Below are 72,089 nucleotides of genomic sequence, written 5' to 3' on the forward strand. Positions count from 1 at the left end.
TTCATAAATCAATGAGAAAGGGGTTTAGCGGTGTCAGATATGACATTTGTATCTCACACCGTGGCAGTGGCTCTCATGTGGGGTCCGGGGGGCCTCGAGGGGCCCTGGAGGGCATGTGAGTTGTTAGCCCTGGGCTTCTGGGGCCACAGGTCAAGACTATATCCTTTCTAACCCCAACCCCATTAAGCCTGAAGGGTGCGGTTCATCGGCTGACCTTCGCAGACTCTAGCGTGCTCATCTTGTAAGCTAGCGCAAAGGTAGGGGTATCTTATGAAAATGATCTCAGTGAGCACAGTAGATGAGTTGTCCTCGTCTCCATGCAGAGTAGATGAGTTGTCCTCGTCTCCATGCAGAGTAGATGAGTTGTCCTCGTCTCCATGCAGAGTAGATGAGTTGTCCTCGTCTCCATGCAGAGTAGATGAGTTGTCCTCGTCTCCATGCAGAGTAGATGAGTTGTCCTCGTCTCCATGCAGAGTAGATGAGTTGTCCTCGTCTCCATGCAGAGTAGATGAGTTGTCCTCGTCTCCATGCAGAGTAGATGAGTTGTCCTCGTCTCCATGCAGAGTAGATGAGTTGTCCTCGTCTCCATGCAGAGTAGATGAGTTGTCCTCGTCTCCATGCAGAGTAGATGAGTTGTCCTCGTCTCCATGCAGAGTAGATGAGTTGTCCTCGTCTCCATGCAGAGTAGATGAGTTGTCCTCGTCTCCATGCAGAGTAGATGAGTTGTCCTCGTCTCCATGCAGAGTAGATGAGTTGTCCTCGTCTCCATGCAGAGTAGATGAGTTGTCCTCGTCTCCATGCAGAGTAGATGAGTTGTCCTCGTCTCCATGCAGAGTAGATGAGTTGTCCTCGTCTCCATGCAGAGTAGATGAGTTGTCCTCGTCTCCATGCAGAGTAGATGAGTTGTCCTCGTCTCAATGCACTTTTAGCTATTTAAAAAAAAGAGTCTGTAAATGTTCATTAAAAATGTTTAAGCACATTTACATAGTCAATGGATCCTGTTGTTCAGCCTCACAATGCTATTGGATAGTAAATGTGTTTATAGGTCCCACTCTCTGGCCTCTGAAGTTACTAATGTCCTTTTTATTTGGGCCTCACTTTAATTAAGAATGCAAATGAAATGTAGGCGGTAGAGTGCCATAGATGCTACCACATTTGATTTATTGGATACAATACATGGACGGTCCCAAGTCCCAACTCAGTTCCACTTGGGCTCAGCCAGGTGTAGCTATTCAAACCCCGGAGACGCTTCTCGCTTCCCTTCTCGAGGGGTTTCTGGTGATGCCCAGAACAATATTGGGAACGGTCACGATCTCCTTCACTAGAAGTTAGCCCAACGATACTGCATCTCGTAGAGTGGCGATTCTGATCACAGGTTTCACTTTCTCCACTGCTATCTCAACTACAGTATACAGGATACTCAACTATGGAATTCTGGACTGAATCACGTCGGAACACCAGAAATCTTGTCAGATGGGGGGGGCGGGCGTCCCGAGACCAGTGGCCTGATCTGTATCAACTCAGGGTCCTCGACACACACAATGTATACCTTACAGTCTTCTCCAGTCAGACAAGATGATAGATACTCATCTCCTCCCTGTGTATCAGTAGACGGCTATCCGGCTGCATGACTGGAAGTGTATACAGACCACTAGCCTAGCTTAAAACTCAGGGAGAGGTGTTGTCGGTCAACAGCTAGGCTAGCTGGTGCGTATCCGCTTCCATTCATTTGTGCTAAGCTAGGCTAGCTTGCAGCCGGATATCTTTCTACTGAACGCACAGAGTGGAACATTGGTAAATGGCTGCATTTATATAGCGCTTTTATGCAAAGCACTTTATAATTTGTTCCTCACATTTTACCCATTCACTCACACATTCACACACCGACGACAGAGGCAGCCATGCAAGGTGCCGACCTGCTCATCGGGAGCAGTTAGGGGTTAAGTGTCTTGCTCAAGGACACTTCGACACGCTGCCCTAGGAGGAGCGGAAATCGAACCGGGAACCTCCGGATTACCAGACGACTGCTCTACCCCCTGAGCATCTGTCGCCCCCCAGCCCCCTATCCATCCATGTCCGACTCTGGAGAAGACGGTAAGCACATTTCCCATGATGCCTCTGTGTTCCTCTAAAGGATTGCTGCTTCAGCTATGGGACTAAAAGTGTGTTGGAGAATAAATAATGTGGCTCATATAGGAGACAGAACTGTAAAGAGGGGTGACTGGGAGGTGACAAAATCACAGGAAACTGGGTCAGCCGTCACAGCAGTGGCCCTGCAGTCTGTCTGGCCTGTCAGGAATAGGTGCGTGTATATTTGTGTGCATGTGTGTGTGTGTCATGTGTACTTGTATTTCTATACTACAGGGGACACAGACCTGTTTACACACTCACGCAATGGGTACCAAAAATATTATGGGGACAAATTTGGGTGTCCCCATAACACAAATTAGGTTATGGTTATGTTATGGTTAGGGTTAGATACAGAATGCATGTAAGTCTATGTAATGTCCCCATATTTCACAAACAAACGTATGTATTTTTATGTGTGTGTGTGTGTTTGTGCGTGTGTATCTGTGTATTTGTGTATGTGTGGTCCTTCACACCGCTGTAGAGGTCAAAGCAAACACATCATCTGGACCCCCCCCCCCCCCCCCCCTCTGCACGTTCCATTCAACAACAGTAAGCAAAGAGAATCTCAAAACATGTCACTGCCTTTTAATATTCTCTCTTCACATCACTTAAGCAGTCCGTGTCTCTTCCGACACCCATGGATGTACAAAAGCCATTGCACAAGTGCTATCTTTATAACAGATTCATAGTCATTCATGGCATTTATGGGTGCCTTTTGTTTCTGTTTTCTTTTCCACCAATCGATGTACAAAAATCACTTTGTTATTACCGAGTTATTAAAAACAGTCCGAGAAAGAATGAATAGTTGAGCAGTATGTCGTTGGTAAGTAATGATCTTGTAGATGCTGAGCAAAAGAAAACTAAAAACTAAAACAAAAAAAGAGAAGAAAGAACATCTTATGTGGCCACATTGTCAGTTAGGTGACCCCGTACAAGACAGTCAATGACCCCAGAATAGGAGTTCCCATCGATCTCACTTCACTTTTAAAGGTGCTTTCCGATGTATGAAGTCACTTCCTTCACAGATGTGATACAGCTCCTCCCGGGTTTTAACCATGTTCACGTCACACCTCGTCTGTCGCGGGGATAATGGCCTCCTTGTGGATCACATTCACAGGTTAAACGCCAAATGTCTAGACTTAAGGCCTCTGTCCTCGAGGACTTGCGTGTGAACCTGGGAATCGATCTGCGCGTGGTCCAATCACGTGAGGGGATTTACATTTTAAGAGGTAAGGCTACCTATTTACGCGGTTGCCATAGCGCCGCCCACAACAGGACGAGCCTCCCATTGGCTCACCTACGGCCCGTCCTGATTGGATCCCAGACACTCGATGTTCTCGTAAACACGCTCGATTCGCCCGTGAGCCACGTGAGGGGGGGGGGGGGGGGGGGGGTTGGGGGCGTGGCCGTCCGCACGTCCCACGCTCCCTTGGAATCGGTGCTGTCGCAGCGCTGGGCTCAAAAGCGCGGGTTTTTATGCTTTGCTGTCCCATGAGGCATTGAGACAGCAAAACCCTACCACCTCATCGAGTGTCTCTCTGACGTCACTGACCCTTCTACTACTCACAATGAAAGGGGGGGGGGGGTTAGTGGTCATATCGGGACACTCTAAACCTACTTCACCTGAACCCTCTTATAATCCAGTGCAGAGCGGTTTTCATGTGAATTTGTTATATCCTGATCGCCTTAAATCAGGTTGTTTGCTAGTATCTCCTCTCAAGGGTCACCGTGTATTGAGAGGTATATTTATTAAAATGGCGGGGGGGGGGGGGGGGGGGGGGGGGCGGGCGAATAATTAGGGGGGGGGGGGGGGGGGGGGCGACATCAACCTGCTGCTCGGGTGAAGAAGGGAACAGAGCTCCATCTTGTGATTATAACCCGTCGCCACGGAGGAAGTCCAAACTTGGTCCCCCGGTACCTAGTCAGTCGGGACATTAAGGACCGGGTCGGAAAGTACCTCAGCCTGTGTTTCACCTACCAAAAACCCGCACGAGGGCACGCGGACACCGGGGATGCACCGACCGCAAAAAAATAAAAATAAAGGTATCGGCGGATAACGAGCGCAGATTCAATCCATTACTTTTGCTATATTACGAGAGATGGAACATGCTTCGGTTTACCAAGACAATCCAGAAAAATCAAGTCACTTTGCTTTGATTTCTGACATGTTACACGTAGCTCTAGGTATGGGATTTCAGTATTGGGTCAATTCTGTGATGCCTCCTCCGCCCCTGGCCTGTGATGCCTGCGCCCCTGGCCTGTGATGCCTGCGCCCCTGGCCCCTGGCCTGTGATGCCTCCGCCCCTGGCCTGTGATGCCTGCGCCCCTGGCCTGTGATGCCTGCGCCCCTGGCCCCTGGCCTGTGATGCCTGCGCCCCTGGCCTGTGATGCCTGCGCCCCTGGCCTGTGATGCCTGCGCCCCTGGCCTGTGATGCCTGCGCCCCTGGCCTGTGATGCATGCGCCCCTGGCCTGACGCTCCATACCAACAGCCGGCACATCCTCAATTAGCACATTTCCACAGCAGCGAGTGTAAAACGGAAAAGTCTCAACGCTGACGAATGAGGAGGCATCTCGGAAAGGGGGGGGGGAGGTCTCTATGGTGGTTCAGTCAGTACAAACAAAATCAGAAGAGACAGACCAACATGTGTAAACGCATGAGCCAGTCCAGTAGCGGCGACCATCTGTCCGCTGGTCAGTCCCGTTCGTGTGATCACCCTCCACCCCCCAGCCTCCTCCTCAGCCGCTTCTTTTGACTTCCGTCCAGAATTGATATCCAGTCCTCTAGGACCCCCTGTTGTTCCGCGTCCCCCTCCTTTCCCGCTACCGGGGTGCCCCAACCCCAACCCCCCCCCCCCCACCGCGCTCCCTCAGTACATCTTCTGCCGGCTGGGCAGCACCGCCTCCTTGAGGAAGGAGAAGATGAGGAGGATCCCAGACCTCTTTCCTCTCTTGCCCTTGGTGAAGTAATTTGACACCACATCATCTGGAAGAAAGACAGGAGAAGTTGTTGGTTAATATTTGGAGGTGATCTTTAAAAAAGAAACACAGACTGTTTTGGTATGGGTTTTCCACCAAGAATGTTGTAATGACGTGTTTTGATGTGAATCGAGATCCGTGGTATTAAAAGAATATAAATCGGAATACTAATATTGAAATTTATATCAGAATGATTAGGAGACAATTCCTAAAGTTCAATCAAATCATTTATTACAATATGGATCCATACTGTGAGTGAAATAAACGTGTTTTCTTTAGTGAGAAGAGGGAAGAAGAAGGGAGAAGAGGAGAGGATGGGGGAGGGTGGAAGAGAGAGAGTAGGGGAGGGTAGAAGAGAGAGTAGGGGAGGGTGGAAGAGAGAGAGTAGGGAGGGTGTAAGAGAGAGAGAGTAGGGGAGGGTGGAAGAGAGTAGCAGTGTACATGTACATTTATATCTCTCACAGACAGAGATCATCTGGCATGCGAGTTCTCATGATACATACTGTATACTGACAATGTTCATATTAGTCCATAAGGTACATGTAACTGAGAGGTACAATTCCCTGACTGTATTAAATAAGTATGGTATCATTAAACCACTACTGTCTTATGTGCATTACTACTGGCCATACAGTACACAGGTATATGAGATGAACACCTCCACAATGACACGGTTCCACACAAATCTTGGTTAGAATAATATTTATTAGCAGCAATAATAGTATATTACATTACTTTACTTAGAGTCGCGCTTGTAAGGCGAAGAATGTGCGTGAGTAAGTCAAGAGCGTAAGTCCATTAGAATATTACGCAGGAGATAATGAATACCACCTGTATCTTAGGAATTATATCTATGGTACACTAGTAGGGCAGCGGGAGATACTAGTAGGGTCCCTCCGGTTGTAGGCCAGCAGGGGGGAGGATTTGTCGGTAACGAAAGTCTGGGTCAACGAAGAATAAGGAGACTCCAGGTACAGGAAACGGTGCAATAATCTCTTGATCCGCAGACGAATAACAGCTATTCTCCGGTATGCAGCTCCGCATGGAAGAAAGCTAGCCAGCCTCAGGCGTCCTAGAGGCGGGCTCGACGTTGCTCCTCACAGGGTAAATCCCACACAATTGTGGGTGTAGACGATTCTCCGCTCCATCAGCTACAGGACCAAAGCAAATATAATCCAGCCGAAAAGGGCTATGTAGTCGTCGGGTAGGTTATCCAGTGTACATATCCACACGGTCCTCGTCTAGGGCTCCTCGGATGACGGCACCAGGTTAAGCCGCCCAGCCTGGATAAGCACACTAGCTGGTACGAGGAAGCGTTGGTAATGCTGGTCACTGTAGAACGGTAGCCGCACGATACACTATACATAAATAGACTATTACTGAAATAATAGAATAGGTCGAACTCGACGGTACAGCGTTAAACTCTGATACTTCAGCTATCAATTCGCACGCGGTCTCAAGGCTCTATTTTGGGCCAAACGGGCCCTACTTCACAGCACGTTGTATCGTGGTGTGAGGCTTCACTTATTGGGTAACTCTACTTCTGTATTCACCTGCGCCGTATTTATACGTTAGGTGAACAAACTAGTACCAGCCTTATTCCTGTCTCGTATTCTTGCGCAGAGCCGGTCATGTCCAGGCATGTCTTTGGCGGTGACTTTGAACTAGACCTTGGGGGTATGGCAGTGGCGCCTAAGGGACCGCTGTCCAATAGGAGAACGAAATATTATGGTCTGTACTAGGTAAAGGGATATTCCGTGTATATGTACAAAGAATATAAAAAGGATATCAGACGATATACAAATATTATACAATATATATCAAGTAATAAATATATATATTCGGTTTAATCTGATCCTTCGTAACAGCCGCCTCCTAATTAGTCCGCACCTAATTAGATAAGCAGAGACAGATTAACCGCACTGTCCACTACTCAATGTCCGTTGTGAGGGTAGGGCAGTTCACAAAGTCGGGGGGTCATGGTCGTCATCGAGAGAGTCGGGGAGCCTTGGCAACTCTATCAGCCTCGCCACGGGCCGGGTGTATGTCCGCCCTTGGGCGAGCACTTCTGCCGCTCTGACCTTTCCGTCGGCACCAGTGATCACTTTGCTTACGCGGCCGGCCGGCCACATAGCTCGGGGTAGTGACTGGTCGATAATCATGACGACTGTACCTTCCGTCAAATTGTCTCTTTCTTTCACCCATTTCTGGCGGGTCTGTAGAGACGGTAGATAGTGGAGGAGGAAACTGTTCCAAAACTTGTCAGCCAATACTTGACTGTACCTCCACATTCTTCGGCCGTTCGCTTCTTCAGGCCTGTACACTGTCTGTGGTAGCGCGGGGTCCAGCCGCCCCATCAAGAGAGTGTTGGGGGTGACTGGGTCGACATCTGCTACATCACTGGAGACATAACCTTTGAGTTCAATACTCCCTCGATCTCCGTGAGGACTGTCGTGAGGACTTCTTCCGCCACGGTCTGGGCCCCAAGCACGGCGTACAGGGCTGTCTTTATTGAACGTACTTCTCGTTCCCAAGTTCCACCGAAGTGAGGTGCATTCGGGGGATTAAACTGGAAATCAATCTGAGAGGGAGCGAGGTGGGTCTTAAGTTCTGGGCCCATAGCTTGGAAGCTCTCTCTCAGCTCTCTTTCTCCGCCTTTGAAGTTTGTCCCGTGATCAGACAATAATATAGACGGTTTTCCTTTCCGCGATGTGAATCTCCGGAAGGCCATAAGGAATGAGTCCGTACTCATGGTTGGAAGGAGTTCTATGTGTATCGCTCGGGTGGTCATGCATTTGAATACAATACCCCACCGCTTCTCCGTCCCTCTTCCTTTCTTTACATACAGCGGGCCGAAACAGTCCATACCGGTGGAGTGAAAGGGCTTGTCGCCGAGTCGGAGGCGACAGGGGGGTAGGTCAGCCATCCGGGGTATACTGGGCTGTGCTCGCCATTTACGACAGTCTAGACAGGTCCGCTGGAAGCGTCGTACTGCTTCTCTTCCTTGCAGTATCCAATAACGACGTCTGATCTCCGCGAAGACTCTCTCTGCCCCGGCGTGGTGCACGTCCTCGTCGTATTTCTTTATGATGAGCTCTGTGACCTTGTGTCGGCTGTTTAAGACTATCGGGTACTTGACGTCATCCGGTAAGTCTGGGGCTCTCCTCAGACGACCACCCACTCTGATGAGATTATGGGCGTCGCTCTCAGGGGCTAAGTGGAGCAGTCTGCTGTCTGACGGGACTGGCTTCGATCCCTGCAGACAGTCTAGCTCGTCTGGGAACGAGTCTCTTTGGGCTCGCTGTAGCAGAAGGAGTTCTGCTTCTTCGTAGTTAGCTGCAGTAATGTCAGTAGTGGACGGAACCTCTGGGTGGTGCCACAGGAATGTCTTTAGCTGCGCACTCTCAAGGGTGAGGCAGTCGTCTATGTTGGGATCTGTGGGGACGAGTGTGTGTGTCAACCCACAGAACATAGATTTCTTCTTCTCTGCCTCCTCTTCACTCGCCTCCCGTGGGGTGGGTGTAGGCCACTCTTCTTCCGGGAGCTTGAGGAACTCGGGCCCGTCACTATAGAGATTGTGACGGGTGAGGTCATCCAGGGACATTCCCCGTGTGATGACGTCAGCTGGGTTCTGTTTTGTGTCCACGTACCTCCAGCATGCTGCTTCTGTTAACTCTTGTATCTCTGTGATTCTGACTCCCACAAAGACCTTGTATCTACACGAATCGGACTGGATCCATGTGAGTACGGTCATGGAGTCTGACCACAGGATTGTTCTTTGCACCGGGATGGTGAGTTCACGTTGGATTAACGTGGCGAGTTGCGCTCCTGCTAGGGCTGCGCAGAGCTCTAGACGCGGGATAGATTGTTGCTTGCGGGGGGCTATTCTTGAGCAAGCCAGGATGAAGGCAGTATGTATTTCTCCTCCCTCCTCTCGGGCCCGCAAGTAGGCCACCGAACCGTAGGCTACTTCGGAGGCGTCGCTGAAGAAGTGCAGGTCCATCTGGCACGTCTCCGGCCTCACTGTGGGTGGGAAGTAGCTGCGGCGTATGTTGACACCTGGGAGCGAGCTGAGTTCTGTCTCCCACTCTCTCCATGTGGAGGCAAGGTGTTCGGGTATGGGGTCGTCCCAGCCCTGGTCCTTGTCCCATAGCGCTCGCACAATCATCTTTGCCCTGGTGGTGTAAGGTAGAATACATCCCAACGGGTCATATTGTCTGGCGAGTGTTCTGTATACACTCCGTCTTGTGGTCGGTAGTGAAGTCGACCTTCCCTGCTCCTTGGTCAGGGGTGTGTGTTTATAATGGAGCGAGTCTGTTTTGAAGCGCCAGACTAGTCCTAATGTCATTTCTTGGGCTTCTCCTGGGATGGTCGCCATCCAGGTCTCGCTGCTTGCTGCCTTGTCCTCTGGGGAGAGGCTGCGCAGTACTTGAGGGTCGCTGCTGGCCCACTGCCGGAGATCAAAGCCGCCTTTGATCAGGGAGGCGCGGAGCTTGAGTAGGAGGGCCTCGGCTTCTTCTGGCGTCGAGACGCTTTGCAGACAGTTGTCCACGTAGAAACTATTTCCTACACTTTGTCGGACCTCTTCATCAGCTGCTGGGTCTTCTGCGACGTGTTTTTGCAGTGCAAACGTAGCACAGCATGGGCTGCATGTGGTTCCGAAAGGGAGGACTTCCCATTGATAGATGGATGGTTGCTCATCCCCGATCCTCTCTCTCCATAAGAACCGCAGCAGGGGCTTGTCCTCTTCCACTAGTCGCACCTGCAGAAACATCCCTTTGATGTCGCCGCTGATGGCCACCTTGTCTTGGCGGAAACGTAGCAACACGCCTAGTAGAGAGGGGCCGAGTGTTGGGCCAGGCAAGAGCTCTTTATTCAGATTTTGTGATCCGATCAGGTAGCTGCAGTTAAACACAATACGATCCTTGCCGTTGTGGTGGACTTTGTGGTGCGGCACGTACCATGATTCGGTCGTCTGATCGGCCTCTTTAATGTCAATTTTCTTTATGTGTCCCGCTGTGATTAGCTTGTCAATCTCAGCGCGGTACACAGTAGCTTGAGCGGGGTCTCTGGCTAGGCGCCGCTCTGTGTTCGATAGATACCGCTCCGTTGCTTCTTTTGGGGCGTGGAAGGTAGGCATACCCTCTCGCCTCAGGAGTGGAGTTGCGTATCTCATCACTCCGTTGACTTTGACTCTCTTTGTCCCCCGCTCGAGGAGGGCTATGGCATAAATGTCTTCCTTGGAACGAATGTGTTTCTTTTCGTTCTTAAAGGGCATTGTCTCTAGTGTCCATAGCCTCTCGACGTGCTGTAGGAGGGTGGTGTCTTCTTCTGTCACTCTGGAGTGGAGGCAGCGAGTGGCTGCTGTTCGGTTGGGAGCCCTGGAGAGGGGGCCTTGTAGTGTCCATCCTAGGCGGGTCTCGACTGCTGCTGGACAGCCTCTGGGCCCAGTGTGGACCCGGTCCATCGGGACGATGAGGTGTGCATGGTCGGATCCTATCAGCAGGGTCGGGGTGGCACCGTCTATGAGCGGTATAGGTAGTTGACGCAGGTGCACGTATTTATCCATCAGCTTGGCGATGGGGTAGGTGTACTGCGACAGGCCTATATCTTGGCTGGTGAAAGCGTTAGTGATCCTATACCGTCTCTCTGGCTGCCCGCTTGCTGCGATAGTGAAGGAGACGTTCTTGCCCCTTGATCGTCTTCAGGTCTCTTCTTATTGTCCGAATCGTCATCGTTTCTTCGCTCCCCCGCAGCCCCAGCTGGGCCGCAGCGGACGCGAGGAGAAGGGTCTTCTCTGACCCGTCGTCAAGGACGGCGTAGGGGTCCATGACATTGTTCTCGTAACTCAGTGTTACGCGGACCACCTTCAAGAGCACCCGGGCGCCCCCGCTGCTGGCGGGGTCAATGTACATAACACTTGCCTTTGTGCTGCTTGAGGGTGCAGGCTTTCTTCTGTTACTGTCATGTAAAACGTCCAAGTGGGCTCCGTCACACCGACTACACCTCTTCTTTAGGCGGCACTCGGCTGCCATGTGACTGCGCGCACATCGGTAACAGCGTCGGTTGGAATTTATCCATTGACTCACCTTGTCGGCGGTCATCTTCTTGAACGTGTCACAGTGTGACAGCCAGTGTTCCTTTTCGCAGTACGGGCATACAATCTTCCACTTCTCTTTCATCGAGGGGGTACTGTGGTTCTTGTTGCTCGGTACTGATTCGGCTTGGTGCATGACGGTCACCAGCCTGCGGCCATCGTTTGCTCTCCTAGGTCCCTCTCTGGAGCTTGGCGTGCTCCGCACGAACGTATCCAATCGTAGGCTGTTGACTTCTCTCGCCAGGAAGTCGGCTAGGTCTAGGAGGGATGGCTCGAGACCGTTAGGATCACGGTGGTCTCTTTGCCGCCTGAAGCGCTCTTGTCGGGCGGGCGGAAGCTTCTCTAATATCCTCTCAACATTAGAGTTTGCGTACAGTTCGTGCATACCCTTTTCCTTTTGTGCCCCCAGCATCCCTACCAGGGATTGTACCTTGATAGACAGGTCATCTAGTGAGCGATTGTCTGTGGCTGGGGGTAGACGGTCAATATTCCTTAACTCTTGTATTACGTAGTCCCATATGCGTCCATAACTTTGGTCGAGGGCTGCTAGAGCCGCGATGTATGGGGTAGTAGAGGTAGAATATGCCAGCGCTATATTGTGCGCTCTGGGCACCTTCAGGTGCTTGAGTAGGATAGCATACTTGTACGGTTCATCTGGTACATCGGACATCATTGTCTCTAAGCACATTCGTTGCTCTGTGTACTGTGCTCTGTTCTCGTGTGTGAAGTCCGGGAACGTCGGTGTGCCAAGGTACGATGCCATGGATGGCTGGCACATCGGTGAGCGTTGGAGGAGAGGCCTCCTAGGCGAGTCTCCTCTTATGTGTCGTGGTGGGCTGGTACCGGTCGGGTACCAAGGCCCGTGTACCCAGGTGCTGTTCCTCGGGGCTGGTCGTGCGTCAAGCTCACCCGTGAATTGAGTCGGGGGTCTGTAGCGCAGAGCCGCGGGGGTAAAGTCTGGGCTGTACTGGACCTCCTGGTCCTGTGGAGTACGATGCTGCTGTTGGGCTTGACTTTCCTCCTCTCCCTCTTCTTCTTCCTCTGCCAGGTCATCTAGATCCTGTAATCTTCTATTTAGTCTCTCAGCGGCGTAGGCCGGTTCTTCCCTGTTGCTGGGTCTCGCATGGACCGGTCGGGGAAGGGGTTCGGAGAGGGGTATAGGCTCTTTCGGTTGGCCGGGCTCAGGGTCGCTTGATCGGGTAGGGGAGGGTGCCCTAGATCCTTGTCTTGACGAGGCCCTGGAGCTCCGTGCGGAGGGAGGGGGGGTTACCCTGGCAATCAGTTGCTCCATTATCTGCGCTTGTAATCGGTCGCGCTCGGCTTCGCGCTTGATGTGAGCGAGGTCGCGCTCTGCTTCGCGCTGGGCTTGGGCTGCGTCGCGCTGTGCATTGGCGGCCCCGCGCTGTGCATCTGCGGCGGCGCGCTGGGCTTCGGCGCGGTCTCTTTCCATATTCTCTTCCGTCTGGAGGCGTCTAGTCTCTAGGCGTATGCGGTCTTCGTCACTCCGTTGCTGCGCCTGGAAGCGCTCTCGCTGGGTCGCAGAGTGTTCGCGTTCACTAAGGGCTTGCGCTTGGAGTTGCGCGTGGAAGCGTTCTCGTTCCATGGAAGAATGTTCGCGCTCGCTAAGCGTCTGTGCTTGGAGTCGATCGCGTTCAGTGGAGGCTGCCAGGCTGGCGATAAAGGCCTGCGCCAGCATCTTGTCCGCCTCGCTGGGGGAAGACACCGATGGTGTCTTCTAAATTGAGATTTATTTTTCTCTTGTCCATTTATTTGGTTTGCTTTCTAATTTAAAATACAGTACCATCTGTACACAGTAGGCTATGTGTGCTAGCAGAGCTAGTCTCCAGTCGCGAGTCACGGTGTACGTGGTTTGTCCACCAAAAAAATGCCAAAAGATAGAAAAGAAACTAGCAGAGCCAGAACTGTTCAACTCCCCTGGTGCCACAGCCACTTTTTTTGGTAATTTCGCTTTCAAACCAGCTGCAGCCTGAGAACTGGAGTGTGAGGGGCTGTAACACTAAAGATGGTGGCAACGACAAAGAATTGCTGCAAAATAAACATACATTTGTTGTTTAAATAATAACAATTATTTGTTTTTTTTAATACTAATACAAATATCAATATCGAACGATATGATTTTTTTTTTACCATTTTTGGCCATATCGCCCCCAGCCCTAGCCAATGGACTAACTATAAGAGCTCTGAGGTCCTCTAACCAGATGGTCCTGGACGTCCCCACAGCAAGGCTTAAAACCAGAGGCGATGGAGCCTTTGCTGTGGCTGCCCCGCGCCTCTGGAACAGTCTACCTGCTAACATTAGGTCTGCCCAGTCACTTGCCACTTTTAAATAGCTGCTTAAACCCCATTTATTAAGCCTGGCCTTCTAAATCTCTTGTGCAGAGCATCCGCTTAGTTTTAATGTGATTTTAATGTTTATATGTTTTAATTGTTTGATATGGTTTGAGTATAGTATCTTGTATTTTTTGTAAATTGTTCAGCACGTTGTCAACTGCTTTAAAATGTGCTTTATAAATAACATTTACTTGACTTGAAGGATCATACTGCCTGTATCTATAGAGGAGCTGATTCCTGAGGCACGCTGCCATTCATAAAGGATCACCCCGGCTGGCCGCGTGTCGACAGGTGGCTTCTTGGGTTCAAAGATAGTTTGGTTTACTTTTTCCTCCAGCCCTTCCTCGATGCGAGTGAATCCAAAAAAGATGGCGACCGGAATCCATAGCAACGTGCAGCAAACATCTTAACCCCCCGCCCCTCTCTTCCCGAGCCTCATTTGATAAGAGACTCACCTCCTTGCTGCATGGTGGAGGGGAGGACATTCTCCCCGGCTGAGAGCGACACGAAGAACGAGAACGGGATCACCCACAAGCAGATGGTGAAGTATGCCAGCACCTTGAGAGAGAGGGGGGGGAGATAGGGGGGGGGGCAGGTAGAGAAAGGGGGGAGACAGAGAGAGGGGGGGCAGAGAGAGGGGGGACAGAGAGAGAGAGGGGGGGGGCAGATAGAGAGAGGGGGGGCATAGAGAGGGGGGAGACAGAGAGAGGGGGGGGCAGAGAGAGGGGGGGGCAGAGAGGGGGGAGACAGAGTGGGAGAGAGAGAGACAGTTAGGGAGGTAGAGAGAGAGAAACAGTCTCGCTTCAAATCGCAGTATAACATCTTTTTCCCCCTATGGGGGGGATAAGAAGAGTAAGATGAGGCCTTACCTCTGAGAAGGGGTAATACTCTTCTGCAAAGTACTGGAAGGCCATGTAGTGGTTCACCACCACCAACACTGAGGAGAGAGAGGAAAGGAAGGAGTGGTCGACAGAAGGAAAGAAGGCGTATAGAGAGACAGGCGTTATATGCTTTCAGTTCATGCTTTCACTTTATTATTTTCAACTCCACCACAGATCACTCCCAGAGATCAAAGTAGGCATACCGTCTCCAACAGCACTAAAGCTGTCATTACGCACGGATAAAAATGTGCCTTAATTACAACAATTTCCACACGTGCTGGCAGGGACCGAAACTAGAGAGCGCCACCCGCCATTTGCGCTCAGTTTTTACGTTTGGCGCCTCCCACTGAGAGGCCTGACCGCCGTGTGGCGGGCAATCAAATAGTCATGTGAAAACCGAAAATCATGATCCAATTCTTTAGCGGAGTTCTCACTCGCTGTCTCAGCACAGACATGCAGCACCGCGCACTGCTGCTGCTGCTGCTATACTCCCCACCTGTTTCTGTATGCCTGCATGTAAACAGAGGCTATTGCCTCCGAGTCACCGTGACGTTAGTTAGCACTGCTGCTGCTGCTCCTACCCCTGTATGCCTGCATGTAAACAGAGGCTATTGCCTCCGAGTCACCGTGACGTTAGTTAGCACTGCTGCTCCTACCCCTGTATGCCTGCATGTAAACAGAGGCTATTGCCTCCGAGTCACCGTGACGTTAGTTAGCACTGCTGCTGCTGCTCCTACCCCTGTATGCCTGCACGTAAACAGAGGCTATTGCCTCCGAGTCACTGTGACGTTAGTTAGCACTGCTGCTGCTGCTCCTACCCCTGTATGCCTGCATGTAAACAGAGGCTATTGCCTCCGAGTCACCGTGACGTTAGTTAGCACTGCTGCTCCTACCCCTGTATGCCTGCATGTAAACAGAGGCTATTGCCTCCGAGTCACCGTGACGTTAGTTAGCACTGCTGCTGCTGCTCCTACCCCTGTATGCCTGCACGTAAACAGAGGCTATTGCCTCCGAGTCACTGTGACGTTAGTTAGCACTGCTGCTGCTGCTCCTACCCCTGTATGCCTGCATGTAAACAGAGGCTATTGCCTCCGAGTCACTGTGACGTTAGTTAGCACTGCTGCTCCTACCCCTGTATGCCTGCATGTAAACAGAGGCTATTGCCTCCGAGTCACCGTGACATTAGTTAGCACTGCTGCTGCTGCTCCTACCCCTGTATGCCTGCATGTAAACAGAGGCTATTGCCTCAGACAGTCACCGTGACATTAGTCTAGTCAGAGGGACCTCCGTGAGATAACGTTAGCTACCGTTACAAAATGACCCAGTCAACTATTCACTTAGTTTAATACATGAGGCATTGTGTAACGTTATCCAGCCGGCTAGCTACGGATAGCTCCCGACATAAACAAATGCTCCAGCAATAGTCCAGTGCATAATACCTCCGTTGGCTAGGTAGCTCACTAGTCACTACGAAATGTCGCAGTAAACTAAATAGTTCACTGAGGCGTTGTCCCAACGCCATCCAGCAGTAGCTACAGAAAGCTCCTGACATCAATGTCCTACAACATGCGTATTCGAGCCCCTGGCTTACATCGCATGAGGGCTGCTGACTAGGGTCCAGGTGCAGCGCAGGATAATCCTTTCATGCTGAATGTAAGAGTTTAGGGTCCAGCTGCAGCGCCGGAGAATCCTTGCTGGAGCTGGAGGCCACTCGAGTATACACACAGACAGTGGAGCTGTTTGCAGACAGCGAGGTGGCGATGTCTCGCAGATAATACAACTACAAGTATGATTATATAATATATATATTTTATTAAAAAAAAATTTTTTTTATATAAAATAATAATAATTATTTTTTTAATCAAAAGAAAGTTGGCAGGTAAGAAATATGCTTGGCGGGTAGATTCTTCCCATCTACCCGCCACTGGCCGGTGAGTCAAAAAGTTAATTTCGCTCCCTGCGTGCTGGGCTTGAATGATTGAGGAAACCGGTCAGAAACGTAATCACTCTCTTATTCAGGTTTATCTGGTTTAATTTAGAACAGATATCAAACATTGAGATCTTCCCTGTGTAAAATCATCACAATGAAATATTAAATATACGCCACAATTGCGTCGATTAGGTTTGGGAAACCGGACATTGCTGCAAATTGCCTTTCGATGTCAACCTGTTCACCCGTTTACGCTCAGTGTAAGGAAAGCTAATGTAACGACTTGTCAGGTTAATTCTGCCAAGACAAGCGGCATGATGGAGCTGAGGAAGGGTTGCAAGGTCATCATCACGAGCAGAGAAATCCTCTTGGTCCCTAAAGACCCTTTCCCCATCTCCCATGTGTCTTCAAGTAGTGCCAGAGCATCCATGAGGCTGTATTGCATTACGCACGCACCATCGCTACCAACACCATTCTCATAAAGCCGCCCAAATCTGTCTAATTGCTTCGCACCTTGTCACAATTATTGTCACACCAATAATCAGCCCCGAATGGCATATTGTTAGATTAAGAATTGAGAGATGCTGTAGGACAAATGGCAGAGTTAACTAGGTATTATGGGGAAAGGGGGGTGGTGGTGGAATGTTTTTCTCTCTCTCTCTCTCTCTCTCTCTCTCTCTCTCTCTCTCTCTCTCTCTCTCTCTCTCTCTCTCTCTCTTCTAAATAAATAATGTTGAAATGGTACCCAACCCTAATATCTCCATCAATAGATTCCAACTGGTCCAGAACACATCAGTCCTAACAGACCTCCACTGGCTTCCTGTCTCCCACTGGATCAACTACAAAGCCCTTCACCAACTAGCCGCTCCATATCTCACTGACCTCCTCTCCTCCTACCAACCCTCTTGTCCCTCAGATCCACCTCAGCCTCCCTTCTCTCCATCCCCAAGTCCAACGTTTGCAGCTTTGTGGACAGAGCTCTTCTCCAGGGCAGCTCCCAGGCTCTGGAACTCCCTCCCCCCTCAGAGCTCTTCTCCAGGGCAGCTCCCAGGCTCTGGAACTCCCTCCCCCCTCAGAGCTCTTCTCCAGGGCAGCTCCCAGGCTCTGGAACTCCCTCCCCCCTCAGAGCTCTTCTCCAGGGCAGCTCCCAGGCTCTGGAACTCCCTCCCCCCTCAGAGCTCTTCTCCAGGGCAGCTCCCAGGCTCTGGAACTCTCTCCCCTCTCACAGCCCTTTCACACCCGCAGGGCTCCGTGCCGGTTCCGGTTCCCGAACCTAATCTTGAACCGGCCGGCACGTTCAGACAGAAAATAATTGGTTCTGAACCTGAAAAGTCAAACCGTGACATCATCAGTGGGCGTGTCATATTCTAGGCTGTGAAGACAAGCGAAAACGACGAGGGCCGTATGCAAAACAGCCGAGGTTCGGCATTGCACTGCACCATGCTGATCCATTCAACTGTTAGCGTGGAAGCGATTTGCGACTGATCTCAAAATGAGATTAGGATTCAAAATGTGTTATTATACAGCACAAGTACAATACACCATCCAACCAGAGTGGATAAATAAATGCTCCAGAAAATGCATAAATTAATGAATGAATGTATAATGACAATACATTTTCATCTAATCTCATTTTGAGATCAGTCGCAAATCACTTCCACGCTACCTGTTAAATGGATCAGCATGGTGCAGATGCAATGCCGAACCTTTGAAGCTGTTTTGCACATTTAGCCACTGTTGGCCACTGTTGTGTTTACTTCCACTTGAGTAACCCCCCCCCCCCCCCCCCCCCCCGTTGATGACAGAGGAAGTGGAACTTTGGCTTTGCTTAAAGTGGTGTGAACGTGGGCTGGTTTGCCAGAAGGCACCAAGGTTCTGAGAACCGTGTCTGTCTGAAAGCACTATCAGAGCTCTTGTGCCTCTCTCCCCAGTGATATGGACCCTATGCAATTTGCATACAGGACAAACAGGTCCACTGATGACGCGGTCTCCCAGGTACTGCACAGCACTCTCTCCCACCTTGACCGTCAGAAGGGGGGCTATGTGAGACTGTTGTTCATTGACTACAGCTCAGCGTTCAACACCATAGTCCCCACCAGACTGGTGGACAAGCTGATCGAGCTAGGCCTGAGCTCCGCCCTGAGCGCCTGGGTACTGGACTTTCTGAGTGAAAGACCCCAGGCGGTCAGGGTGGGGGGTCAGACCTCCAACACCATCACCCTGAGCATCGGGTCCCCCCAGGGCTGTGTTCTAAGCCCCCTGCTGTACTCACTCTACACACACAACTGTGCGGCCAAGTTCAGCTCCAACTCCATTGTGAAGTTCGCCGACGACACGTGGTGGTGGGGCTGATCTCGGACAACGACGAGAAGGCCTACCGAGAGGAGGTTGAGGTACTGGAACGTTGGTGCCAGGACAACAGCCTGCTCCTGAACATTGGTAAAACCAAGGAGCTGATCGTGGATTATAGGAGAGGACAGCAGGAGACACACACACCACTGACGATTAACGGGGCTACCGTGGACAGGGTGAGCAGCTTCAAGTACCTGGGGGTCCACATCTCAGAGGACCTGACATGGTCAACACACATAAACACAGTAGTAAAGAAAGCGAAGCAGCGCCTCTACCACCTGAGACAGTTAAGGAAGTTCAGAGTATCGGGGAAGATACTCCAGTCCTTCTACTCAGGAGCTGTAGAGAGCATCTTGACCGGAAACATCACTGCCTGGTATGGGAACAGCACGGCACAGGACAAGAAGGCCCTACAGAGAGTGGTGCGCTCAGCCGAGCGTACCACGGGTATTGCGCTACCTCCCCTGCAGGCTCTATACAACAAGAGGTGCAAATCCAGAGCCTGCAGGATAATGAAAGACCCCCACCACCCCAATAACAGCCTGTTCCAGCTGCTGAGGTCAGGCAGACGCCTGCGAACTCCAGCTACTAGGACGGAGAGGCTTAGGCTAAGCTTCTTCCCCCAGGCCATCAGAGCCTTGAACAATGAACATTGAGAGACACAGAAACTGAACTATCCACACACAAGCACATACACGACACGCACGCTGAGCACGCTCACACACTAGCAGCCACTTTAACACTCATGCCGCACACACGCACACTTATGGCCAGAGGAAAGGCCACTTAAAGTAGTATAGCATCAGGAACAGTGTATTGCACTACTAAAGCTACCTAGCATGTCCTATATGCTCTGTAAATACTAATGTACAGATACCGAGATGGCACACCATGTACCTGTTTATTGCACTGTTTTATTGGATTCTATTAATATGTTGTACCACTGTATTTTATTGGATTCTATTATATGTTGTACCACTGTATTGCACATCGTCGCGGGCAAGACCAGCCGCATTTCATTGTATACCTGTATGCCGTGACAATTAAAACTCTTGACTTGACTTGACTTCTCCAGGGCAGCTCCCAGGCTCTGGAACTCCCTCCCCCAAGACATTAGACTCGAATCCCTTGTAGTTCTCCAGTCCCGCCTCGAGACCATCTCTTCTTCACTAGGGTTGGGCACCGAAAACCGGTTCTAATAGGAACCGGTTCCTAACTTCCGGTTCTGGAACCGGAAGTAACATATTTGAATTTCGATTATAAATTTTGATTTTTTTTTTTTTTTTTTTTTTTTACTTTGTTAATTAATACCCTAGTTACAGTACAGCAACCAAATTAAACTGTATCAAGTCAACTGAAAATGTGAATAGTATGATTTTCTTTTTGAAATTTTCAAAAAAAATAAAATCTCCTTCGAAATAAGCTGTGACCTGTTTTGACCTGCACCTCAAAGAATCGGAATCGAGAATCGTTTAGAACAGGAATCGATATGGAGAATCGGAATCGGAACCGGAATCGTTCAAATCCAAACGATGCCCAACCCTATTCTTCACTGCCTTCTCTTAGCCCCCCCCCCCATCCATCCTTGTGTTTGTGTTATGTTTGTCTGTGGTTTGTCTCACTAACACCACCCCCTTGGTGTAAAGCAACTCCGAAGTCCCATTTCTTCTTATTACTTTGTGAACTGAACTGACCAGTGAGATAGTCTTATGTTGCCACACAGAGGTAAATCCCACAGCAAATAAACCTGATATACAGAACGTAGTTCAACATATTATGTCTACATAAATCAAATCAAATCAAATTTATTTGTAAGGCCCGACAACACACGTTAATGTCCCCATGGGCCGGACACGTCTTCTTTAACACATCCACTGCCGGAAACGCTTTAAAACGTTATTGCCCGCCATGCTTTGACCGCCAGACCACGCTGTACAGTGCAGACATGGCTGTCAGATAACAAACTATCTCTTCATCTAGGAAAAACAGAGGCCATCCTGTTTGGATCAAAGAAACGGCTTGGTAAAGATATTGAAATGAAGGTAAGAGTAGGTGAGAAACAAATAACAAACAAGGATTCTGTTGTATATCTAGGCTGCATACTGGACAAACATCTTACAGGAGAGGCCATGGCTAAAAAAGCCCACACTAAAATCTGCCAGAAAACAAAATTCTTAGCTAGACAAGGGAAACTACTGGACCAGGCAACACTTAAAATGCTAGCGGGCGCATTAGTACAGAGTCACTTTGACTATGCTGCCACCTCCTGGTTCAGTGGCGCTCCACAGGTCCTGAAAAATAAACTTCAGACAGCTCAAAACAAATTAATTAGAGTAGTCCTTAAACTACCTCCACACACTCACCTAGGGCCAACTTTCTTTAGGCAACTAAACTGGCTTCCGGTCAATAAAAGGGTAATTCACATCAAATTAGGTCTCACACACAAGATAGTTCAAAATACAGGTCCGAAATATCTATCTAATTATTTTAATCGATTCCGTGACAATCATTCATACTCCACTAGAAGGAGCAGTACGGATTTTATTCTGCCAAGATTTAACTCCCTAATGGGCACAAATACATTTTTATATTCTGCAGCACTGGAGTGGAACAAGCTTCCAGTGGCCCTGAAAAACATCGAAGAGGGGGGAAGTTTTAGACGTGCCACAAAGAAATGGCTAGCCAGTGAAGTATAGAATAGCCATAGGAAGGAGAGGGTAGGAAGTGCTTTTTTTTGTATGGGGTTGCTATTATGTTTTATTCTGTTTTTTATTATGATGATCTTTGTTTTATTATGATGCTCTATGTTTTATTATGATGCTCTATGTTTTATTATGATGCTCTATGTTTTTATTATGATGCTCTGTTTTAGTATGTTTTATTATGATGCTCTATGTTTTATGATGTCTGTCCATGTCCAAAATCAGGGACCATGATGGAAATAAGTGCTTGCACTTTCTCATGTTTTTATCCCTTGGATGCTGTCTTTTACTCCACAATAAAAATCAATCAATCAAATCAATCAGTGATATTGAGATACATTTTTTCACCATGGCATTCAGCTGGACCCTACGGCTAAAAAAAACGACGGCTTAATACCGCCGCCTGGTGGATGGTCGGGCGAGTTACACTGGTAAACAGGATATGGGGGCTGTGCGTCTATTAAATTCATCCGGCCTTCAGATATTGTTGCATGACTCCCGACAGACACAATGTACATATCGATCGCTTTATAAACTTAATAATCAATATGATTTCGGCGTTTATTGCGACATACAAACCGGAAATGGACCTCTAGGCGATCGACGTCCTATACCTGGGAATAGTGCAACGCCTCAATACCGCCGCCTGGTGGATGATCGGGCGAGTTACAACCGGAAGTGGCCATCGGTGCATCTGGGAAATCCGTCCGGCAGTCACATGTCGTTGCGGGACTACAGACAAACACTGGCGTGCATATGGATCGCTGCCATAACTCAATAATCGATATGATTTGGGCGTTTATTGTGCCATACAAACCTGAAATGGATCTAGTAGATCGACGTCAAATAAGTGGGATATTTTTCCTCCAGTCTCATCGGCGAACGGTAAGAGGACAGTAACGTTACTTTCAGCTTGATTGTTTATTATTTTCACTGCAAACCTATCTGATCAATATATCTTTATATATAATTTTTTTATATAGCGTGTATAAACGCGGGAATAAACGGCAGTTGATAATCTATATATGCGTTTATGCCTATAACTCACGTTCTATGAATTACTGCAGAAAACGATAAAAACATACTTATATTCTAGAAGGTATTTTTGGAAGAATCTATGAATGAAAAAGTATAACGTTCCTACATCCTGAACGATAGATAATCGATGTTGAATGGGCCATAGTAATGTCAATTTAGCAATACAATTTAAAAAGTTATAGCCCTGCAAAGAAGGTGAACATCTCCATAGGCTTAGAGTGGTGGCAGTGAGGCTACATTGATGGATATAACCGTGGCAGGGAATGTGTTAAACAAGTCAAGAAGAAACATAACAATAAGTCAAGAACAAAACAAGAACACCATAAGGTCCAACAAATGTAAAATAAATGCTAAATAAATGAATGAATGCAAACACTCCCAGACATACCCCACGCGAAGGTAAGGAAAAACTCACTAAAACCTAATAGGGAAAAAATGCACCACAGGCAGTGTGAAGGAGAGAAACATTAGAAGGGCCATTCAAGGGGGGATCTCCCTTCTTAGATGACGGTGATAGTAGTGTTGCAGACGGACAGTTGGTAAGCATGCACTCATGTGTGTAGTGAAACACAGATGAGTGCATGCAATAGCAACTGAAAATTTTGAAAAATTAAAGATAGAGCTGAAAGCGATAGCAACTGAACATTTTGAAAGATTAAAGAGAGCTGATAGCGGATCTATTTGAGGCACAGGGGCGGCGCAAAGAGGGTCGCATCCTCCCCGTCTTAGTCACGGGACGTTCAACACTCCGGTCATCGCTCCGAGACAGCCGGAGACAGGGAGATAGGGGGCAGCACAGAGAGGGTCGCAACCTCCCCGTCATCATCGCAGGACGTCCAGCACTCCGGTCATCACTACGAGACAGCCGGAGACAGGGAGACAGGAGGGCACGCAGAGAGGGTCGCATCCTCTCGCATACATCCCACATATATATATAGGCTATAATCCGGGAAACTTCCAAGAAATACAAATCTTAGGCTACGTTCACACTGCAAGCCTTAGGGCTTGTGTCCATAGGGGACGTTTTATGAGTTGTCAGCTCCTTTCTGTCATTCATTTCTATGCTGGAGAAGCGTCAGGCGCGCTCCTCTTCCCAGAGCCGCGCCTCGCGTTTTATGAGCTCTCGACGGCAGCGTTTTTGGCGGAGCGCTCCCAGCTCATAAAGTTGAAACTAGTTCAACTTTTTTGGAAAGCAGCGCGCTCATCAATGTAACTCATCGAGGAAGGGGCGGAGCCGCGGCTGGCGCGAGCTCTGGGGAGACCCAGAAAGACGCTCAACGCTTTTTTTTCTTCTTTTTTCAAAGCGGTCCGCCTTGAAAAGAACTTCCCCGGTGGACACATAGCCTTAGGGCCCGGGTCCACCTGCCTCATATTTATGACCGCACGCGTCTTTTTTCAATGTATCCCAATGGGGAGAGAGCGTATGCGGCCGCATGCGCCGCCTATAGGAAATGCGCTGCAGTCGGCTTCTTTTTTCAGCTTTTGTGTGCAGCCGAAAGTTGAAACTTTCTGAACTTTCAGAGCGATGCGCTGAGCTCATTTTCAGACAACCAATCACAGCCATTCATATCTACCACTCTGTTTGTAACCTGACACCGGAGCTGCCTGCCTGTCTTGGCTGTCTCCCACAAGAGACGGGCCATTGAGATTCGCGACAAAACACAAATACACTAATAATAATAACTACACGAATACACTACTAAAAAGCTAATAAAAAGCAAAGGGCGAACTGTGGTGTCAGGCAATAACTATATATAATTAACACTTTGAGCGCCACGCCTGGTTTTCCGCTTTACCGGCTGAATGCCACCATCGGCGCCAATGTTAACGTTAATATCGCCTAATCTATGTTTTAAATTATGGCTATGTGTCTAATCTGCCCATCGCATTATCAAAGACTATTTTCCAGTCAGTGCTGTCAAGGCAGATTGTTTTTTTATCGCGTCGTTTCCGTTTCAGAGCAGTTAGAAAAGCCCCCGTTTTGATATAAAAAACAGCTCATTCTGGAGCATTCTATGAAAATCGTCTTTTAGTGGAATATTCCACAACGTTGATATTCGTCTGCCTTTTTATGAATCGTTTTCAAATAAACGCTAGATGATCAATATTATACGTGCACGCAAGCACATTACGGCCGCGCACGGATAATCGCTCCGTTGATTTCCTCACGGACTTTTACAGTGAAACCGAAAGAAGACATTTCACAAAACAGCTTATAACTTCATCAAACTTACTCTGATTATCCTAACACTGATAACATAGAGTCCTTACCTGACATCAGATGGTATCCAACTGGTATATTCCAATTCCTGATCACCATTCGAAAAAATCGATACGTGTATGGATCCAACGCGATACTGTAGATCTCCATGATCAGCGGGGATCTGAGGTTCCAGAATGAACTGTGGTAACCCCGGCTGGATCAGTGAACTGGAAAATGTGGAGTACCGGATTTTTTTCCCCATTCATTTTCATTGAGTCCATTCCAAAATCACTTATGTCATCTGGGAGACGACAGGGGGCGCTTTTTTCCACAGTGATCGCCGGCGCCCCTCGGCTATACTCGGGTAGGCTCGGGTGATGCAATAATTTTTCAGATCGCAAAAAAAAAAAAAAAATCCGAGAAATCTCGTGAGTGGCTAGCAACCACCTATAAAAAAAACAGAGAAATCTCGTGAGTGGCACGGAAAGTGTTAATATACAATAAAGTGTATTAAAATATGCTATAATATGTGCAAAACAGCGGCAGGAAAAAACGATAAAAAGATGGCTGTAGATTTCTTTCTGTCATCTACAAGATGCGCTTCATGCCAGCACTACCGGCGCACTACCAGCGTTTTTGTGAGATAGGTGGACGCGGGCCCTTAGTGCTCAATTCTGATTTATTGCTCAGACCAGATTTTTTTTTATGTGGCCAATATCAGATTCCATCTGATTTAGGACCACATTATGAAAGTCGCCCCAAATCAGAATTAAAGAGATCAGATTCTGTGTGATTTGTGTTGTTCACAGTCATGAAAGAACCAGATCCGAGTCACATATCAGCGTGCAAACGTAGCCTATGCCGCTGTTAGAACTTTGTAAAGAAACTCAAAGTGTTAAGAGCGGTACTCTGTTGTATTGTATGTTAGAACTTTGTACTGCTCTGTTATATTTTTATTGAACAATTTTATGTCCGTTCCATTTTATAATTTTTAGGTTTTAGCCTATTTTTATTTTTTTTATTTACTCCGTCTATTCTATTTTTATTATTTGTATTACTGAATGAAACAGTAAACAGAGAGGCCTATTGGGATGCTAGATCCTAATGTGAAACACTGATTTACCTTACCTTGCTACCTCTATCTTTTTTTATGCTCGCTTATGCCTGTATTTTTTTTTTTACTGCTGTGATGCACTTTGAACTGCAACTTCTGTATGAAAAGTGCTATACAAATAAAGTGTATTATTATATTATTATTATTATTATTATTATTATATTACACAATGCCGCTTACCACAGGAGAGGATGAAGTTGGGTGAGCTGAGCATTATGTAAGGGAAGGTCTGCAGCAGCCCAAAGTAGACCAGGTTGGTGAAGAGGCCCACTCCCACCATTAACACGGGGAAGCCTTCAAACAGGTACAGGCACGCTAGCACTCCTGTGGAGAACTGATGGTGGAGGTGGGGGGGGCAAGAGAGAGAGAGAGAGAGACAGAGAGAGAACGTGAAAGTGAGAGAGAACGTGAAGAGACAGAGGAAGTGAGAGAGACAGAGAAAGTGAGAAAGAGAGACAGTGAGAGTGAGCGAGAGAGAAAGAGAGACAAAGAAAGTGAGAGAAGAGACAGACAGTGAGAGAGAGAGAGAGAGAGAGAGAGAGAGAGAGAGAGAGAGAGAGAGAGAAAGAGACAGTGAGAAAGAGAAAAAGAGACAGACAGTGAGAGAAAAAGAGAGAAAGTGAGAGAGAAAGACAGTGAGAGAGAGAAAGGAGACAGAGAAAGTGAGAGAAGAGACAGTGAGAGAGAGAGAATGTGAAAGAGAAAGTGAGAGAGAAAGTGAGAGAAAGAGACACACACAGACATACAAAACAGTCATTATTATTGTGCATTCATTATGACACACCAATAATATGATACATACTGTATTGTATATATACATAGTTACATACCACCTATAATCTCACACTCACCAGTATCATGTATTTTATTATTCGACTAGTGGCCACTGTGTATTCCTCTATTAGTTCTGCCAAGTAATACAGACCGGCAGCTGTGGAGAGGAGAGACGCACACATCAATACAATAACCAATCAAAACACACACAAAATGCATTGTCGTGTCGCCCCAAAGGCCGTTTATCATATCAAATAAATAAATAAATAGAGAAATACATTTCTATGGTAATAAATACACAACGCAAACTATTACCAAAGTTAAAGAGAAGTTAAAGCCTTAAAGCCTTAATAAAGTCGAAGACTCGAGCCACCCAAACAACTGCCTCTTTGCACTGCTGCGGTCAGGCAAGCGCTACCGGAGTCTCATGGCCGGCACAGAGAGACTCAGAAGGAGCTTCTCTCCCGAGGCAAGCGCTACCGGAGTCTCATGGCCGGAACAGACACACTCAGAACGAGCTTCTCTCCGCAGGCAAGCGCTACCGGAGTCTCATGGCCGGAACAGAGACTCAGAAGGAGCTTCTCTCCCCAGGCCATCAGGAGGCTCAATGTGGACTCACTGTAACACTAACTCATCCATTCTACATTCACTGCACACACTCACTTTAAACATTACACCATATTTGATCTATTTATTCTTACAAATTTGCACTACCTCTCTACCTAATTCTTGCATTTAGTTTTTTTTGCATTTAGTTACATTTTAGTTATGTATATTTTGTAGTGTTTGGTCTTTACTCTTTAAATTTTTTTTACTGTATGAAGCACAATTTTAGGAGTACCATACAGAACCAAGCATTTCACTATAATGTACATGTACCTTATTATGTGACGAATAAAAACAAAACTTTAAACTAACGTGGAAGCATTTTAACGGGGCCTACACGCTACTCCTGAGAGAGAGAGGAAGAGGAGGAGGAAGAAGAAGAAGAAGAAAAAAAGGAGAGAAAACAAGTCGTCAGGCGACGGGTCAAACAAGTCAAAACATTTATGTCAGCGGCGGAGAGGGTGACAGCTCACAGCGCTTCAGCACGCACAGACTCCCTGCACTCCTCTACAGCCAAAACAGAGAGGCTGGGGAGGTGGTGGGTGGGGGGGGGGGGGCAAGGGAGAGAAACAGACAGACAGAAAGAGAGAGAGAGACAGAGAGAGAACGTGAAAGTGAGAGAGAGAAAGGGACGGTATCCCACCAGAATTGTACCTCTCATGCTGGGATGTAATTGGACCCCTATTACTTAATATGATTTTATACTCAATCAAGGAGGGGAATTTCCATAAGATCGACAATATTGCACTCATAACAAAGACCCCACCGATTGCGGTAGTTATAGACCCTTGAGCCTCCTCGGAACCGATATCAAGCTGTATTCCAAGGTATTAGCCATCAGACTTCAAAAGCATATGACATCTTTAGTTCATCCTGATCAGACTGGCTTCATAAGAGGCCGCTTGATCACGGATAATATAAGACAGTTACTACATGTGCTAGATGCCAGCAAGGATGCCACCCCACCTATAGCGATGCTGTCCTTGGATGCGATGAAAGCCTTTGATAGGTTGGAATGGTCTTATTTATGGGCAGTACTAGAAAGGATGGGGTTAGGAAACGGATTCATTGATATGATAAAAGTATTATACAAAGACCCATCGGCCATGATTACAACAGGTATAATTACCTCCGAAATCTTTCCGGTATCGCGCTCCTCCAGACAGGGTTGCCCTCTTAGTCCCGGACTATTCGCTTTATCATTAGAGCCTTTAGCACAGTATATAAGACAATCCCAATCCATAGAACCAATCGCAATTAAGGGCACACAACATCATATTAGTTTATATGCGGACAACGTAATATTATTCATGCAAAACCCTACCACCTCAATGCCTCATCTTCTCAAGTTGATTGATGACTTTGGCAATCTATCAGGATTTAGGATAAATTGGCCGAAGTCGGCCTTCCTACCACTTAATGCACCTGCAAAGAATATACTCCTTCCAGAAAAAATACCAATGGTAAAACACTTCAGATGTTTAGGGGTTGAGGTATTCCCTACTATAAGCCAAACGGTGAAGTACAATTACACAAAATTCCAAGATAAGATCAAATACGACTTTGACAGGTGGTCCAAACTTAAAAACTCAGTACAGGCCCGAGTATCAATAGTTAAGATGGATGTTTTACCTAGAATCAACTTCATTAGCTCAATGTTACCGTTACCCCCTCCTGATGGTTACTGGAAAAAAGTACACTCCACCGCATATACATTTATTTGGAATAACAAACCTCCACGAATAAAAAGATCCACCGCACAGAGAAACAAAGCCGACGGAGGCTTAGCATTTCCAGACTTTTACCACTATTTTAAAGCGTACTATTTAAGACCACTGACAACTTGGTTTGACTCCCAAGCATCTGTATCCTGGAGAAACTTAGAAGAAAATATAGTAGCACCACATAGACTGCAGGACATAGTATACACTAGGCCTGCCACGATAACACATTTTGCTGGGCGATTAATTGCCCCCGAAAATATCGCGATAAGCGATATTATTGCGACCGGTTAGAGAATTTTTTTGAGAAATTTATTTCCCAAAACTTTTATTTTGAAGCCCACCGCTCCGTCTTTTCCGGTGTTTAAGACTTTTATTTTGAAGCCCACCGACCGGACCGGAAGTATTGTTGTGATTATCCTAGCCGACAACTTGTCTCGTCCGGTTGTGTTTTTTTAGTTTTAACGTTAGCTACTAACGTTAGATGCAGCTACTACAGGCAATCAACGATGAGGAGGAAGCGTCAAAGCAGTATTATAATAGAATAGCTGTGGTGCGTAGGCACTGCAGCACGACTCGAAAACGACCCGTTATAATAAATTAATTCATGTTTAACTTGTCCCCGTCTCCAGTCCTTTGACTAGCCCCACCCGTTCATTGTAAACAATGATGCATGTAATTGTATTAACGTTATTCTGTGTTATTCTAACGTTACACTACAAATAACGCTACTTGGTTAAAAGGAGCAACACTATTGAGAAATGTAGTTAAGCTATGTGGCGTTGCTACTTGCTACTGCCCCACGGAGCTCCCGTGCTGTGCTCTGTAGTAACGCCAGCTGCCAACCCACACGGAGAGAGACTGCAAGGGGCACTGGTTCCGCCTCATTAAAACAAACGCGCAAATAGCAATTAATCGCGCCCGTCAAAATCATTGCATTCATTTTAATTATCGCGGCAATTAATCGATTTATTGCTTATCGCGGCAGGCCTAGTATACACCATATTATCAATTAAGCAATGCGAATTTAAATTTGGCCCTCTTACACGTGATTCGGATATGGCGTGAAACACACAAAAAATATTCTAACAAACATAAATGGCATAGCCATACTCCCCTATTCAATAACAATGCACTCCTTATTGGAAAACAACCTATCAGATACCCCAAATGGGAAAAGCAGGGCATACATACATTGGGAGATGTTTTCAACAAACAGGGTTTTTGTAGCTATCAAGATATACGTAACAAATGTAACCTCACCAGTTCCACATATTATTTCTACGCACAGTTATTGGAATGTTTGAAGGCTCATGGAGTCCCATTAAAGATACCAATTGAGCACCACAGATATCACAAATTCTTCTATGAAAGAGAGACATCGAGAGGCTTTGTATCTGATTTTTATCATCACTTACTAACGTCTTCGTATGGAATCCTTCCCCTAGACTCAGTCTGGAGGAGGGATATACCAGACTTGGAAGTAGATTTTGATTGGCAAGAAGTCTGGGCAAACGTTCGAATTGCGTCACGCAACCCGGATAATCAACAAATTAATCTTAATTATATTCATAGGACATACCTGACTCCTATAAGATTGAACAGAATGGGACTTAGACAAGATTCTCTATGTTCCTTATGTACAAATGGTGATGAGGGTACATTTATGCATATGTATTGGGATTGCCCACCCGTTAAGATATTCTGGGAAGAAGTGACCCTGCAATTATCAGAATTCTTATTTCTGAACATACCTGTACAGCCCTCTGTATTGCTGTTGAATGATGTCTCTCAGTTTGCAGCCCCTATACAGCTAAAGAGACTAGTTTTATCCGGTCTCACAGCTGCTAAAAAGCTGATAGCATCACGATGGATTCAACCGGATAAAATGTGCCAGAAGGTATGGGTTCTTACCTATCTCGATGTGATTTATCTAGAGATATCTACAGCAAGAATTTTAGGTGTCAGTGAAACCAACATTGCAATCTGGTTAGAAGTGTTGGAGAGAATAAAGGCTAGCATATGAATTGTAGTTCCTGGTTAGAAACGAATGAAAATGGATGGATTATCCAAGTGGGGGTCCTGGGGGGGAGAGCGAGCAAGAGCATAATTGTATTGGATTGCAAGTATTAGGTATATATCTCGTAAACTACATTTATATTGATTCAAATGGAATGTATAGTCCTGTGATTTACTTTGGATATTTACTGTTAATGCTTGTGTGTCTAATTTTATGTTATGTTTAAAAAATAATAAAAAAAAAAGAAAAAAAGTGAGCGAGAGAAAGTGAGAGAGGAGAAACAGACCGAGAAAGTGAGAGACAGAGAAAGTGAGAGGCAGAGACAGTGAGAGAGAAAGAGAGAAAGTGAGAGACAGTGAGAGAAAGAGAATGAGAGAGCGAGAACGTGAAAGTGAGAAAGAGAGAGAAAGTGACTTAAGTGAGAGAGGAGACAGACAGAGAAAGTGAGAGACAGTGAGAGAGAAAGAGACAGTGAGAGAAAGAGAAACAGAGAACGTGAAAGAGAGAGAGAAAGAGAGACAGAGACAGTGAGAGAGAGAGAAAGAGAAGAGCAGCAGAGTGCCTTGCACTTCTGAACCCTATGCTCCAGTGCTGGTGCAGATAGAGCTCATAACACGGCCTGACAACTCGCCCCCCGACTCTACAGCGGACAAACTCCCCGTGGCTCTATTGACTCTCTCACAGTGACACAGCTCAGGGGGGAGGGGGGGGGCGTCCGAGTTACACTTGCAAGGTTCTTATGTGCCAGAACTGTCCCCCCCGGCAGACGCCGGCCCTAAGGGCGGGGGTTAATATTGGTCCGAAATGGCGCTGTCTCCTCGCCGCTCTGTACAGAATGTTCAATGAGGTTGTTGTCGTTCACATGTGCTCCGATGGGTCTTCAATTGGCCTATCTCAAGCCCCGCCCTCTTTTCACAACCATCCGATCACAACTGTCGCTTGCCCCTGAGGGGGTGGGGGACATTTTATTGACCTATCTCGACCCTCGGGGGGGAAGAGGCAGTTGTCATTGGAGGGTTGAGGAAAAGAGGGCGGGGCTTGAGATACGCCAATTGAATACATACCAGAGTACATGCGAACGACAATAAAAGAGGGCGGGGCTTGAGAAAGGTCAATTAAATGTTTTAATTAGCACACTAAGGCAAGCATCTTATTCCATTTTCCATGAGGTGGGAAGAGTACTGAAATAGATCTAGATATTACTCGAGTAGAAGTGCTGTTGAATTATTTAAATTTTACCTAATCAGCGATGCAGTAAAGAGTACTCAATTTGCCTGATAGACAGAATTGTCAACATGTTACACGCCATTTCCACCCTCAGTCTGACATTGCCTTCACTCTAACCCCATCTCCGTGGGGGGGGGGGGGGGGGGGGGTTCAATTGCTATGACACCTGAATTTCCCCAAGGGGATCAATAAAGGAACACTTGACTTGACTTCCACATCCACAAGCCGTCATGATCGTCCTGCTCCCCACACTTAACAGCTCGACAACAGCATTGGTCCCGCCCATGGCACTGATTGGCTAATCGCGTTCATTGGATAATCGCTTTTTCAACCGAGAAGCCGCTGTTTCATGTCATGATGCCAGACGATCAGTCGACTCAGTGGAGCAGGTGGATTCAAAGGTCTGGACCCAGGCAACGTCTAAATATCATTCATGTAAAAGAGTAGCACTCACACAAAATTTTTTTCCAATATGTTCCCCCAAAATTAACAGACCATTAACTTTTCAACACAGTATTTACAAATACTTTGATGGGTCATTCATTATAAAGTCATGGTTAGTCCCTTTTTAAGCATATCAACAAAGCTTGTTAACACTTTCAGAGCCCAAGCTTAATCTTGATTTACTGCTTGAATGCCCACCATCCACTTCAATGTTAGCGTTAATAACGCCTAATCTATGTTTTAAATTATGGCTATGTGTCTAATCTGCCCGTCGCTTATCAATGACTCGTTTTCCAGTCAACATTGTCGAAGCGGATTGTTTTTTTATCGGTTCATTTTCGTTTTATAGCATTTTGAAAAGCCCTCGTTTTCAAGGAAAATATAAATATTCCATGCCCTTTACCGGAATATTCTAGAATACACAAAAACGTTGTCATTTTTCGGCCTATTTATGAATAGTTTTCAAATAAACGCTAGATTATCGATAGTATATGTGTACGTATGCACGCTATATACGCGATCTGAAAAATCGATTCTCTGATTTCCTCAAAGCGATCGCCCACACACACACACAGGCGAACGCTGAGATCTCAGCGAATACAACTCTGATTATCCCAAGACTTGTAAAATAGATTCCTTACCTCAGATCAGATGTTCTCCAAAAAGATCATTCCAATTCCTGATCGCCATTCCAAAAATCGATCGCTTTTATTGATCCAACGCTACATACTGTATTATGTATTCCACGCTGTTCTGAGGCTCCACAATGAATCAGATCGGCTCGGGTTACATGCCTGAGAAGTAAAGTGTGGATTCCGGATTTTTCTTTTCTCATCCATTTTCATTGAGTCCATTCCAAAAGGGTGCATTACCATCTGGGAGACGATAGGGGGCGGTTTTTTCACATCTGAGCTCCTACAGGGGCTGCATACCAACGGGAGACTCGGTTGATGAAATATGAATTCAGATCGCTAATAAAAAAATAAAACGATAATTGTCGTCGTGGGCATTCAGGCATTGGGCTGATAAAACGTCTTATCACGTTTTGGGCATTGAAAGTGTTAATAGTCCCTTTTTAATCATATCAACAAAGCTTGTTAATATAGTCCCTTTTTTATTTATTTTTTTTTAATCTTTTTCCCCCTCCATTTTCCTCCGATTTTTCTCCCATCCCAATGTTAGTCGTATGCCAATTCCCAATCCCTTCCTGGTCGCTGCGCACTTACCCCCCACAGTCAGATCATCTGGGAGAGTGGAGGCTATCACGTAGGGCTGGGCGATATAACGATAACGATAAATATCGCGATATATTTTAATAATCGATATCGAATACCGAAATAAAAAAAAATCGAAAAATCTTTTTTTTTAATTTTTTTTTATTAATTTTTTCTTTTTTTGTGACCTGCAACAGGGCAGTTTTAAAACCAGAGACGGTGGACAGACTTGTCTTTTTTGCCTGCAACTTAAAGTAATGGCTTTGCTTGTCCAAATGACAATACTGACCAAATTGAGATTTCTTTTTCTCTTGTCCATTTATTTTGTTTGCTTTCTAATTTAAAATACAGTTTGAAACCGTCTGTACACAGTAGGCTATGTGTGCTAGCAGAACTAGACTCCAGTCACGAGTCACGGTGCACACCAAACACGGTTTGTCCACCAAAAAAGCGCCAAAAGATCGAAAATAAACTAGCAGAGCCAGAACTGAGAACTGGAGTGTGAGGGGATGTAACACTAAAGATGGCGGCAATGACAAAGAATTGCTGCAAAATAAACATACATCTGTTGCTAAAAAAAAAAAAAAAAAAAAAAAAATTTAATACTTATAACAATTCGATAATTATCGATATTGAGAAATATGATAACATTATCATATCGTTATCGCGATATGATTTTTTTCCATATCGCCCAGCCCTACTATCACGTGCTTCCTCCGACACACGTCCAGCCAATCAACCGCTTCTTTTTACCTGGCAGCGCGGATCCTCCCTGAGAGGGCGTAGCGTGTGGAAGGATCACACTATCCCACTCAGGTCCTATCCGCGCTTAGCAGGCGCCCCGACCGAACTGTAGGAGTCGCTGTTTACAACGACCCGGACCCACCCCGCCAGCTTCTCCCACCCTCTAATACAGCCAATTGTATTAGTGTGAACGGCCAGCCAAGCTGGTGACAACCCCGGAGCTGTGAGCTGGATTCGAACAGGCAAATCCAGCTCACAGCTTCGGGGTTGGTGACGAACGCAATCTCCGCTACGCCACCTAACCGCCTATATAGTCCCTTTTTAATCATGTCAACAAAGCTTGTTAATATAGTAGTCCCTTTTTAATCATGTCAACAAAGCTTGTTAACACTTTCTCTGCCAAGGACGCCTAAACTCGTCATTCCCCGCCATGCTCATTCTGCCAATGACGCCGTAACACGTCATTGAGATCAATATTTCAAAAATCTGTGATCGCAATCATATTTCTCCCCCGGAGACTTGAGATCTACTGTTGATCCCCTCTCAACTCTCCAACGGTTCAAGAGCGCCATCTGGTGGCCGATCGGCGGATCGCCCAAACCGGAAACCGGAAACGGAAGCTGGTGCTCATTCCAATTCGGTCCGATCACTCGCTAATAGTCGCGGGACTCGAGCTAGACACAATGGATAGCAATCCGTTACCAATAACTCGATAAACAACATGATTTGGACGTATATATACTTTTTTTTTTTATATATATATATGCAGCTACTGTTTTATATATACTGTTTTTTAGTAATAACTAGAAAGTAATGGTATTTATTCAACAACAGGTGATTGATTAATGATACTGTATTATGGGGCTGCAGCACTGCAGATATACCCTACTCAGTCAAGGCTCCGGTGAAGTAGCACAGAGGATCTGTTGTGATTTTTGCACAATAAATATTCAACATTCTCTTTTGAGACTCCGCCTCAGACTCTTATCATTTGGCACTAAAAGCTAAACATTGTCACCGATATGGCTGTCCGCAACCCTCATTAATTGTGTGCGAGAGGTCGATCAGTGACCACGTTAGCTTGAGCTAAGTTAGCATGAGCTAACGTTAGATGGAAACAAGACAATATAACGTTACTGGTGAAAAAGTGATTTACCTTGGAATACTCCTGTGCCAACTTGCTGTACTTTGCTTGCAGGTCTGCAGCCATTATTGCTGGATTATGAATAGCCCCAACTTTAGCCAAGGTAACGTTAAGCTAAAACTAGCTCTTCAGCTAATGCTAATAACACCAGCAAGCGAACCCATCAGAGCTCCCCGTCAACACCCCTCTCTCGGGACGATGGCATTTAAGAAAGTATCTGCTGTTAAAATGACAAACAGCATTGACACTTTAATTCACGGTCGGTTAAACACACGTTTGTTTTATAATGCTCACAGCAGACCGCAGTGTTGTTGATAAATTACGTGGGGCCGGGGGGATTTAAGTTCAGCAAAAAAAGGTTGACCATACCGTTGCAATCGTACGGTGCACAGCCCGTACTGTACCGGAGGACCACATTGACGCGGTACAGTACGTATCCGTGTACCGTTACACCCCTAGTTGCTACACCCTGAACAATAGATACTTGATGTTGAATGGGCCATAGTAATGTCAATTTAGCAATACAATTTAAAAAGTTATAGCCCTGCAAAGAAGGGGAACTTCTCCATAGACAAATAGAGCTGGCAGAGGATGGTATAATGATGTACATAAGCCTGGTGAAGAAAGTGTTAATATAGTCCCTTTTTAATCCCATCAACAAAGCTCATTAACACTTTGGATGCCACGGATGACATAACACGTGTTATCAGCCCGCCCCCTGAATGCCCACGACGACAAATATTGCTTTATTTTTTTATTTATTAAAGAAAAAAAAGTTTGAATGCATTTTTTTTTGTATTCTACTCTTTATAGCATAATATAGCCTGCCTCTAGTCTAAATGTCTATCTTTAGAGGATGACTTTGCAGCATGAATATTATTTGGGATTCGGCAAGCACGCATTCGTTATTGAAAGTGAAACACGGATTCGAAGTCTCCCCTCTGGTCGTGCGCCGTTCACTCGGTGTCGCGGGCAGGGGTGGTAGCGCCCGGCGGTTACCCCCCCGACCCTTTCTTCTTCTTCTTATTATTATAAAGTTACTACTTATGATTAACAAAGGCATTCATTTTGTGGCATTAACGTTATATAGTTACAAGTTCAATAACATCAGCGTATTTACCGGACCATAGCAAGGCAAGCATTACTCAATTCATATCTCAGTTCCTTCCTTTGCTCAGAGCGTGCTGAGTTGTGCCCATTCTGCGGTCTGTTAAAGTTTTCAATCAGTGTGTATAGAACAAAGGGCTTTTATTATAACATTCGTTGCAGTAAAATCATTATGCCTCGTTTAGTCCTGTGGAGCGCTGGTAGTCCACTCTGGCGGGGAGCTAACGTTATTAGCCTTGTTGTGAGATCTGATCAATGGCTGACATCCAGGAAGTAAAAAACAAATATGCGCTTGCCGATTGGTGGTAACAGCAGAGGCGGGTGCAAGCGGTGTGACGTAATGAGTCATTGATAAGCGACGGGCAGATTAGACACATAGCCATAATTTAAAACATAGATTAGGCGATATTAACGCTAACATTGAAGTGGATGATGGGCATTCAAGGGGGTAAAAAGGAAAACACGTCCGGCTCTGAAAGTGTTAAGAGATGACCGTTTTATTGTAAATGACAGATCTCAAGGTACTCATTAGTCTTATTATGACCAAACATGTAACTTACTCGCATGGAAGTATATACTTGAAATTTGACTAAAGAAGTAGGCTAAACTTTTTTTTTTTTAATAATAATATATATTTTTTTAAAGCTGTTACTAACAAAAATCAACTTAGACTAGCCTAGCTTAAAACTCCGGGAGAGGTGTTTTTGGCCAACAGATAGGCTAGCTGGTCCGTATACGTCCGTATACGCTTCCATTAATTTGTGCTAAGCTAGGTTAGCTTTCAGCTGGATAGTTTTTCTACTGAACGCACGGAGAGGAAATTGGTATGCAGGGCACGAAATTAACTTTTTGACTCACCGGCCAGTGGCGGGTAGATGGGAAAATTCTACCCGCCAAGCATATTTCTTACGGGCCAAAAAAAATACGCATTTTTGTGTCGCATATATAAAAAATGTTCAGTACATTTCAAGTAGATAAGCTATTACGTTGAAGAATAGACACTTAAAGAGGCCAGAGTTAAATTTGTACTCTCTCTCTCTCTCTGAAGTGACTTCTCGCTATCTGCAAACAGCTCCACTGTCTGTGTGTATACTTAGTAGGGATGCACCGAATGGGAAATTCTTGGCCGAAACCGATACCGAAAATAGAAAACAGTTGGCCGAAAGCCGAAAGGCCGAAAATTATTCATAGAATAGATTTTTTTTTACCAATGTTGTGGAACATTATGATTATGGAAAAATATGATTATGGCAAAACTTAACTTAAATAATAAATAATCACTATTATGGGTCCATAAAGCCATCCATCAGCATAGGGCTGGGCGATATGGCCAAAAACGTTATCGCGATAAAATTATAAAATTATTTTCATATAACTCGATATCGATAATTATCGTCGATATAATGTCTGTCAAGTTTAATTAACTTATTATGCCCGGCGCCGATGGACGGGCTATTAATATAGACTTGTTTTGTTGCTGTGAATGTCTCGAGAGTCGAGTTGATGTCGTCATCAGTCCGCGCACGTTAGCAGTTAGCCAAAGCAAGCGGAGTATCTCATGACAATGTACTAAAAATGACCCTAAAATACTCTGTTCCGCCCAATTCATTGCAACGACGTCCACCGTATACCCCACACTACTATAACAGTTACCCTCAGAATTCAAAACACACACCAACTCGGCAGGTAACCTGTAAAATAGCGCCGTGCAAGCTAATTAGCCCTAGCCAGCCTCGTTTCCGAGCGGAGTATCTCATGACAATGCACTAAAAATGACCCTAAAATACTCTGTTCCGCCCAATTCATTGCAACGACGTCCACCGTATACCCCACACTACTATAACAGTTACCCTTAGAATTCAAAACACACACCAACTTGGCAGGTAAACTGTAAAATAGCACCGTGCAAGCTAATTAGCCCTAGCCAGCCTTGTTTACTGAGTAGTTCTACCTCCGCGTCTCCTTCCGGGTCTCCTTCCGCTATCGGCCATCTCCTTCACTGATTGGTTGTTAGTGCGTGTGCTCATATCCAAGCTTGGAAAATCGATATATCGAAACTTTGCGACCACGTTTCATGTTTATTTCGAGGAAATAATTTATCGCGATAGTTATCGTTATCGTTTTATCGCCCAGCCCTAATTCAGCACTTAATCTGAATGCATACAGTACATTAATTCCATCTTTTCTCTGGCTGTGCAGCGGACATCTGTGCTCTACTGAGCGCACCTTTCTAGTCCCCAGCTGAATGTGCTCGCTTGACTCGGCACAGTAGACGCGCGACAGACAGACAGCGTCAATGTGAGAAACACAATCCCCCCCCCCTCTCGCTCTGAATAATATGCATATTAGATCACTCAGTGATTAACCGCGACGGGCATATAGTAAATAAGGATATAAAAGCATGTTAAAGACGCATTTATTGGACGCGTTGCGCGCTGAGTTTACATAGAAACAGCGCGACTCCCGACAGCGCGACATCATCACAACAACACGCGTTAGGTTACAGGTTGTTTCTGTTTCGGTGACATATTTTCGGTGAAAAAACTCTTTCGGCCAAAAGCCGAAAGGCCATTTTTGGCCATTTTCGGCCGAACGTTTTCGGCCACCGACATTTCGGTGCATCCCTAATACTTAGTAGCCTCCAGATGCAGCCAGGATTCTCCGGCGCTGCAGCTGGACCTATTGGTATACTGTGCTTTGGTCAAATCACATTCAGCATGCCCTCAGCTCGAATACGCATCGAATCAATGTTATAAGACATTGATATCAGGAGCTATCTGTAGCTACTGCTAGCCGGCTAGATAACGTTAAGACAACACCTCAGTGAACTATTTAGTTTACTGGGACATATAGAGCTAACGTGAGCTAACGTTGCCTACCGAGCAAACAGAGGTATCATGCACTCGACTATTGCTGGAGCATTTGTTGATATCAGCAGCTATCAGTAGCTAGCCAGCTAGATACCGTTAGACAATGCCTCATGTATTAAACTAAAAGTGAATAGTTGACTGGGTCATTGTTTAAACAGTAACGTTAGCTCACGGAGGTACGCACTAGACTAGAGCAGACTGCCAGAGGCAATAGGAGCCTCTGTGTTGATGCGAGCAGAAGCACGGACTGGGGCGGATATGACTCGTTGCCACAGGTTTTTTCAAAATAAGAGTATCATATGAACCGAACGTTGCTAACTGCCGGAGCCATCGATATTATGACTGGAGCTGCGCTTGGGGCGGAAATGAGACCCGCACAGGATTTTCAAAATAAGAGTATCGATATGAACTACACGCCAGGTGGCGGGCAGACCTCTCAGTGTCACTCGCCAAACCGAAAATCTGCCCGCCAATGGCGGGTGGCGGGCTCCAATTTCGTGCCCTGATCACGTGTACATTGTATATTGCACTCTGGTTAGATGCAAACTTATTTCCGTTGTACTTTATAATGCTGTATAATGACAATACATTTGAATCTACTTCTCATCTATTTATTGTAGTACAGCACTTCAGTTCAACATACTTGTATTCAAAATGCTGAATGTAAGAGTATTCTCCACTTGCACAACCTGAAAGTAGGCACTTCCGGCTGACTTCCGGTTGCGAATGGTACTTCCTGTCCCATCCAAATACATTGGTTTTAGCTACTTTTCTCCCGTTATTTAAACAACTTTGTCGTCACAGAGAGGCAATGAAACGTTTGTATTATTATAGTATAGAATGTATTTAATAAGCAAATGTTTGTCAGCAGGGTTTTTGGGCTGTATTTCATGTAAAGTTCACTGTTAGTTTACTTGCTCACGCTAATTAAGGCTAATGCTGGCTAACAGAAGCTAGCGCAAGAAACGACGCCGCAAAGTATTGTTTATAGTGCATTTCTTGCCACCTTATAGCATTTGTACATTTGTATGACAGTCTATAATGCTCCTGTGAGGTTTTTCCGGTCGTTTTGGTAATGATTTTCACTATAAAATCATATTTCTAAATGACAGGAAGTTGATGAAAACTGTCCGGGATAGCTTTGAGCTAACGATCTTTCCCATTCTAAACGTAACGTTAGTTGTTCAAAACAACGTTACGTAACGTTAGCCAGCAAGCTGCAGCCTGCTACAGTTAGAAGCTAATGTTGAGGAACAAATTATATAGACGGGTAATGTTTTGAACAAGTAACGTTACGTTTAGAAGCTTGCTGGCTAACGTTAGCTTCTAACTGTAGCAGGCTGCAGCTTGCTGGCTAACGTTAGCTTCTAACTGTAGCAGGCTGCAGCTTGCTGGCTAACATTAGCTTCTAACTGTAGCAGGCTGCAGCTTGCTGGCTAACGTTAGCTTCTAACTGTAGCAGGCTGCAGTTAGTTTACAAAACATTACCTGTCTATATAACGTTGAGGAACAAATTATATAGACAGGTAATGTTTTGAACAACTAACGTTACGTTTAGAATGGAAAAGATCGTTAGCTCAAAGCTATCCCGGACAGTTTATCAACTTCCTGTCATTTAGAAATATGATTTTATAGTGAAAATCATTACCAAAACGTCCGGTAAAACCTCACGGGAGCATTATAGACTGTCATACAAATGTACAAATGCTATAAGGTGGCAAGAAATGCACTATAAACAATACTTTGCGGCGTCGTTTCTTGCGCTAGCTTCTGTTAGCCAGCATTAGCCTTAATTAGCGTGAGCAAGTAAACTAACAGTGAACGTTTTTACATGAAATACAGCCCAAAAACCCTGCTGACAAACGTTTGCTTATTAAATACATTCTATACTATAATAATTAGGGATGCACGATAATTATCGGGCCGATAATTATCGGGCCGATATCAGCAATTATGACGTCATCCCGATAAACTCGATAACGTTATTGATAGCTCCGATAACATATAATACATTTTTTGGTTAAAAGAAATCCGGTGTGGGTGGATTTGGATGAAGGGCGCTTGTTTTTATTATAGCCTCCTCCCATTTTGCCAGTACTGTGGTAAAACTGATAGCGTGTGGTTTAGGAACAGGGAGTTTTTCACAAATCCAGCGCTCCCTTTCTTGGCTGTGACGTAGTCACGTTACATTCGGAGACAGACAGTCGATCTGCCAATTACGTCCCACGGCTTGCACCCACCTCTTCTTCTTACCACCAATCAGAAGCTCTCGTTCGTTTATTTACCTCCGGATTGTCAGCCATTACTCTACTCTGAGCTAACGTTATCTCCCCGCCAGCCACATTGACAAGTACCAGCGCTTATACATTACTGGCAAATGTCTTGTTGCACTTGTGGCAACGAGCGTTGTCAGCATCGACTTTAGTAAAATAGACCCAGACTTTTGAACATTTCGTTCTGTCCGCCATTATGAGAGCAGAGCTGTCTGTACTCACTCGGCAGCGCAGCACCCGTGTGAGTGAGTGTGTGTGTGTGTGTGTGTGTGTGTGTGAGTGAGTGTGTGTGTGAGTGAGTGTGTGGGAGGAGAAGAGAGGAGAGAGCAGGCAGCCCGCTCGCGTGTTGCTTTTTAACAGAGACACAGAGGCAGGAGAGATATAGACAACGGCCAACAAGATTAGTTTGCGACGTTTAAATTCCTCAAAAAAAAACTCCATCATAGCAGTACCGATGACGTCGGAGCTTATAAATACTCCAAAAAAAATGTTTTGATAAGAAAATATATATATATATATATATAGTTAAAAAAAATATAATACAATAAATATCGGTTATCGGTATCGGCTTGAGGAGCATAAAGTTATCGGTATCGGGGTAAAAAAATCAATATCGTGCATCCCTAATAATAATAAACGTTTCATTGCCTCTCTGTGACGACAAAGTTGTTTAAATAACGGGAGAAAAGTAGCTAAAACCAATGTATTTGGATGGGACAGGAAGTACCATTCGCAACCGGAAGTCAGCCGGAAGTGCCTACTTTCAGGTTGTGCAAGTGGAGAATGTGGCCTTGTCACGACTGTATAGTCTTAAACGTGTTGACCCAACATCATGGGGTGAATGTGAGGCATACCTTGTCTATATGAATGCAGTCCCATTGACCATTCACCATTTAGTCAGTTTATCAATACAGGTCTACTAGATAAAGGTTCAGTTCAGAAATTAGTGCTACGTGTCTCGCAAGATGCAACGGAGTGTGTGAACGATGGGGGCAATGTCCTCGAGGGTCGCCATGTTCACTCATGTTTACGTTGTGCAAAAGAGGTTGTCAACAGAGGTGCGTTGGCTCATGAGACGGGGCTGCGTGTATGCCTTCTACAACAGAACTGCGTTTCCGCGTTCAAGTTTTGCGCTCTGATTGGCCAGGTCATGTGACATGTGCGCCAATCGTGGGACAGCAAGTTCTGCACCTATTTCCGGGTCTAACAGCCTGCAAACTACCTGGCGTTCTATCGCCATGCTCTAAGACAAACTCTAACCTTAAACAACTTCGAAAGAGTGCCTAAGCTTAACCGTCGGAATCAGGGCAGGCGTTCTATCGCCATGCTCTAAGACAAACTCTAACCTTAACCAACTTCGAAAGAGTGCCTAAGCTTAACAAGTGTAGAAACTTGCGGTCCCACGATTGAGCGTACATGTCACATGACCAGAAATGACCTGGCCAATCAGAGACACGGAAACGCAGTTCTGTTGTAGAAGGCATTCAGGCGACGGGGCTGCACGCCGTGCAACCGGCTCTGTGAGCAGAAGCACGCGCACGCACATGCACGGATGTGCACACGTGTGCATGCACACAGGAATGCGCTGCACTCGACTGATGCGCCAACTCGCTAAGTATACCCACCTGGCTACTTTGCATAACAATAGCACCGGTCGTCAGGTGTGTTCAAATACGTTCTCAGATACATTCACACAAAACTTGCGAATGAAATGTGTTACATTCCATTCGTAGAGGCAATTAGGCACTGTCTTTATGCGAGGGAACATTTATGCGCATGCGCGGGAGCGTGCAACCAGCTTTGAAATCAGCAACGCAACACTGGTTGTCAAGGAAGATATTGGTCCTAGTGGATACTGCTAGTCGTGTTGCAGCCAATGTTGTTAAAATAAAGTACATCTCTCAGCACAATCCAGGCTGTGCTTCAATCATACCGGAAACCCAGCTCCTCCTTAGTTAGCCACAGAACCAGGGTACAAAATAGTCACACGCCCAGCGCCACAGGCTTGTAGATTTAATGTTTGGCCGTCATAAATTAAGGCCTGGGCGCCATCTGGCGGCCAACAAAATCCACTGCATGCGTCGGCATTAATATGATGCGGGGAGTAGCCTCCAGCTGGAGGGAGAAATGTCGTGGGAGCGGGCGAAAGTTGCCCAATCTGGAACAATCTCCGGGGCTGCAGCTGGACCCTATTGGATGCGGGCGTGGTGAGTTGAAACGAAAGTGAAACTGTGTGTGTGTGTGTGTCACGTCTCACGTGTCCGTTCTAATGTTTACAAACAATGAACCTTTAAATGTAAATGAGATGCGCTCTGCTCACGAGATCAAGTTTGTAACATGAGACGCACACGAGGTCTGTCTTCATCCGTTCTTTAGCCTACAAAAAAAACCTGCAATCGTGTTTTTGATTGTGCTCTGATATTTAATTTTGCATTTGATTTGACCAAATATGTGGAGGCATATTTTGTACCCTGGTTATTTCGCGTTTGTAACGTCATAACATCAGTGGAGGCTGCTGACTGATTAATAATAAGCTCTCTTTATTTCGCGGAGCATAATGTGATTTCGCGTTTGTAACGTCATAACATCAGTGGAGGCTGCTGACTGATTAATAATAAGCTCTCTTTATTTCGCGGAGCATAATGTATAATGTTATTTCGTTGGATTTGTTTATCTTGTTTGAAGTTGTTTTAATATGTTCTTTAATTCTTTTGCTTCCATATTGTAAATAAATTCGCAATAAATTATTTGCATTTAAAACTATTAACGCTGACTCATTCCTTCAGTCCACTCAAAATTATGCTAATATTCCTTATGTTGTTTATGATATTAATTGAAAATAGCATACGAGAGTATTATATAGTAATAATAACACATGGCGATATACTAAAAAGCTATTTATAATTTTTGGCTGGTAAAAAATCTGGATGGCTGGTAGTTTTTAAAATCTACCAGCCAAATGGCTGGTAAGTCAAAAAGTTAAGTTTGTTCCCTGCGACAGAACTAATGTAAAGTGTATGGCAGGGATCGGCAATAGGCGGCCCGCGGGCCGACATTGGCCCGCCAGCAATAATTTCTGGCCCGTCAGATTATTTTGAGAATATGATATTTATTTTACGCGCAGGAAATATTCACTCGGGACGCCAGGGTGTCTTTTATTGTGAAGCTGTATCTATCTACCGGTAGTCATCAATAGCACTATAGCCAATTGAAATGCTAGAAATGGTCACGTGGACTGGGAGAACCAATGGAATAGTCCCTAACGAACTTTCACTTCCGCGTTCGAGATGGAGCGAGTAACAAAATGTGTTAAAAAACAAAACAAACATCTTTGGATAGGGAAATGCAACAGGGAAATATAACGCTTCTTTTAATAAACAGGAGCTATACTTAAAATACGGGTTTATTGCAACAGGTCGGTGATTCTTGCGTGCCGAGCCGACGTCCTCTCTGCATAATATGTGGCGACAACAACAACGAGGAAATGGTTGTTATTACAACTGTGTTCAAGTTGGCAGATAAAGTAGCTGCATTCAACGCCAATCTGGAATTGGAGGGCGGCGAGTGGATATGTGACATGTTTCAAACATTAGCAGGGATTTTGGAGGACTGAACAACAAACAAGGTATGGTGAGTCGTGTTTTCATGCATTCTGTCTTCTGATCTGTTCATCACCCGCCGCGGTGATCTGCAACAGCTGATCTGCTGTTCATGAATGAATGAATGAAAACTTTATTTAACAGATTGCAGAATGGGTACAATACAGTACGGCGCAATACACACAATTGTTAAGCTGATCTGCAACAGCTGAGAGCTGTTCATGAATGAATGGATGAGTGAGAACTTTGTTTGGCGGATTGCAGAGTGGGTGCAGTGCAGTGCGGCGCAGTGCACACGGTTGTTGGGGGGATGCAGACCAGAGAAAAACGTTTGTCTTTTTTCAATATCAGTATATTAAATTAGCCATTGTTTTTGATCCTGGCCCGCGAAGCAACGGCTTGGGGAAAATCTGGCCCGTGGGCAAATCTAATTGGCGACCCCTGGTGTATGGGGTCACTGTAAAAAAGCAACATGCTCGGCAGCTCGGAAACAAACTCCTCTGCTTTTGGTGCACTAGGTTTCGATGTTTATTTCATACAAGTTGTACAGACTGAAGCTTGGCCCCTTTACTTTACAGTAATCTTCCGGAGCCGTGGGTATTCACTATAACCTGTATGTATGAAGTACAGAATGGATTGCGCTGAGAAAGGACTCTACCAAAAGACATCATTGCCAAGTAGGAAATGTGGCTAGAGGTCCGAAATTCTGAACCAACCCTCAGCGAGAAGGTTTATAGTGTTGTGTTGTTAACTGCCTGTACATTTATAATAATGACATTAAAAAGGCAAAAGGCTACTCAGTCCAGAATCAGCAGGAATGTATGTTGTTGACAGGTTTAATAAATGCCAGGAAAGGGAATAACTGAATTGAGCAAAATGCATGATCATGTCGGGATTCGGCCTGCACGACGTCCTCAGTTTGACAGCTCCATATGTCCCTATACCATAAATGTCATGTATGTTGTGTATGTCATAAATGTCACTATGAATTGAAAATGGGGGACCCTGATGTAAACAAGACAAACGTCTTTCTCTTGTCTCTGCATTCCCTTAACAATTGTGTGTATTGAGCCGTACTGTATTGTACACCAACTCTGCAATCTGTTAAATAAAGTTGTCATTCATTCATTCACTCCTGTCACCACACCTGTGCAAGCTTTATGATACGTGGCCAGGTGACTGATGACAGCTTGTCAACGTGGACTCTGCCTCCGCGTACAGGAGCTCTATTTTCTTGCAGACAGCAGACACAGCTGACATGTACCTAGAATCAGTGTCGTCTGTTTGCTTTTGCTCATCAGCTGCACATCCTTGCGCTGCTCTTTTGACGGGTCGTCCAAAATGAAACGAGCCCTGCTGTAATGTTAGCTGGCTCACGTTAGCTTGTAAGATAACGACAGCTAACGTTCACTACTGTAGCTTAGTCGGCTGCTAGTGCTACTCCCTTTTCGATCTGTCAGCAGTAGCTACGTTAGCTACAAGATCATAGTACATGCTGATGCATCGATTAACTTATTAATTATAATAAGCCGGTGGAGAGATAGAAAGGAATGCTAACTGCGAGTTCTAGGCTCGGCTGCCTGGGGCTTGGCTAGCGTTAGCTAGCATCTTCAGCGACTGCCAGTCAACTTACCAATTGCTAGAGTGACGAAGGATATTTGTATCACCAGCGACAACCAACTCAGTAAATAAATAAACCACATCTCTTTGCATGTGAAGCAGCACACATAAATATGAAAAATATTACAAAAAATGACTGTGTTAGCTGCTAATGTGTCAAAGTTCCTCCTCCCACTGTGTCTTTCTTCTTCAGATGCTGAGGAGAACGCGACAAGAACCTCCGTCTCAAGGAGGAACTGCCTCGTTATGGCTATAGCGCCAGTGCTGGCTGGAGGGGGATATTGCAGCATTTTGTTGATTGAGGCTGCAGACACACAAAGGCAACGTTGTTGTTGTTGTGTTTTTATTTTGGGGAAAGCATTGAAACAGTTCAAGACAGACTCAAATAAATGTTTGGAGTGAAACCGAGGGAGGGTGCTGAGCCATTGATTTAGGCTATGAGCTAACCATATACAGTACATTAGCCTATCCACATAATAATAATAATAATAATAATAATAATAATAATAATAATAATAATAATAATAATAATAATAATAATAATAATAATAATAATAATAATGATTGCCATTGTGTTGAAGTACTATGAGAGGTAACATAAAAAAAATCCTGGACCCTCTCACCCTGTGCCCTTTGTTTTGTGTGCGCATGTGTGCATACGTGTGTTTGTGTGTGTGTATGTATGTGTACTGTATGCGCGTACGTGTGTTTGTGTGTGCATGCTTGTGTGTTTAGGCCTGCCCTTTTACTAAAGGATCTACGTCTATTGCTGCATAACCTACTATCCACCTCTCTTTCACCCATTCACACTCCCTCACACACACACACACACACACACACACACACACACACACACACACACACACACACACACACACACACACTCCCTCACACACACACACACACACACGCACACACACACACACACACACACACACACACACACACACACACACGCACACCTCACCCATAGAGCTTGCAGGCACATGGGCTGACTAACTAGGGAATGGGGTATAGCAACACTATTTCAAAAGCGTTATTCCAAACACCTTTGAGATTCCGGGGGGTGAAAACAATGAAAAATTGATGTTCTCCACATAATAAAAATGTATGTCTGGAAGTGAAAAAGCCGCCTGTCTGGTAAAAGAGCTAAATAAAATAAATATATAATATGGCAAACAGTGTGAAGACACTAAAATGGTGTCAGAGCCTAAGGTGATAGTAATTCCATCCCCTCTTCAAATGCTTTTAACAAAGAGAGGTAGGTGTGTGTGTGTGCATGTGCATGTGTGTGCGTAAGTATTCATAACGGTATTTATGTGTATGCACACGCAAGTATGAACACTCGTGTGTGTGTGTGTGTGTGCAAACGTGTGTGTGCAGCGTGCATACAGGATGTGTGTGTGTGTGTGGGGAGGTGTGAAAACAAAAGCCCCCTCCTGTGTGTCCCTGCTACTTTCAGCGGTGAAGCCTTTGGATGATCTGAGGGCTCTTATCTCAACGACACCTCTGGGCTCTGAATGTATGAGTGTATAAAAGTGCCTAAATGGGCGCCTCCATCCCTGGGTGTGGAACACCTAGGGAGAGACAGGAGAGAAAGAGAGAGAGAGAGACGGGGAGTTGGGGTGGTGGGGTGTTATGAGTGTTTTGGTGTGGTTTTTTTTTTAGTTTTTTTCATAGACTGTATTGCCCGGGTAGAAAATGAAACGGAGAGACATTGTCGACCCACTCAAAGACCACTTTTTTTTCAAGATCTTTATTCATCCTTCTCCCTCCGAAGGTCGACCCGTAATTTTCACGACATTCAATTTGTAAGTCACTGAAGCACTTTATGAACATATTCATTCAATTATTATAATTATTTTTAGTTTCCTTTTAAACCCCAAAAAAAATTGGTATATTCACTGATAATTCATTAAGTCAAGACATTTCGACCTCAAATACATTCGTCATGTGAAAAGAAGCGGTTACATTTTAACTTGAGAAAAAAAAACAAGAACAAAGATATCAAATACATTTTCATCATAAAATAACTGATCATCAAGATGCTGTCGCAGGAGACCTCCTCTCTTCAGCCGCCCACCCCCCCCCCCCCCCCCCCCCCCCTTAGTTACCCTGCCCGATGCCGAGTGCAGATGCTCTGCTTTGAGAGTCCCTCTTCTCCCGGTTGTGCCGCAGCCTCCGGAGCACAGGTGCGTCGCTGCCCTCGCTTGCCCAGGGAAGAGCACCTCCCGCGGGGGCACAGGGGTGACCGGCCTGTCCATCTGCAACGGCCAAGAAATCATAGTGTCCTCAGGTTGCACAAGTGACAGGAATCAGTGGCCACAAATAGAGAGTTTGTTTCAATCATATACAAGCCCTCAGAGGAAGATGATTTTATTTTTCTTCTTACACTTTTTAATGTTTTTTGAACAATCTGGTTGTTTCAGCATTTCCATTTAATTTGTCACGTTAATGTCATGGACACATCACACACACACGGGCGGTGGCCTGTCCGCCTGAATTCTTTCCCCACTACATTTCCAGTTCCGCGTTCTGCGATCTGATTGGCCACTGACGTTTCTGGTCAAGCCAATCGTGTGACGGCAAGTTCTTTCGCCGGTTAAGCTTAGGCACTCTTTCGAAGTTGGTTAAGGTTAGAGTTTGTCTTAGAGCAGGGCGATAGAACGCCAGCCCTGATTCCAAACTCTAACCTTAACCAACTTCGAAAGAGTTGCCTAAGCTTAACCAGTGATAAACTAGGCGTTAAGTAGTTTGCTGCTGTTCTTTGCGGAAATGGGCGCGTCACGCGATTGGGCGCACATGTCACATGACCAGAAACGTCTGTGGCCAATCAGATCGCACCAGAAACGTCCGTGGCCAATCAGATCCCACAACGCGAACGCAGAACTGGAAATGTAGTGGGGAAAGAATAGTCGCGGCCTGTCCACCTGCCACGGCCAAGAGATCATAGTGTCCTTAGATCAGTGTTGTAGTCGAGTCCCCAGTGTTCGAGTCCAAGTTCAAGTCCGAGTCACCAAAGAAGAGCCAGAGTCAAGTCCCCATTACCCTAGTCTGAGTCTGAGTCCAAGTCACCAAGGTTGAGTCCACTCCACTCTGGCAGTCAAAGAGCTGACATACAAATACAAAAAAGGTCTACATTAAACATAAATGACACAGTGGTCACCGTTTCAAAGGGAGTTTATTTACTTTGTGACACAATAGCCAAACAAATGCATTAGCCATCAATATCTTATGCCAAATTATTAGGGCCTATTACAAAAAAATAAACAGTATTTATCAATTAACAAGTCAGAGCCCTCGTCTGCACCTTCCGAGTCCGAATGCAGTCGATGCTCGAGTCCAAGTCCGAGTCCGAGTCATCAGTGCTCAAGTTCAAGTTGAATCACGAGTCCTGAAAATCAGTCCTGCCCCGTTCCCCGTACCTGGCTAACTGAGTTAGCCGGATAATTCTCAGCATAGCTTGACTTAAGCCGGACCTTTCCGTTCCCCGAAGTCGGATTTTCTAAATCACCATGGTAACAGATCAGAAAGTTTGAACCTGGTCCGGAGCAGGGTTAAGTTCAGTTAGCTGGATAACCTGCATGGCCACGCCCTCGCAAAGAAATGCCAGCTCGCTTCCTGAAATATTTCTCACAGTCTAGATCCCATTATACCATTCTAAATTATGTTTTTGTGCTTCGTTTTCCCAGAGGGGGCTTTTGAAATGTATAATAATAGAACTAAATGCTGATAATAAATCATATTCAGCCTATAGATTTACTTTGTCCTAAATAAAATAATGCACGTCATATACGGCGCTCGGAGTCGCGATACACGCTGCATGTGGTTATTTTAATAACGGCGCATTGCAAATGTGAATCCCGCGGGGATATATTTAATGAATGAAACCTATCGGCCGTTTGGCTCTGATTAGTTTCATATATTCTCCGCTGTAGATTTGCTTAACGGAGCGCCCGGATTGTGTTTCATTCAAGCATAAAATTGAAGTGTCTATGCATGGATTGTGGTTTTTGTGGATTATGAATTACGAGGAATCTGGGGATTGTTGAATTGTATCATCACTCACACGTTATTGTGATATTGTAACTGGGATTAAAATGTCTGATGAGATGCGCTGTTTGACGGATTTGAGCAATTGAATGAGCCGTTGACGTCACATTAATGCATTTGAGAATAAAGAGATAAAAAAATATTCGAAACACGGGTCTCTTGTCCATTGACGGATGCACAATGGATATATCCCGTCTGGCACAGTGGTGCAACGGCTAGTGCTCACTCCTGTCAAGTGGACGACCCTTGTTCGAAACCCCGCGTTTTCAATATAATTTTTTTGGAATATAATATTAATGAATATACGCAAAAGTAGCCTAGTTTTAAGTTAAAATATTATAAATCTACATGCATTGAGGATGTCATTCTTTATATAGAAAGCAAATTGAAGCATTTACATTGCAAAAAGAAAAACAAAAAATAGAAAAAGGGGGGATTCGAACGTGGGTCGTCCGCGTGAAAGGCATAAGGACCAACCATCAGACCACGGTGCCAGATAAATAAAACATCCACCATACATCCATCAATGGATAAGAGAGCCGTATCCTCATTCTGAAAGAGTTGAACTAATTATTTTCGCTAGCAAGATCTCATTTGATTATTCAATCCATAAGCCTACTGCCAGCAGGCACGTTTAAAGAAATATAATCTGATTGATTGGGGTAATGAGGGACTTAAAATTAGCCTATAGATTATGCATTTAACTTGTCGGTGAGGCTATTGAGCCGTACTTCATTGTACCCATTCTGCAATCTGTTAATAAAGTTTTAAATCAATCAATCAATCAATGCCGTTAGAAAATCAGGATTTCTGCGATCGACACCTGCTGTCTTTTCAGCTGAAGCGGCCGCGCGCAATTATCCAAGTCTGGTTCAAATGAACGAGACTGAATCAGCGTTCGAGGAACAGGAAAATCCCGGATTCAAACATCGGGTTAATTGAATCTGGATAATGGGACTCTTGATCGACTTAGTTGAACCAGGTACGGGGAATAGGGCCCGCCGACTCCTGGAGTAAGCACAACGCTGGTTGTGCATAATAAAGAGCGAGGGTTGCACCCGTGGGACTGAGAACACAACACGTAGCCTGTGCGCCGGGGGGGGGGGGCAGCTAGGTCCTGAGGGTCCCCCAGGGCCCGCCTCCTCCTCTGCAGCACACGGTGAAGCTCCGCCTCCCCGTCGCCCCGGCTGATCCTTTTCCGAGACGCCGCCCCCCGGTGGTCCTGCCGCCGCATGGCGTCCTGGTGAGGGACGGTGAGACACGCTTACATCGCTGAAGCAGAAGGTTGAACGCAGAGATATATATATATATATATATATATATATATATATATATATATATATATATATATAGATTGTGGAGGATAAACAGAGCTTGTCTCCTCCCTCTGAAGTTCCCTCTACTAAACCCCCCGGTTTTATTGTTCCCCCCTCCCCTCTCCTGGGTATAATAAATAAGGTCCCCTCCTGTGAATCGGTCTCTTGTCTCCAGGTTTCCCAGCTGGTCACTTGGGTGAGGGACATCCAAGCCATATTCTCTAACTTTGTATTTGATACTTTCATTCTGAGTTAATAAATTGTATTAACCGGATCTACATTGACTGAGTAAGTTATTATGTAATCAACAAGATTCTAGTGTTTATTGTAACCATATTTATCGGAATGTATCATATAACTGATGGGGCATACAGACCCTCATCTGCACCTTTGATCACACTTGCTCATATGCTTATATTCATAGTTAATTATATTGTTTACACAGCCTATTTTTACTTTTCTACTGTACTATAATTATATTGCCTGTATTTATGTCTTCTACTATTACTCTGCCCATACCTGTACCTCCCCTACCCCCAGGGCCGGACTGGGGAAATAATTCATACTGGGAGATATAGCGCGAAATATAGCCCCAATCAGGCCACTTTTTAAGCGGGGGGTCTAGGGGTTCCCCACCAGGAATTTTTTTGTTACAAAGTGTCATGGTTTTTGCCTTATTTCACCTTTCTGTGAGGGACAGCTATTTATTTTTGCTTTATTTCACCTCTCTGTGAGGGATAGCTGTCAATCCCTGTTCCCTGTGGTTAATTGCCTCATGGGTCGGCAGGTGTGTGGGCTTGATTGCACCTGATGCAGTGCAGCTGTGCCTATGGCCATGTGGAGTCTATTTAAGTTTGGAGATTGCAGTGTCAACTGCTTTTTCATTTCCTAGTGTTGGTTGTCCTTTTGGTCACGCTCATTATATTGAAGTGTAGTCTGATCTCTGATTCAGAATTGAGCTTTATGGTAGTCGTTCTTATTTTAGGCTACTCATGTGATTCTACACATAAACTCCCTTAGTGGAGGTTTATTGTTTTACTTTTTCCAATATAAACTCCTTTATTAGGAGGTGTCCTTGTGGCTTATTTACTTTTATACTATACCTCTTTATTGAGAGTAGTCCTGTTTTTTGGGACTTGATTTATTTTCTTAATTACTCACTTTGAGATTTCCACCTGTAAAGGTTGTTTTCTGTTGTTTAATTTTTCCCCTCTCCTAAAATATCTGTGTAAGCAGTCTAATGGTTGTCCGTTTCACGGATAACTTTAAGAATCCCTGTTATCTGCTCATGACCCCCCCCCACACACACACACAGCCCTCACACAAAGACTTAATTTCCTGCATTCTGGTGAATTTTAGTGCATGTGAATCACAAACTAATGAGCCAACAATTGCTTAGTACAATGTACTGTTATGAACCTCAAATAAAACTGTTGTCGCACTAGCAATGCTACTCTCTCCACCTTCAAAAAGAAAAAAGCAAGAGCACAACATATTTTTCTATTTACTATTATAATACAGTTAACCACTCTCTCCACCTATTCAAACAGAGCAAGAGCACAATATCATATTCACTTTACTGATGCACTACCCATCAACAGTTAAAATAGCCCTTTACACAAACATTAAATAACAGACATTTCATTACAATACTATAATAACAGTAGCCACTGCCAGAATAGTGACACATGTATCGCGTGTGGTGAGCACACGCATGCATGCACAACGAAGACAGAAGATTGCGTTGTCTCAATCATTTTAACTATAAAATTAGCTCAAAGTATGAGCTCACTGACTGAAATTTCCAACAAAAAGCATCAATTGTCAAATAATATTGATCACATTAACTAGACTAGATGTTTTTGAGGAAATTAGAAAGGGAACAACAACTTAACCCTTGTGTCTGATCAGATTCTTATTTTTTGATAACTTTGCAGTGATTATGTTTGTAGCCAATATATGGCAAAGGTGTGTAATCTTTGAATGATCTTGGAATTATTTTGACTTTCTCTTTCATAAATTGTTTATTCAACTTCAGCCCCAATCATAACCACCACATATTGTTTTTTGTAATGTCAGATTTAACAACTCCTTTCAGAAAAGTGGGAGTATTTCATTTTTAATCTGAAGTTGAATAAAATATTTATGGAAAAGAAAGTGGGAAATTATTTCAACATATAATCTTTGTATGGCGTTTTTCAATTTAGTCCCCCAATATGGTAAGAGTATAACACTTTAGTTTTCAGACACAAGGGTTAAATTATTTATTTGTTTCTTGGCAAATTTAACATTGGGCTTTTGACAGGGGAGATGATGCATTGCATGGTAACGTTAGCTAGCTAACATCCACATGTTTATTTTTATCACTGACTAACCTGCTGGTTCCTTGACCTTGGTGCAAGAAAACATTTGATAAATGTTGCCGGATTTAGCAGAATCTCCTGTAAGGGCCTTTCTTTTTCTTTGTTTTATCCCTCTCTCCTCCACCCTTTCTCTTTCTTCCACTGTCCATCTTGACATCAACGTTAATTGACTTTCGCTCTACTGTATCTCTCCCGAGTCCCTCACTACCTACTGCATTGCCTGGCTGTTATTCTGCATCTGAGTGCCATCTGCCATTCCATTCGCCGCCTCCGCTGTCAATCAGTTGTATCGCCTGGTCCCGCCTCCACCAATCACAAGCGGCAGCACGGCACTGGCGCGCCGGCTGTTGTGGAGGGGGGGGGGGGGCAACCGCGGGGGGCGGGGACGCTCTCTCGTTGTCGGAACACAGTGTGAGAAGAGCATTTATGCAGGTGAACACCAGGAAAGCGGCAGGCCCAGATGGTATAACAGGACGCATACTTAAGTCCTGTGCCAACCAGCTAGCCCCGGTGTTCACCGCCATATTTAATCAATCCCTGGCGGAGTCAGTGGTCCCTGCCTGCTTCAAGATGTCTACCATCATCGCTGTACCGAAGAAACCCTCCCCAACATGTCTCAATGACTACAGACCGGTGGCACTCACCTCTGTGGTCATGAAATGTTTCGAGAGGCTGGTCAAGGACCACATTTATGCCTCCCTCCCCAGTGATATGGACCCTATGCAATTTGCATACAGGACAAACAGGTCCACTGACGACGCGGTCTCCCAGGTACTGCACAGCACCCTCTCTCACCTTGACCGTCAGAAGGGGGGCTATGTGAGACTGTTGTTCATTGACTACAGCTCAGCGTTCAACACCATAGTCCCCACCAGACTGGTGGACAAGCTGATCGAGCTGGGTCTGAGCTCCGCCCTGAGCGCCTGGGTACTGGACTTTCTGAGTGAAAGACCCCAGGCGGTCAGGGTGGGGGGTCAGACCTCCAACACCATCACCCTGAGCATCGGGTCCCCCCAGGGCTGTGTTCTGAGCCCCCTGCTGTACTCACTCTACACACACGATTGTGTGGCCAAGTTCAGCTCCAACTCCATAGTGAAGTTTGCAGACGACACAGTGGTGGTGGGGCTGATCTCGGACAACGACGAGAAGTCCTACCGGGAGGAGGTTGAGGTACTGGAACGCTGGTGCCAGGACAACAGCCTGCTCCTGAACATTGGTAAAACCAAGGAGCTGATCGTGGATTATAGGAGAGGACAGCAGGAGACACACACACCACTGATGATAAACGGGGCTACCGTGGACAGGGTGAGCAGCTTTAAGTACCTGGGGGTCCACATCTCAGAGGATCTGACATGGTCAACACACATAGACACAGTCGTAAAAAAGGCGAAGCAGCGCCTCTACCATCTGAGACAGTTAAGGAAGTTCAGAGTATCGGGGAAGATACTCCAGTCCTTCTACTCCGGAGCTGTAGAGAGCATCTTGACTGGAAACATCACTGCCTGGTATGGAAATAGCACGGCACAGGACAAGAAGGCCCTACAGAGAGTGGTGCGCTCAGCCGAGCGTACCACGGGTATTGCACTACCTCCCCTGCAGGTTCTATACAACAAGAGGTGCAAATCCAGAGCCTGCAGAATAATGAAAGACCCCCACCACCCCAATAACAGCCTGTTCCAGCTGCTGAGGTCAGGCAGACGCCTGCGAACCCCAGCTACTAGGACAGTGAGGCTTAGGCTCAGCTTCTTCCCCCAGGCCATCAGAGCCTTGAACAATGAACACTGAGTGCCACAGAACACTGATCTATCCACACACAAGCACACATGAGCACACACACGACACGCACGCTGTGCACGCTCACACACTAGCAGCCACTTTAACACTTTAACATGAGCAGGCACACACTCATGCCGCACACGCCCTCACTTATGGCCAAAAAGGAAAGGCCACTTTAAATTAGTATAACAACAGCAACAGTGTATTGCACTACCAAAGCTACCTAGCATGTCCTATATGCCCTGTAAATAACTATGTACAGATACCGAGATGTCCCACCATGTTACCGGTTGCCTGTTTATTGCACAATGTTGTTTTCTATTGGATTCTATTATATGTTGTACCACTGTATTGCACATTGTTGCGGGCAAGACCACCCGCATTTCATTGTATACTTGTATGCCGTGACAAATAAAACTCTTGACTTGACTTGACTGCGTGTGTGTGATCCGCGTGAGGGAGAGAGAGTCAGATAGTTCTCCAACTCTGTGGCAGACAGTGAAATCCTGGTTGTTCCCCACCCACCTAGGTTATCTAACTATCGCGCCGCGCCGCCGCCACAACTAGAAACAATGGCCTGGCAAAAAAAATATATATATATAATAAAAAAATATTATAATTTCTTTTTCTTTTTTTCTTTTTCTTTTTTTTTTATCTGTGCAGGCCAGGCCACCGGGAAAACTCCCGGTGCTCCCGATGGCCAGTCCGGGCCTGCCTACCCCCCTCCCCCATGCTGCTACGATGCCTGAATTTCCCCAAGGGGATCAATACAAGAATATCTTATCTTATCTTATCATTTGTTGTTAAAGAAACACGCCAACATTACGTGCGTTCAGTAGAAAGGTATCCACCTGCAAGCTAGCCTAGCTTAGCACAACAGAATGGAAGCGGATACGGACCACTAGCCTAGTTGTTGGCCAAAAATACCTCTCTCTGAGTTTTAGGCTAGGCTAGTGATTGATTCAACAGTGCAATACAATTGTTCTGGATTACTGTTTAACAGTTTAAAGTCGTCTTTACCTTCCTTGTTTGGTATCCACAGTTTAAAACCTGACATTATGTGAGGACAGGTTCTCAGCCCCACCTTTGCCCATATCCAACAAAGCAGAAATACCATGAAAACAAATCTCCCATTATGTTCTTAAATTTTATGTTTTATGTCTAAAATTGTTACCAGCATTCCTTTCAGCTCCACTGCTGCTGACTTTCTCTTTTCTGTTCTCTGGTCCTGTTTGGAAGATAAAAAAAAGTGATGTGTGTGTATATATACAGTGTAATATCTATTTATACTATAATGTATTTTTAGTAGGGATGCTCGATATTGGCTTTTTTACCGATACCGATATTCCGATATTGTCCAACTCTTAATTTCCGATACCGATATCAACCGATATCAACCGATACCGATATATGCAGGGTTTCCCGTCCAAAAAACTGAATAATTTCAGGTAACTAATAATTTCACTGGATATATATATAACAAATATTGTTATTGTTTTTTTTTGTTTTTAAACCGATACCGATATTTTCCGATATCACATTTTACTGCCGATATCGGTCGATAATATCGGTCGGCCGATAATATCGGACATCCCTAATTTTTAGTATAATATAATACACAAGATATCTAATAGCCAGCGATTGAAGAACAGGGTAGTCTCACCCTCCAGGAGCTGTCATCCTCCTGGGACTCCTAACAAAGACCGGTGAGATAATATTCAGAATCAGAATCAGAATCAGAATCAGAATCAGAATCAGAATCAGAAGGTCTTTATTGCCTTTAGTTTTCACATACAAGGAATTTGATTTGGTCGTTTTCGGTGCAACATTAACGGACAGACAATAACGGACAGATAATAAAATAAAAAGGTGGAATAAAATAAAATGGAATATGAACTAAATTAAGATAGAAGCACAATAGAATAGAATATACATATTAAATGAAAATAGGCCAGGGCTATACAACTGTAAAATAAAAAGGTGGAATAAAATAAAATGGGATTTAAACTAGATAAAATAGAAGCACAATAGAATGTAGTATAATTATAAGTAAAACAAATAAAATAAAGATAAGGCTGTACAACTGTGCAAGATGTGGTCAAGAATATACACTAATTAGAATAAAAAATAACAATACAGTGGGATAGGACTCAGTGTAAACAGCATTGGTTTGTGTACCTGCGGTCTGTCTGTGGGCCTGAGGACGATCCCTCTCTTAATCCTCTCCATCATCTCGTCCACCGCTCTGGTCTTCATGTCCACCAAGGGCGTCGGCTCTGAGAGGTTGGAATGAAATTTTGGAAACAAATTTGCGGTATGGACCGATATGTGACAAATAAAACAAAATGTTAGGTTATGACTATAACCAAGTTCTGTTAATTAGGGGTGACGCTCGGCATCACTCATGCACTGTCCTCGCACGTGCACGCGCACTGAGAAAAATTCCACAAATGTACCTTTAATACCAGTATTCGTCTGACCACACCCCTCGTTAGCTTACCTTCATAAGCAGGTGTGTGGTCACCTGCTCTCCTCCTTCCCAAGCTTTCACCACAAGGTGAGGTCAAGGGCTGCAGCGGCGTCGGATGCCGAGCGTCACCCCTAATTAACAGAACTTGGTTATAGTCATAACCTAACGTTCTGTATCATTAGGGGATCCGCTCGGCATCACTCATGCACATAGGGAGGCCGAGCGGAGCCACCGGCCGACAAATATACCCCGCTGAAAGCCCCCCACGACCATCAGAACAGGGAGGGCCGAGCCCCCCCGACCCCCCCTAATGGAGGGCACCCCCCCTATTAGAGGTTTCCCGGAAGGGCGACGGACCCGACCGTGCGAAGAGGCACTCAAGCAACTCAACGCACAGAGTGAGCAGCCGTGGCCTGACCCCACGACTACACACACGCACAACCCGCATGCCACCCGGGAACGAACGGAGGGAACAACCTCATTACTGCCCCCAGAAACACGGGGTCAAGGGCAAACCCAACCCCATGGCAAGGCCGTAGCAGCGGAGCGCGAAGGAAGGCCCAGACCCACCAAAGGGACTGGACCCCCTGGAACGGGGGCCCGGAGAAGTCCATGATGCCAGCATCAAGACCCCACCAGGTGGGCACTTAATGACCCCGCCCCCCACATCGCCAGCGTATTCGGACAAAAGGCCCCTCAGCCGAGCGGGCCCTGTCCCCCCAATAGTACACCGCCTGGCACACTGACCCTGCAGAACAGGCAGTCAGCATGGCCGTAAGCACACAAAAAAGGTTAACCAACGGAAGCAGGCAGCGCACCGGGGAAAACCAGGCAACAGGCTGTTAACCCGAGCCTGGAGACTGCGGACGAGACAGGCGCCAGAGGGGACAGCTGAACACAGCCGCCCCGGCGGAAGGGGCGCATGCTGGCGTCGTTGCATGACCAAGCCTCCATTAAAAAAAACCCACCCAGAGGGGTTGAGGCAGAGAAGGCTGACACGATTGGCAGACGTCATGAACGTGCAGGGGCACCCTCAACCGGTTAACCCGGGAGTTGACACTGCTCCAACACACCAGAGAACCAACCACCTAGTCGTTACCCCATGCGGTGGTTGGTCCCATAACCCCTCAGGAAAAAAACTCCAAAACATACCTGCGGCACTGCCGCAGTACCCGTGTTCCAGTTTCCAACAGGGTTATCCCGGGCCTACGGGTCAACGAAAACATTACTTCGGACCGGGCCCGGTGATACGGGGAGCACAGGGTCCCCTGAGGAGGTCAAAGACCACTCCAACAGGCCCCTCTTCGCCATGCGTAAGAGAAGAGCGCAAGAATGGAAAACCAGCCCCAACACCCCGTACTTGGTATTCCCAGGAGGTCACCCAACCAAGTACTAACCAAGACCAACCTGTGTGGCGGCCGAGATCCGACGAGATCGGGCGTGTACAGGCTGGCACGGCCGTAAGCCATTACGACAGTGTAGAATACAATGCACCCAACAAGGGCTCCATAGCGCTTAACCCTGTGACACCCGGACCGACCTAGCATTTTTCCCCCTGAAAAAAAACCCAAGTCCCTCAGGGTACCAGAACAGCAGATCTGCATCCTCGGCGGACAACGGGTTTAACTGATCCGGACCAGCATGACCAGAACCAGTCCCGTGCCCTAACTACGCCGACATGCCAACTCCAGGAGAAGGGGCAGATATGCGTGTTGATCTTAAACATGAAAAGAAGGCGCCACCCAGACGTTCGGTGCGAACCGCGCCCGGTGGCCCACCCCCAGGGCGTGAGACCCTTCTACATATGTCCAGATCCATTCCATTATCATCCCCTGATATGAACGAGAACCCGTCGACAACCACACAGGTCGTCGGAAGAGGAAAACCCCCATCCCAATTGCTTTATAAAAACGCTGTTTTAACCCCAAGCAACCAAGGCGCGCCAGTCAGTTGCTTAATGTCCAGCAGAACATCCCGAGCTAGCACTATGTGTGCGTCGGGCATATCCACATCAATAATAGGCTATGTAGACCATCTTATTGAATCCCCAAGGCGCCCAGGGGAACGACAAGAGGGGCGGGATGCAACCAACTCCATGAATGAATGAATGAAAACTTTATTCAACAGATTGCAGAATGGGTACAATACAGTACGGCTCAATACATACAATTGTTAAGGGGATGCAGACCTGAGAAAGACGTTAGTCTTGTTTCCATCAGGGTCCCCCATTTCCAATTCATATAGATTCATCCAACTCTTTATAATAATAAAGAAGAAGCATCAACCGTATGAACCCAACTGCACAGCTGGGAGTAAAAAACTGTTTATTTTTACATCCAGTCACTCCTTTTGTCAGAGAGTACAGACCAAACTTTCCCAGAAGCCTTCCCACATGAGTCGTAGTAATGAAAAAGACATGCCAACTGTGAGTCACGTGACCAACTGACTCAAGTTTACACATAAATCGAGCGTAGCAGACCCGCAAGCCCTACGCTCTAACTCGACACCTTAACACCACAACCTTACGTAAAGATCTTAACTCACGGAAGCCGTCGCCATAGCAACATTGCTATGACGGGGGGAAACCCTGTACACGGCTCCTGTTTGTAATAGGAGTCACGTCAGGACAACCCTCCCCCCCCCCCCCTCCCTGCCAAGACGTTCGAACGACTCGGCCCTGACTGGCTCAGCAGAATGAGAAAAAATCTCCTAAACCAACCAAGTGGAAAGGAGGGGTTTATTCGACACCCCCTCACAAAAACCCCTTTTTCCCTACACACAATAACAACTGTAGCATTTTGAAACCTTCGATAGAATGCCAATGTATAGCGTAAGCTAATACAATGCCCGCTACCCACAAATGTGAACAGGATTTATAACAAAACAAGTCGTATGTGTGTGAATCCTACACCTGCTTTCTATGTCATACATAGCAAACGCTGACAGAGAGTAACGGCCAGGCCGTGGAACGTGCGTGTACGAGTATTACTGCAACTAACACAACAGCGTTGTGGGACACATTTACTTTGTTCAAGCAATGGAAATACCACCAGTTTCTACCTGCATGTGGAGCGTCAGGCTAATAGAACCTCCTACAACTGAGTGTATGCTTGCAGACCTTGCCTAATCTCGTAACACAACATGACTCATCCCTCAATGTAATAGTGCAGATTCACATTTACGCAACCCCATCATATGATTTGTTGAAGAAACACACAGTTTGTTTGGCCAATAATACAGTTCCCCTTATATCGGGGAACTCTTTATTTCCATGGCACAAAAAAAACAATCATGAGGGGCCGGGGAGGGTGTAGAGGAGAGGGGACACAGAGGGAAAAGTCATTTTTAGTGGCGTCTGCCACCTCGCTCGAGTCACCACTCGAGTCTTGCCACCCCGAGGAGCCCCGGAGGGACGGTAGGTAACTGTCTGCTGGTCTCGACGTTCCCTACCGTCTCCTCCGGTCGTGGATGGGCCGGCGGCAGCAGAAGCGCCGTCTCTCCTCCTGGCCTTCTTGGAGGGGCCAGCAGCGGCGGCGGAGGCAGTGGTAGGCACGGCGGAGGAAGCTCGACGTCGTGGAAGCCTTCTGACTCCACCGGCAAGGACGGGAGGCGGAAAATGGGGTTGGAGAACGGATCTCTCCTCTGCCATCTCTCTGCACGTTGAGGTCATCAGCTGCAGGGCCTTCCCGAACAGTCCAGCATCGGAGAGGCTGGCCGTCAGAAGAGGGGTTCTCTTCTTCTCCGGCACTCAAGCCTGCTCCAGCCAAAGGTGGCGCTGGGTCAGGGTGGCCAGGGCGCGCGTCTTCCCCGAGGCTATGGCCAGCACCTGGGTAAGGTGCAGGACAGCTCCTGCCGCCTGGGTGATCTGATCGCATTTTACCTCGGTCAGATCCATGCCGCCCGTCAATATCCCCGATACAAATCTAGCCAGGTGGGCGATGTTAGAAGCCGCAGCCAGCGATTGTGTACCAGCGATAAATGACTGGTCACCCCAATATGCCAATCGCCTAGCCGATCTTCCATGGAGAACCGGCTTGCATAATGGTTCCCACACCACATCCGGACAGAGGAGAGCGGCCATCGGCCTATCAAGCCGTGGCACGCCCTCTTTCATACCTTTGACCAACCCCGACACCCGCGTAACTGGTACGTAGGCGGGGGCAAGTCCCATGATGTTAGAAACCGCCTGACCCTGACGAACATAGGCCCCCATTGAGGGGAAAAATGGGTAGACAACATCCACCCCTCTCACCGGGCGACGCTGCCAGAGATGACCTATGAGATCGTTGGGGACAGGAGCAGGCAATGGCAGCGGCAGCGGCACGCCGTTTGCAGCGGCAGCTACCGCCATGAGCTCGGGAAACAAAGTCCGCAGTTCCCCCTGCTGACCTTCCTCCACCGAACCCGCATCCCTCACATCCAGCAGGTTTCGACCCATTGAGGAGCCACAGTCTGCTGATGAGGCTGAGGTGGTTCCTCGACATCTTCGAACAAGGCGTCCCAAGGAGCCATTTCTCCCCCCTCCGGTGTTTCCCGGATAGGAGGGATACTCGCCTCCACAGGACCTTCAAACAAGAATCCGTCCGACTCTTCCATGAAATCCTTAGTTTCCATCGGACATGCAGAGCCCGACGCATCCTCGCTGGTCTCCAGCAATTCCCCAAACCCAGGCCGTTCGCGCCTGCATGCCACCATCTTGCGACGGGAACGGGCAGACGCGAAAAGTTTGCGTCGCAAATCCTCCGGACCCAAAACAACCGACCGTTCAACAACGGACGATTCTCTGGAACCAGAGGAACCAGAGTCGAGATCATGCCATCGCCGGAGTGACGGCACCGATGTCTCGGCTCCTCGGAGAGGCAAACTACCCATCGGCTGCCTCCTGGGCTGGGTCGGCAACCACGAAAGTGGCAGCAGCCCCGCACCAAAACGCACGACGGAGGCGGGAATGGAGAACCGCTGGTGAAGAGTGGGTCTACTCTCCGAAGAAGACATTATGACTTAGCTTTTTCCTTTGAACAGTTATGAGAGAAGAAAAAACTAAGCACAATGTAAACTCGTCACAACTCTTTTCAACTAACAACACGTCAAGTGGGGTACTACCGAGGCACTTCCTTGTGGTGAAAGCGAGAAGGAGGAGAGCAGGTGACCACACACCTGCTTATGAAGGTAAGCTAACGAGGGGTGTGGTCAGACGAATACTGGTATTAAAGGTACATTTGTGGAATTTTATTCAGTGCGCATGCACGTGCGAGGACAGTGCATGAGTGATGCCGAGCGGATCCCCTAATGATACAGAACTAGAAACTTGATGTAAATCCTACAGTAGATCGGAAGGCAAGGCAAGTCCCTACAGTACTTCTGTTGGGTCCCCACAGGACAAGAGTGTTTGATCATGTCCCAGCCAGGGTGAAACGAAGTCTGGAGACAAATAGGTTTAACCCTTTCACTATCACACTATAGAAGGTTAAGCCTTTCACTACCACACTACAGAAGGTTAACCTTTTACTACCACACTACAGAAGGTTAACCTTTCACTACCACACTACAGAAGGTTAACCTTTCACTACCACACTACAGAAGGTTAAGCCTTTCACTACCACACTATAGAAGGTTAACCTTTCACTACCACACTATAGAAGGTTAAGCCTTCCACTACCACACTATAGAAGGTTAACCCTTTCACTACCACACTACAGAAGGTTAACCCTTTCACTACCACACTACAGAAAGTTAACCGTTCACTACCACACTACAGAAGGTTAACCTTTCACTACCACACTACAGAAGGTTAACACTTTCACTACCACACTTTGGAAGGTTAACTCTTTCACTACCACACTATAGAAGGTTAACCCTTTCACTACCACAGTACAGAAGGTTAACCCTTTCACTACCACACTATATAAGGTTAACCCTTTCACTACCACAGTACAGAAGGTTAACCCTTTCACTACGACACCAAATGGGGGACCCTGATGTAAACAAGACAAACGTCTTTCTCTGGTCTGCATCCCCTTAAAAAATTGTGTGTATTGAGCCGTACTGTATTGTACCCATTCTGCAATCTGTTAAAGAAAGTTTTTATTCATTCATTCATTCATTCATTCATTCACACTACAGAAGGTTAACCTTTCACTACCACACTACAGAAGGTTAACCTTTCACTACCACACTACAGAAGGTTAACCTTTCACTACCACACTACAGAAGGTTAACCCTTTCACTACTACACTACAGAAGGTTCTATTTCATTCTGGCCTCCGCTCAGCGTCAGTCTGCACTAACCTCACTTCGTGCACATGCACTGAATAAAAAATCCACAATGTACCTTTACATACCAACATTCGTCTGGCCACACCCCTATCTGCTTACCTTCGCAAGCAGGTGTGTGGTCACCTACTCGCCTCCTTCTTCACTTTTACCACAAGGAAGTGCCTTCGGTAGATACCCACACTTGACGAGGTTGTTTAGTTGAAGAAAGTTGATACGTGTTTAAATTTTTTCTTGCTTTTTTCTTCTCTCATATATTTAAAAAGAAAAAAGCTAAGTCCTAATGTTTACCTCGGAGGGTCACGCTCGCAACGTCACCCTTCACCAGCGGTTCTCCATTGCCGCCTCTGTCGTACGTCTTGGAGTGGGGTTGAGGCCTCTCTCGTGGTCGGCAGCCACGCCCGGTAGGCGTCCGATGGATAGTTTGCCTCTCCAAGGAGCTGGTGCACCAGCGCCGTCTCCTGTGGGATGGCCTGGTTCCGGCTCTGGTTCCTCTGCTTCCGGGGAGTCGTCCGCTGATGGGCGGCCGGCGCCTTTGGTTGCAGGGGATTTGAGACGCCAACTTTTTGCGTCAGCTCACTCCCGTCGCAAGATGGTGGCTTGTAGACGCGAACGGCCTGGCTTTGGTGAGTTGCTGGAGCCGGATGAGGATGCGTCTGATTCTACATGGCCGATGGAAACAGAGGACTACATGATAGAAGCATACAGGTTCTTGTTCGAAGGCCCGGTGGAGACATGTCTCCCGCCCGTCCAGGTAACACTGGAGGGGGGTGAGATGTCTCCTTGGGGTTCCTCGTCCGCAGATGTTGGGTTAGAACCTCCGACTCGGAGGCGGGATGCCCTGCTATCAGCCACATCAGAATGTGGCTCCTTAACCAGTAGTCTCCTGCATGTGAGGGACGCGGGCTCGGTGGGGGAAAGTATGCAGGGGGAACTGCATGCTTTGTTCCCCGAGCTCATGGCGGCGGCGGCAGTCGCAAACGGCGTGCCGCTGCCGCAGCCACTGCCTGTTCCTATCCCTGACCATCTCATAGGTCATCTATGGCAACGTCGCCCGGTGAGAGGGGTGGACGTTGTCTGCCCATTTTTCCCCTCAATGGAGGCCTATGTCCGTCAGGGACAGGTGGTCTCCCACATCATGGGCCTTACTCCTGCCTACGTGCAAGTCACGCGGGTGGTGGGTTTGGTAGAAGGCATGAAGGAGGGCGTGCCTCGGCTTGATAGGCCGATGGCGGCGCTCCTTTGTCCTGAGGTGGTGTGGGAGCCGTTACAGAAGCCGGTTCCCCAAGGGAAATCGGCGAGGCGGTTGGCGTTTTGGAGTGACCAGTCATTTATCTCCGCAACGCAATCTCTAGCTGCCACTTCCAACATCGCGCAGCTGGCGAGATTCATGTCCGGGATACTGACGGGCGGCATGGAGCTGACTGATTTACAACATGATCAGCTCGCCTAGGCGGCAGGAGCCATCCTGCATCTGATTCAGCCGCAGGCTATAGCCGCTGGGAAAGTGCGTGCCCTGGCCACTCTAATCCAGCGCCACCTTTGGCTGGAGCAGGCGCGTGTGCCGGAGAAGAAGAGGACTCCACTTCTGACGGCACCCCTCTCCGATGCTGGACTATTCGGGTCGGCACTGCAGCTGATGACCTCAACCTGCAGGGAGATGAAGGAGGAGCGCTCCGTGCTCCAGCCTCATTTCCCCCCGCCCGATGTCGCCGGTGGAGTCAGACGGCCGCCACGTCGTCGAGGTTCCTCCGCCGTGGTCGCCGCTGCTACCACCGCCACTGCTGGACCTTCGGCGAAGAAGGCCAGGAGGAGAGAGGGCGCCTCTGCCACTGCAGCCGGCCCATCTACGCCCGGAGGTGACGGTAGGGATCGTCGTGACCAGCCGCCGATTGTTTACCGTCCCTCCGGGGCTCCACGGGGTGGCAAATCCCGAGCGGCTCGTAGCAGGTGTCGCTAAAAATAATTTACTTTTTCCCTCTGTGGCCCCCCCCTGTTCCCTTCCCGGCCCTAATATGATTTTGTTGAAAGAAATAAAGAGTCCCTCCTAAAGGAGGGACTGTATTTTTTGTTACAAACTGTGTGTTTATTCACCAAACATATGATGGGGATGCGACGTGTGAATCTTTCGCTAGTATGGGTTTGATAGGAGGGATAGACGTTACATTCATGTTAGAGCTTAAGCAAGGCCTGCAGCCTACACTCAGTTGAAAAAGGTTTTTTCTGCCTCGACCTGAATCTTCACATAAAGGTAGAGGTTAGTTGTGTGCTCTGTTGCTTAAACAGTGATATTGAGCTGCAACACTATTGTGTTGGTTGCAGTAATGCTCGTATGAAAACGTACCGCGGCTCAGCCGCTCTCTCTCTCTATCAGATTTTCTGTGTCTTACAACATACATACGGGTGTCGGGTTCACACATACACAACTTGGCCTTGCTATAAACCCTGTTCACAAATGTGTCTGTGGCTAGCGTGCATTGAATTAGCTTGCGCTGTTCATTAGCATTTGCTACTGAAGGTATCATATGGCTGTTTGTTGTTGTCGTATGCAAGGGTTGGGCTTGCGAGGGGGTACCGGATAAACCCCTCCTTCCCTCTTCTGATTGGTCAGGGGGTTATTGGACTTTCTTTTCATTTGGTCAGGGCCAAGCTGTTAGGCAGCTTGGCACGGGGGGGGGGAAGGGTTTCCCAGACTCTGCACCTATCACAGGCGGTTGAGTCTTGGGTTTCCCCCGTCATAGCAAACGTCACTAGGCACGTTTCTATTGGACGACGGCTTCCGTGAGTTTTAGACCCGTATGTAGGGTCTGTTGTTGTCAAGTTGTCGGGGCAGAGCGTAAGAACTTACTGTTCTACTACGCTCGATATACGTGTAACTTGAGTCTGTTGGTCATGTGACTCAATGTTACCGTGACTTTTCAATCTATGGCTCACGTGGGAAGTCTCTCTGAGGAGTCCCGTCTCTCTTCTGTGGTGAGGGTGGCGGGATGTAAAAGTTTAAACAATTTTTACCCTCGGCTGCGTCACGTGGGATTCATGTCAGTCGGTGTTTCTTTCTTTTTCTTTTTTATAAAAAAAGAGTGGAGAATATGAAGCACGACAAACTTCTTGTCGTTCTCCCAGGCGACTTGAAGGAACAATGTTGGGGTCTGGTTAGACTATCCATTGATGTGTTTGGGTCCCGACGCATACATAGTGCTGGCTCGGGGTGTTTCTGTTAAGAATCATGCGGGAGGCTAGTACGCCTTGGTTGCTCGTTATTAAAACAGCGTTTTTATAGGGCAACTGGGATGGGGGATTTTTTCCTCTTCCGAGAGCCTGTTACTGGGTCTCGACGGATTCTTGTTCATATCTGGGGGATGTTAACGGAATAGATCAGAACATAGGTAGAGGGGTCTCACGCCCTTGGAGTGGGCATGTCGGCGTGGGGACGGGACTGGTTCTGGTCGCGCTGGTCCAGGAGTCAGTTAACCCGTTGTCCGCCGGGGACGCAGATCTGCTGTTCTGGTACCCTGAGGGACTTGTGCTTTTTTCGGGGTAAAAATGCTGGGTCGGCCCGGGTGTCACAGGGTTAGGCGTTATGGAGACCCTTTGTTGGGTACACGTTGTACCTGGCACTATCATAAGGGGCTGGTTCTCCTTTCTTTCGCTCCTCTCTCACGCATGGCGAAGAGGGGGCTGTTGGGGTGGTCTTCTGGATCTCCTCTGGTAACCCTGTGTGCTTCCCGAGCCGCCGGGCCCGGTCCGAAGTAATGTTTCGTTGAAACCGTAGTCCTGGGATAACCCTTTTTTGGAAACTGAAACACTTGTACTGCGGTATAGCTGGTGTATACCCGCAGGTGTGTTTTGGAGTTTTTCTTGAGGGGTTATAGGAACAACCACCGTATGTGGTACCAAGAGGGTGGTTGATTCCCTGGTGTGTTGGAGCAGAGTCAACTCCCGGGTTAACCGGTTGAGTGTGCCCCTGCACGTTCATGACGTCTGCCAATCGTGTCAGCCTTCTCTGCCTCGACCCCTCTGGGTGGTTTTTTTTTTGATGGAGGCTTTGTCATGGTGCGCAACAATGCCAGCATTCGCCCCTTCCGCCAGGGTGCTGTTTTCAGTTGACCCCTTTGGCGCCTGTCTCGTCCGCAGTGATCCAGGCTCGGATCTACAGCCTGTTGCCTGGTTTCCCCGGTGCGCTGCCTGCTTCCGTTATGGTTAGCCTTTTGAGTGCTTCAAGTTACGGCCATGCTGACTGCCTGTGTTGCAGGGTCAGTGTGCCAGGCGGCGTACTAGTGGGGGGAGGGCCCGCTCTTGGAGAGGCCCTGTCCGAATACGCTGGCGATGTGGGGGGCGGTGTCACTAAGTGACCGCCTGGTGAGGTCTTGATGCCTGGCGTCATTGACCTCTCCGGGCCCCCTTTTTCCGAGGGATCCAGTCCCTTCAGTGGGTCTGGGTCTTCCTTCGCGCTCCGCTGCTACGGCCTTGCCACGGGGTTGAGTTTGCTTTTGACCCCGTGATTTTGGGGGCAGTAACGAGGGTTGTTCCTTCCGTTCGTTCCCTGGTGGCATGCGGGTTGTGCGTGTGCGTAGTCGTGGGGTCAAGCCACGGTCTGCTCACCCTGTGCGTTGAGTTGCTCGAGTTCCTCTTCGCACGGTCGGATCCGTCTCCCTCCCGTCCTCCAATAGGGAGGGTATCCCTTCATTAGGGAGGGTCGGGGGGCTCGGTCCTCCCCGGTCTGATGGTTGTGGGGGGCCTCAGCGGGGTACATTTATCGAGCTTCTGGCTTCCGCTCAGCTCCTCTTGTGCAGACTGACGCTGAGCGGAGGCCAGAATGAAATAGAACGTAAGGTTATGTATATAACCAAGTTCTATGAATTCTGGTGACGCTCAGCGTCAGGACGCCACTGCGGCCCTTGATCTCGCCTTGTGGTGAAAGTTTGGGAAGGAGGCGAGTAGGTGACCACACACCTGCTTATGAAGGTAAGCGGATAGGGGTGTGGCCAGACGAATGTTGGTATGTAAAGGGACATTGTGGATTTTTTATTCAGTGCATGTGCACGAAGTGAGGTTAGTGCAGACTGACGCTGAGCGTCACCAGAATTCATAGAACTTGGTTATATACATAACCTTACGTTAACCCTTTCACTACCACATTACAGAAGGTTAACCTTTCACTACCACACTACATAAGGTTAACCCTTTCACTACCACACTACAGAAGGTTAACCCTTTCACTACCACACTATAGAAGGTTAACCTTTTCACTACCACTACAGAATGTTAACCTTTCACTACCACACTACAGAAGGTTAACCTTTCACTACCACACTACAAAAGGTTAACCCTTTCACTACCACACTACAGAAGGTTAACCTTTCACTACCACACTCTAGAACAGGGGTCGGGAACCTATGGCTCGTGAGCCATATATGGCTCTTCTGGTGACAGCATATGGCTCCCAGACATTTTTGAGTAAAAAAAAAGATTTTTTTTTTTTTTTTTTTTTTTTATATACTTGTGATATTTCTTAATAATACTGTGTCATTTAAAAGTAAACAGAAATTAGTTTTGAAGATACAGCTAATAGTATCTGTAGCTAAAGATATAGCGAGCAGAGCTGGCGAGGGAACACAAGTGGACAGAAATAAAAAATCTTCAACCTGAAGACCAGCTGATTCTTAAAACTTGGAACGAGCTTCCTGTGACATACCACACAATGCAGTGTGAGTATTGCCGTATTGACCATGTTTGGCTCTACATATGCATGTGGGCAGTCATTCTCGCATATGAGGAACATTAAGACCAACCTACGCTCACGTTTAACTGATGGAAGCCTCAACGCCTGAAGCTCAACCTCACCAGGTATGAACCAGATTACAAGGCCATCAGCAAAACCATGCAGCACCAGAAGTCGCATTAAAAGTAAGACATATTTAATTTATTATACGTTAAACATACTATATGGCTCTCAATGAAATATATTTAGAAATATTTGGCTTTTATGGCTCTCCCAGTCAAAAAGGTTCCTGACCCCTGCTCTAGAAGGTTAACCCTTTCACTACCACACTATAGAAGGTTAACAATTTCACTACCACACTATAGAACAGTCGTCGACAATAGGCGGCCTGCGCGCCGAAATTGGCCAGCCAGCAATAATATCTGGCCCATCAGATTATTTTGAGAATGTATATATATTTTTTTTATATATATATCAGACCGACTATAGGCTAGGCTATATATTTAAGCTATAATGTCCAAACAGAGAAACTACCACCACCTAAAGAATGCTTATTATACTTTGTTTTATCTATGTTGAGAGTGAATAACGGGTATAGGCAGCAGCGAGGTGCAATGTAGCGCTTGCTCAACGTGAATAAAATCAGTGGACAGCGCCTGGTGCTGAAACGTGGTCAGTCCTCTGAACGGCTTGTCAAATGAAGCTCGCCGGATATTTCGTCTTGTAACTCAAGACCCAAAGCACGCAAAAGGTTGAGTGTGGTGACGATCGAAAGGCAGCAAATTCAACTTTCAAACAAACAAAACAAAAACAAAACAAAAATGCAGCCCTATATATATATAACCTGCAACCTATATATAATAATGGAAAGTAGAAAAAACTATTAGTTTACAGTTTATTATGCCACCTATGCAGCTCGTTTATTTTGATACATTTTCTGCCTCTGCCACAAATGTATGTCTTAGTTATAAGGTGGT

General features: G+C 46.5%; 1 protein-coding gene across 1 annotated transcript; it reads right to left on the bottom strand.

Moving 5' to 3' along the window:
• Positions 1 to 3,970: 3,970 nt before the first annotated feature.
• tex261 (testis expressed 261) lies at positions 3,971 to 47,318 on the bottom strand. The gene is made up of 6 exons (XM_084313706.1): positions 47,153 to 47,318; positions 26,628 to 26,707; positions 25,957 to 26,110; positions 14,426 to 14,493; positions 14,012 to 14,114; positions 3,971 to 5,114 (listed from the first exon to the last, which is right to left on the bottom strand). The coding sequence occupies exons 1-6, from the start codon at positions 47,220 to 47,222 to the stop codon at positions 4,999 to 5,001; spliced, it is 591 nt and encodes a 196-aa protein (XP_084169832.1). The 5' UTR covers positions 47,223 to 47,318; the 3' UTR covers positions 3,971 to 4,998.
• Between the last annotated feature and the right edge of the window lie 24,771 nt (positions 47,319 to 72,089).

Source organism: Notolepis coatsorum, assembly GCF_963971535.1.
Source record: "Notolepis coatsorum genome assembly, chromosome: 4".
Lineage (NCBI taxonomy): Eukaryota > Metazoa > Chordata > Actinopteri > Aulopiformes > Paralepididae > Notolepis > Notolepis coatsorum.

Bases quoted from the DNA above. Each gene is read 5' to 3' on its own strand.
- tex261 (XM_084313706.1), bottom strand. From the start codon at position 47,222: ATGTGGTTTATTTATTTACTGAGTTGGTTGTCGCTGGTGATACAAATA. The intron at 26,708-47,152 runs GTAAGTTGACTG...TCCTCTCCACAG, and splicing joins CTTCGTCACTCTAGCAATTG to CTGCCGGTCTGTATTACTTG. The intron at 14,494-25,956 runs GTAAGCGGCATT...CTCTCTCCTCAG, and splicing joins CAACTTCATCCTCTCCTGTG to TGTTGGTGGTGGTGAACCAC.